The sequence below is a fragment of the Bombus bifarius genome, unplaced genomic scaffold (genome assembly GCF_011952205.1).
Source record: "Bombus bifarius isolate JDL3187 unplaced genomic scaffold, Bbif_JDL3187 scf7180000008178, whole genome shotgun sequence".
In the NCBI taxonomy this organism is placed as follows: domain Eukaryota; kingdom Metazoa; phylum Arthropoda; class Insecta; order Hymenoptera; family Apidae; genus Bombus; species Bombus bifarius.
The window spans coordinates 1,187,426-1,259,514 of NW_022884495.1; the positions used below are offsets into that span (position 1 = coordinate 1,187,426).

General features: G+C 41.4%; 1 protein-coding gene across 1 annotated transcript; it reads right to left on the reverse strand.

Annotated features, from left to right (window-relative positions):
- Positions 1-707: 707 nt before the first annotated feature.
- Positions 708-38,915, reverse strand: LOC117209643 (protein sister of odd and bowel). Its single transcript, XM_033451887.1, has 2 exons — positions 38,863-38,915; positions 708-5,911 (listed from the first exon to the last, which is right to left on the reverse strand). The coding sequence occupies exon 2, from the start codon at positions 5,742-5,744 to the stop codon at positions 3,663-3,665; it is 2,082 nt and encodes a 693-aa protein (XP_033307778.1). The 5' UTR covers positions 5,745-5,911; positions 38,863-38,915; the 3' UTR covers positions 708-3,662.
- Positions 38,916-72,089: the final 33,174 nt, after the last annotated feature.

Here is a 72,089-nt window from a genome sequence, read left to right on the forward strand (position 1 = left end):
AGATATTTTGCATCTAGAAATCGGTAGAAATATTCCAACGATCGGTTTTCTTTAGATTCGAAAAACTACAACGCAGCATCGACAAAATCGTCGCGTCCTATGTTGCTGTATGCATCGTCAGGTGATAAAATGTGCTGTACGAATATAGAAATAGTCAACGAGAAAATCGATAGAGTGAAAGAAATTGGAAAATTGTAATAGTTTCGTATTAAAACTTTATTCAATCTCCAAAACTAGATAACAACCAATGATTGATTACCATTACAATAAATAGCCAAATAAAAATTACTCTACGAATTATTACAAAATAAAGAGGCTTTGAAATATAAATTAGACAAGAGCTTGTATCTCATCGTGGTAGTGAACAGGATTTACGGCTGTGAACACGAAAGGACAATGAGCAACGCGACTTTGAACACCAAGGGAACCGCGCCGATTAAACGGTCGTTAATTGCTTGGCCGCTTAACGATTCGGCAGGGAAATGTAGTCGTGGGAAACGATCGTTGAAAGGTCAAAGGCAGTTTCCAGCTGAAAAGTCTGCTTGATAGCTGAGCCTGTTCTTCCTGTCTTTTCTTTCGGAGTTATCTTCTCTGAGCCAGTGGTAACGAGGATCGAGATAAGAACCGACGGAAGAATTACTGAAGAAAGTACTGTTCGTCCAAAATCAATTGCTTTCGTAATTCGTTTTACTTTGTCAATTATTTTGGTCTCGTTTCCTCTCTTCGATCATTTGCTCTTTCGCCTGCCATATCTTGACGACGGTTTTGATCGTCGATCGCACACTATATTAAGAATTTTTCTGTATTTATGAGAAATTCAAGGGTGCCCGAACGCGTCGACCACGAAGAGATAAAACTTGGGAAAGGATCATTCTCAACGTTATTTACAACTCGATACGAATAAACAGTCTTCGGCCAATTGATTTTGTACGGAGTCCGGTTCTTACGTTTAAACGAGAAACGTATTAACAAAGTGGACAGATTCGATCCGCGAATTAATAAACTTCTCAGTGAGAAAAAGGTGTTCGTCGATCAGCCGCGAGGTCAAAGAAATAACCGCGAAAGAAAAGAAATGGAAAATGAAATTTACTAGAAGAGGGGAAGGATGTTTTTCTGATGACGCGGAATGTCACAGGCAGCTTCAGGTTCGAACGTCTATCGAACGAACGAAAGGAGCGCGGCGCATTTTCTATAGTTGAGAATTCGCGATAGAAACGCTTTGAAGCTTTACAGAGCTGAAAGGGGGATTTCCGTGGGATCCGAACGAGGCTCGTGTGAACCGATCAGGCTTTTTAAGAGTGTTTCGAAGGTTAAATTCTTCGCAAAATCGTGCGTCGAACGTTTCGCTTTCACTCTCTTACGAATAACAGACGGCGGGACACGCGATCGCCAGGTTAAACCAGGGACGAGCGTGGCCTCGCGCGTTGAGTATGTATCTAAATCACAGCTCGTGCTACTAATTACTTCTAAACTCTTATATATCTCTCTCTCGATACTCTGATACTTACCGATTTCTACGTTACATCCGCTATAGTCTACTATATGTCTCTGTGTGTATACATATATATATGTAAAAAAAAAGAAAAACAAAAGATGAGGGAAGAAAAGAGGTGAGAAAGAAAGTAGAAGAAGGAGGAGAATAAAAAGAAGAAGAAAAAGAATCTTCTCTGTAAAATATCTTCAACGTTAATATCTCGTAGCGGTAATTTAAATATCGATCATCGTGTACGATCATCGTCGACGTGGTCGTTTTCTTTTTTTCTTCTCTCTCTCTCTCTCTCTCGTTTGAAACAGCAAACAAGTCGTTTTAGGAACAACAATTTCACCGAATCGTTTCGCGTTGAACCACCGTCGATCGACGATTCGACTATAGCTCGTTTGAAATCAATTGATCGCTCAAGATCGTTTAGTAGACTTCCCTACTCCCCACCACGTTACTTAAATCCTTCGACGTTCTCTCTTTCTCGCGTTTTCACACCTTTATTCGTCTCTCTTTTTCTCTTCGCTTTTATACTTTTACATTTCCCGTCATTTTATTCCATTGTTTCTTTCGAGACACGTTAAACGACCTGGATCAATCGATATCGAACGAGGAATAATTAATTATGAGAATAAAAAAATAAAGGGCGATCTATGCTCGCCTGCTTAACCTAATCATCGTGAACTTATCGACCGGAATAACACGCTTCGTAACGAGCATCGCCAATGCGAGTTTCCAGACGCGTGCGCTATTCACAGATCGTATTCGTTAGAAAAATCGAACGATACATGCAGAAATTTATATCGGCGATAGGAACGGCTATGGAAGTCGCCGGAAGCTTCATTCTGCAGCGGATAAATTCACGACACGCGATTCGATCGCGATTCTAAGGACGGCATTCGATTAAGAAAACGTTGTTACGCGTGAGACAAGGGTACAGTGCCTGCAAGAGATATAGCGAGGTCGTAAAATGAAACGTTAGATTCGGTTAGACGGTGGTACCGACACGTGTTTCTCAAAGGCAATTTCTATCATCGTTGTTAAATTTAACGACGTGTTATAAAACCTGAGCTTGCAGAATATAAATTCATCGATTACAAGAACCTTCTTTGTTTTAAATTATCCTAGTCTTCTTCGATCATCGTTACTAGATCCAACGATGTGATGAAATCCTAGCTCGCAAAGTATAAATTCGGAATAAGTTAATGCTTAAGAAACGTAACGTGAAAATAAACAAATGTTTACGCGTGTTAATTAGAAAAATCCGTATAACACAAGTTGAGCTTAGTTTCGATACACAATCTCGGCTGTGAGTTTTCGTTTCAAGTTGTATACATCACTATAGATGTAATCGTCTCTTTCAGAAAACAAATCTTCGAAAATATGCAGCAAAGGAAAAACTGCTACTGACAACGACTTGACATCAGTCGACTCTAAATGAAGCTCTAGATCCTCTCTCAAAGTGTCCTCGAACAGTCTCTCAAAAACGTTTCAAATTACTCGATTCTCGAAGTCCATAAACTTCTATTTCTTTGCAAATTTACGATATCGCTATATCTCTTCCAACGACCACACGCGATATCGGAAACGCCTAGAAAGGAAAGCGTTCGAGGGAGCGTTCCGCGGCGTGGCTCGCTGAAGCCCATGCGTTTTACGAGGATCAGCTACCAGCGGCTACCAGTTCGCTCTTTCTGGCGTAACTCGTGAGCACCGCCGCGTGCAACTCGAATAAATATCCCGGATCGTTCTCCCAATCAGCAGGAAATTCTCTCTAAGACGAGATCGCGAGACGCCTGTCTAAAAATTAGTCCATGGACGTTGGCCGATCTCGCGATCCTTGGTCATGGTTCGCTCTGTGCCGGGGGTTCCGCGACCTGTCCGGTCGTAAATCATTCCCGCGCGGCCTCTCCAAGTGAACGAAGATCGTAATCGGAGAGTATGAAGAAACAGAGAGACAGAGAAACGAGGGTAAGGAAGAGCAAGAATTAAAGAGACAGAAAGAGAGATACGTAGAAGTGAATAGTAATAGAGGAAGACTCGCACGGTGTATCCTTCGTTGACCATCACCGTCGTGCAAAATCCGCACCGTGCCACCGGGAATAGAGAATGGAGTAGCAACGATCGAACGCGTCCAACTGGACACTGGGAACCGGGTGTGGGCCGTCTGGTCCTCCCAATGCAACTAACTGGGTGGATTACAGGCGGTCCCCGCTGGATCGACAGACACTTGGTGCGGTTGACTCCTATTTGTTACGCTGCTCGTCGTCGAGCTACTCGTTTCGCCGGATGGACTGGGATTCCCACTGTTTCCGCTGTTGCTGGTGCTACTGCCGGTCGCTTGCTGCTGGACACTGGGTTTCTGCGTCACGTGGGTCTGATAGTGCTTTGCCAAGTGCGCCTTCTGTCGGAAACTCTTGCCACATAAGGAACAGGCGAAAGGCTTCTCGCCGGTATGAGTTCTGATGTGAACGTTGACGCTGTATTTGTCCTTGAAGCCTTTGCTACAGATACTGCAATAGTGCAGCGAACGTTCCTTGCGTTGGACGCTGCCTGGAGAACCGCCGGAAGCGCCTTGCTGCGTGCCACTGGTGCTTCCACCGGTCTCTGAACCACTGCTGCCGTTGCTGGCTGCGTTCGAGTTGCTGCTGTTTCTGTTGGTACGTCGACAGTACTTCTTGGGAGCTTTAGTCGTGACCACTCTGGACGGAGTTATCTGAAGTTGGTTGGTGGACTGTTGTTGCTCCACCTCGGTTCGAGGAGTAGCTTGTTGCTGTAGAACATCCTGCTGAGCTGCTGTTACCACTGTAACCGTGCTAACTTGGCCCAGATCCGCGGGAAGAGTTATCGTTCCCAGACTCCCACTGGTTGGATCTAGCGTGTACATAACCGTTGTCGTCGCAGACACGTTGCAAACGGGCTCCAAACTGCAGTACGACTCTACCACTTCGTTGGCTATGCTCTTCAGCTTCTCGTAATCACCGGGACGATAGGTCGTTTGGTCTAACTGGGACAACAACAGATCTTCATCGGTACAAGTGTGCATAGATTCATCCTGCTGTTGTTGCTGCGGCTGCTGTTGTTGAGTCTGTTGTTGCTGTTGCTGCGGTTGTTGGTCGGACACTATCTGCAACCCAGCGTTGCTCGTCACAGGCATGGATATAGTGGATCCTTGAGTAGACGGCGAGGAAGACGAAACTACTTGAGTCGGACCTGTGTACAATTTTCCTTGAAGAGCGCTTCTTAGAAGACTCTCCGCCGAGTCACCTGCTCCGACCGCGACAGCAGCTGCAGCTGCGGCCGCAGCTTCCTGCAGATTCTGATCAGAAAGCTTCCAATCGTTATTATTATCGCCTCCTGTGCAATTGCCACCGCTGGATGATCCTCGGCCGCATAATTCCTTACTTTCGACAAATCCGCTGTCGTCTGTAGCATATTGGGAGGATGCAACAGAGAAACGATCTGGATGAAACCTGTCGTTGACTGTCCGCGACACTTCGGTCACGCTACTGGTCTGATCGTGTTCCTGCTCGGTAGACGCAGGTTCCATGCTCAGTATAGCGTCCAGGTCTAGATTGGGTCGCAGAGACCAAGAATCACTGGACGTGGGCGCTGGACTCTTGCAACAATCTAACGCATCCATAGAGTTGGCTTCGTTGTTCAACACGGTCAACGTGTAAATCGCGCCGTCCGTATTTTGTCTGTCGTTGGCTGAGCATCCTCGACCTACTCCTTGATGATGCTCGTTAGAACCTTGATGAACGCTCACGTTATCATTCCCGTGGCTCTGAGCATTAGCGTGGGCCGACCAGCAGTACTTGTTCAGGTCTTCCAAGAGTATATTACAGGTCTGCTCTTTGCTCTCGTCCGTGCCCCAATAATCGCAATCCGACTGATCCATCGGTGTTTGCTCGTTGCTCTGTTGAACGTTGCAGGCGCTATGGTGCGTCCTCACGTGGTGATGGTGGTGATGGTGGCTGAGGGAGCCAGTAATCGTCGAGACTGGGGGTAGTGCTGTCAGAGTGTTGTTATTGGTTTCTTTGATGAACGGCGAGCTGTGTAATTCGCGATTAGTTTCGTGTTCCTCGTGACCTTGCTGGAGGTAGCCGATGCTTCTGCAGGTGGTACGATGCAGGAAGCTTTCTTCGTCGGACACGCCGTCCGTGGAGGCACAATGCGGTGGCGGAGAGACGACGAAGTCGAAGAAATCGGTCTTTGGCAGATCTTCCCCACCCCCTCCTGGGGCGAATGCCTCCGTTAGATCCATGGAGTAGGTTTGGTACTTCGTCCTCGTGGTGCTTTTTGTTTTTGGATCGGATTCCAGGTGGCCTTATTAGGCTGGCAGTCGCAGGTTTCAAGTGGTAGAAGGTGAATTTCAGTGATGGTAGCTGGCGTGTCTCCTTGCCCACCGCATCCTTGAGTTCGGGGAATCACCTGGAAAATAGAATTGAAATTTTCGTCAGTTGGTGGAATCCGTTTGCCCTCTGTTGGAATACTTTGTCCAATATTTCTAGTATTTTCGGTATCTTTATTTTTTTATACGATAGAGCTTCGTTTATACGAATACCATTTATTCGAACGAAGTTTTAACGTCCAATCGAACGGAATTGCAAATATTATCAATCTATTTTTCATCTAAAGATAGCACCAAAATTTTTGAACGAAAGTATCTATGAAACGTAGGGAGAGATATGTCATTTTTATATAACAAGATATTAAAATATAATTTATCAACTGATCTAATCGAATAAATACAAATTAGACGAATAGCAGCGGAATTTTTCATAAAGAGAATTCATCGGGCTGTCGATTTGGTGCACCCAGAGATCGAATCCCATAAAATCGCGGGACAATGGCGCATACCGCGACGCCGTGTCCCAGATTTTCCGCGTTTTCTTAGGCGACGGGCCAGTGAAATAGGATCGGCACCAACGCGGGCATTAGGCCGAAGAGCTAGTGTTCTTTCGCATGTTCTAGGCGTGGGAACGCACCGTGGCCGTGTATAAATTCACCGTAGCGAAGCTAGCCGGCACAACGATCAACCGTACACTCTTGGAGACAGTGGGATAGAAACAGAGAGCACGATCGACGCAGATCGACTCCCTTGAATCTCTGAACGAAGGAGAAACCGTGCCTTAGACAGAGACGGAATAAGGATGGAGAAACTAGAAGATAGACAGGCATACACTGTGAAACAGAGAAGGGAGAACGTAAAGACCGGGGACGTTGCGCATGAATATCGTGTGTATAGCGAGATTCTAATAACCGGGTCTATCACCGTTTCATTTTCCTCTAATCGCGTGATAGTTTATTCGCCTCTTCTTAAAGGAGCGTAAGGTCGATCGCTATTATCGTATCGCGGATTTTTATACGTCAAACGAGTATCGGTTTGGCAACTAAGCGATTGCGGATTTTGTCATTAGGTGGTATCGACAAAATCCGCAATCACTTAGTTGCCAACCTAATAGTTGGTGCAGCAGCTTCAACGGAGACTCGTTTTATCTATTGGAAATTTTAAATTCGATATTTTCCACGGAAATGATATCGGTGATGTGTATCTTATGTCAGAAACCATCGATTGCACGCGATATTTCTTTCATTGTTCGTAGCCGCAGTCGGAACGAGTATTCATAGAACTAGATATTCATGACCCGATCGCTAGGATCAGCCTGTATAGGCGCTGCGCCGGTGGTACGAGGCATGAGCGGCATAGGCTTGCGCAACTTCTTTTCCGCGAGCTATCCTACAGCAACGCACCGTACCAAATTAATGCGGCAACAGTGCAGACGCGAGTCGCGCGGCTAAATGCCAGCCACGGCGTATAACAATTGATCGAGGGCCGCTCGCCACCCGGATGTCCGAGGACGGAACGGTCGATCCGCGTTGCGAAACCGAGGCCTGCAATCGCGATACATCATCCGCGTTCACGGAGAAGCGATCGCGCGGCAGCTTTGTAGATCCTAGTGGATCTTAGCGATCTTTATCGATCGGCTCTAGAGCCCGTTATTTTTAGGCAAATCGGAAATCAACCGGTATATCGTTACGAAGATTTTCAGTATTCGCGCTTTACCATCCGAAGGTTTTACCAATTCTTAAACGTCTAGGATTTCTATCACTGGCTGCCGTTTACGATAAAAATTCGAATATTTCTTGAAAATAACGAAACATTCTTCGAGTTTCGTTTCCAACGAAACGAAAATATAATTTACACGTGAGATGGAGATAGAAATTTCTACGATCAGAATCGCTTATCTGTACGTCTGCTTATGCAAAACGTAATTAGACATTTGCTAGAAATTTGATCTGCTCTGAAACGTGCTTGAAGATGATAATTTATACATAAAAGACGTATAGTAAAAAAAAGAAGGAAGAAAAAGAATGGAAGAAAGGAGAAGAGATAATGGAACAGATCGAATGAAATTGTTCGTTTCATCGATTCGCTTTTATACTGTCGTCACTGCTGCTATCGCCACGACGAATTTTATCCCGTTACCGCAGATGGCGAAAGTGGATCTTTATCTATGATCACGTACGTGAGTACATGCTTACGCCGCAGCAGAACATCGGGGGTTGGTAACGATCGATCGATTCCGAAGTAGATCGATAGCCGGATATCGCTAAGAGCATTACACTTTCTCCGTCGGTCCAAGGGTCTCCGTTATTTTCGGTACAACGCACGGTCCTACAGAAAATGAACTTGCCGAATCGCTGCTATCATTAATCCTCGCGAGTATCTAACGAACGATCTGCCTTGTCGAAATTGCCAACGCTCTTTTTCGGGATGTGATGTCATTTTCGCTCCACGCGAGTATATCGTGCACGAAACACGATGTATCATTTTGATTAATGCTCTACAACCTTCTGCTTTGCGTAACGATAACTTAGGCGAGAGATAAATAACAGCAGGCAAAGTTTTCGGCAAGGAAAACACGGACTTGTTCCATTTTCGATGTACGTAGAAAGGGACGAATCGAGGAGTTGAAATACTATCGAGTTGGCAACTAAGTGATTGCGGATTTTGTCATTAGATGGTAATGACGAAATCCGCAATCACTTAGTTGCCAAGCCAATAAATTTGATATTACGTTGGCTGATAAAAGCGTTTGGACGCTTAGAAAAGTTCACGATATATACCGGGTGATTTAAGCAACTGTAACAAACATGGTCATGTGCGTTACAAAGTTATTATGTCATATTTCCAACGAAGTATTTTACGATTATTCGTTGACTGATGTACGTACGAGTCTGGTAATCGATAGAAAATTCTAATCAGACGTATGTTACAAGGTTCTTCGAGGCATTTCTCGACTTCCTATATACGGGACTTTATTATTAGCGATTTTGCGAGATTGCATCGAGGATAAAAAGCGCGTCTAGTGAAATACCAGTGAATAAACGCATCCTTGTCCATCACTCAGCTTTATTTTTGTCTATGGAAAATGATTATTCTTGGAAATGTGTTTTCATCCCCTTCGAGGTATTCCAAATATTCGTCGTCGCGATGTTTACAAAATATCGAGCTTCTTATTAGGTTGTCCGAAAAGTGTCTTTCTTTCGCAAACGTGTTTTTTACAGCAGTGCACGTTCGTACAAACGGGAAACCAAGTTTGTGAAATATCGCGGTGTTTATCTCGATAGAACAAAACAGATCGCACGTAATTCGACAAAATAATATAACAGAAAAAACGCTGTCTATTATTTCCTCATAAAACTCAAGAAACTTTTCTGGCAATCTAATACATAAATCTTAATAATTACATCTCTGGTTTCCAATAAAACCTGGTTGATTTATCAGCTATTTTTAAGAAACTCGTGTCACTGGACCTGACATTTTCATCTTTTTCCAATGGAATATTTTCTTCGTATTTTACGTCGTATCAAAATTCTTCTATTTAATCGTAAAATGAAAATAGAATGAAAAGGTCGATGAAAGTGTACTTGTCGCGTGAAACATCGGAGCGGTAAGAAACGTAATTCGACAATTGGTGTTCTGACACAGATTCGTGTTTCCTTTCGTTGCAAATAGCCTCGTAGGCTATCGTAATCGAAATCGTATTTACAATTACACATCGAATGTATCACAAGTTCAGCACAATGCGTACTATGGTCGTATTGCCGGTGATCTATCACAGGCAACAGTATATAATCGTCAAGTGTCTCCGCTTCATTAATTCGAGCCAGAGGAATGTCAGCGTAATGATCGTCATATTGCACGATCAAACTCTCACTGTCTTTCACGCGCTTATTATCACCGTGCATTTATTACTCAACGTGTTTTGTATTTCATCTAGTACGCGGTGGCATCAATCTTGCTTTACTACAACGTAATTAAAATTCCACCGCTACACGGATGAAGCAACCACGGTGATTGAAAACGCAGTAATAACCAAAAACGAAAAAGGAAGAACGAGAAAGAAGAAGAAGAAAAAAAAGAAGAAGAAAAGAAGATACAACGACGTTAACCCTGATTTTACGCTGATTTTATTGTATTCGTGCGTGGAATTGGAGAAAAAAGAATCGCACGCCGTTAGATTATTCGTATACATCAGACGATGGCATTTAGTAAAGATATTTATGGTGCGATACATTCCTCGTTAGATACGGAATAGTTTCGTGGAATGAATCGAGATTACGACAGGAACTATCTGTAATGGTCGTAAATGTGAACAGATCGGAGCGATTAGGTGTACGGTAGCGGACAAAAGAAAGTTTTAAGTTGCCGCGGCTAATTTACCTGTCTATTTGCGCATATTAGTAACTCGCGTATTAGACAGATTTATCATCGTGTTGCGATACGAGAGACAAAAGTCCGACCATCGAATAAGATACAAAAATAAAGGGAATCTTTAAATAAAAATGATATATATACAGGGTGGTTGGTAACTGGTGGTACAGGCGGAAAGGGGGTGATTCTACGCGAAAAAAGAAGTCGAAAATATAGAATAACAATTTTTCGTTCGAGGTTTCGTTTCCGAGAAAATCGACTTTGAATTTTCGCTCGGTACGCGTGCGGTACGTTATGACAGATCACACTGTACATCGTTGTCTCGATGGAAAAATGAAAAAAAAATTTTTATTCTATATTTTCGACTTCTTTTTTCGCTTGTACGACCAGTTACCAACCACCCTGTATATATATTTATAGAGATAAAAATATTTGTAGAGGAAAAAGGAAGGTTCGGTAAACCGATCAAATCGCCAGCTACTTCTACTTTGTTAACTATCGTCTAATTATTTATTCCATTTCAAAAATTTGCTGGCAAAACTCGAAAAGAGAAAAAGCAAAGTACGGCAAACCGAGAAACAGGAAGTGGCGTTTTCGATCGATCGGCAAGAAAAGCGAAAACAGGTGTCGCTGCGTGTACAAAAAGACCGCGAATTCGCGGAACCGGCGATGCTTATGGCTTCTCGTTATTCGATTTCGTCGTCCGTTTCTCCGTCCGAGATTTTTTGCATCGTGAAATCGTTGCGAGACCACGCCGAGAGATTCACGATTCGATGATGCCCGACTCGCCTCGGGCCGATCGTACCGAATGATCGTTGCTGAAACTTTAGGGTCGTTCCACCTCCGCTTTCCTATCGTCGCCCACGGAACTAGATCGCATTGCGCAAAACGACGCCTGGAAAAACCAGTCTTCCACGTTGTGTTGGTTGCGAGCGTCCCGTGACTTTGCGTTTATCCGCATTCCTTCGTACTTTATATCTTTTCGTACGGACGTTTGAATAAATTTCGCGTCTTCGACGAGTACTCGTAGGTAGGCGCGTGCATACTTCTGGAAAGCGCAGAACTGCGTATACAAAGGACGCGGTAAATTACAGAAATACAGCGAACAGAAAGGTTGCTGGATGCTGCAATTAGAAAATGTCTAAACTCAATTTATCAAAGTAGGCTCAGTGATCGACGTTTACACGCTCGTAGTATGACAAGAACAGCTTATAAAACGTTGGCTATTCAACTTGCAACGAGGCAATCGCGCGATTGTTTCACGTGGAAAATATCAATGAATATCATTCGTCGATCGTAGTAGGGTTCATAGCGTAGAAAAGTTTGCACGTTCGCAGCGCTGCGACGCAAAAAGCAAAAGAATAATTCAAACTATCCTTGACATTTAGCTGAGTTACCGAGTTACCGGCAGGCCAATCTTCCGTTTGCCTGTTGCCGCAATAAGCAACGCTCGTTCGTGAAAGATCGCCGGTATTACATTTTTGTTCGCCTCGAGCTCCTGCGATTTAACCACCCTTGTGCGATTTTCGTGATACCAACTACAGAAATTAGTCCTTTGCTTTTTACATCGTGCGAATACGTAGAATCGCCAGATATTCGAATCGAAACTATCGCGTACGCGAACGCGTTTGTTCGAACTTATCGAGAAACTTGTCGAGGTTCTGTTCAGTTCAATTTCAGCGAAGTTATATATACAGACGTAAAAATATCGTGGAATTTTCTAATCGATCGATGGAACGGTTTTCGCGGATCGTAATTGCAATCCGATCATGAGTCAGCTCAACCTTAAATCGCTTCACTCTCGAACAACTTTAGCGGATCTGCTTTTCCTATTCAAGCTGGTTAACGGTATCGTCGGTTGGCCGGCGACCTCTCGAGTTGAGAAATTTTTACGCTCCTATGAGATCATCTGGATGTTCACCAACTTTCCTCACGCGCGTCGTTATACATCTGCTTTCTCGCTACTCGTATCAAAATCGTCGAATCCTAATCGAATCGTTCGCGTACTCTTGCTAATTCGTTTAGCACCGTGTCGCAGACTCGTTCGCGAGTAACTTCATTTCAAAATTGTCAAACTTCCGTGAATCTTCGCGGCACGTTTTCTCGCACGTTACTCTTGTTCATCCCATTTACTAATTAATTTTTGCATGAAAATATACAGGGTGGTTGGTAACTGGTGGTACAAGCGGAAAGGGGGTGATTCTACGCGAAAAAAGAAGTCGAAAATATAGAACAAACATTTTTTTTTTAATTTCTTTTTAAATCTACAGTGAGATCCTTTATAACGAGACGCGATAAAGTGCACGCGTACCGAGCGAAAATTCAAAGTCGATTTTCTCGAAAGCAAAGCCTCGAACGAAATATTGTTATTCTATATTTTCGATTTCTTTTTTCGCGTACAATCACCCCCGTACCACCAATTACCAACCAGCCTGTATAATCGTAACATGCGAACGAAATGTAATGCCAACAGTGGTATAGGCGCTTCGTACTACGTCAAACAATCTCGCAACGTGTTCGAACGTGTATCATCAGCATCGTCTGCGAGAAGAAACGCATGGAAAGATAATCGGTTGGAAACGTACGGGCAAAAATATCTTCGCACGATCTCGCGGCACGTCATCCGTCGAAACGAGATCGAGGTGAAACGGGCCCGAAAGAAACGGCCGGTCGAAAATTGAGTCGACCTGTCGAGGCACGCGTAAAGTGTCGAAAAAAGGAGGAGCGGACGAGGATGACGGGCGAGTAATGGGGTCAGACTGGCCGAGGATTTCGTGTATCCAGCCGGATATCGAGCTCGCGAGCTCGCCAATTATCCGAGTACGTTTTCGACAGGGGCTGGCTGCTACGTGAAGAGATAATTCAACGGGCCAAGTATCCGGCCACCGTCGATTTCATTTCCGTCGAAAACATCACGGAAACCACGCCAGCCACGACCATCACAACCGGATCACACCGTTGAAATTAGCAGGTTTCGGCGTTCCAGAGCGACGTGATCTCAATTTCGCGATCGATCCGGATACGTTTACGACAAATGACGGTTGTAGGACTCGTTTTCCAAATTACTGCGACTTCTGCCAGAGGATTAAGCGCTTGTTTATGGGATTTTTGGTGCGCCACGTCCGCGTTAGGTGTTGCTTGGCCACACGGTTTACGACGCCATCGTAAGACCAAGTTGTACGAGTGAGTTTTAAGACGATGATTTCCGCGTACGTTAATGTGTCCGGTCGAATTTTTCTCCGCCTGTTTAAGGGCTGTGTATTCGTGGAAGTGATTTTGAGAAACGCTGACCGAGAGGCGAATATTTGTAAAAACGTAAGATGGGATAATGAGAGAGTGGGCTGGCCATCTCGCTGAAATAAACAAGGAATCGTACGAAACGCATAACATAATTTATTATACGATGCAAGGTAATTTACTTATATTAACATATTCCGTGAGGTGTCGGTAATTCATCACGGTTGTCAGAGACGATATCTATAACACGCGAGACAGATCAAATTTCGCGATGCCGTATTAAATTAAAATAAAAGCGTGGAAAATATATGGCAAACCGTAAACTTGTTTTCGCAATTTTAACATCGCGGTATAATTTTTCGGCCCGATTTTAATCTTCCATCGAACATTTTTCATTTTCGTGTAGCAATTCTCAGATGTATTAAAAATTTCTGCTATCGGTATATCGGCGTCTTCGTCATCGATATGGTCTTATACAAGCATACGCTGTAACAAGGTAATTGCGTTCAAACTGATATCAAATTATTTAATGCAACGCGATTCGTTTAATATCCAGATATCCAATTAAATTTCTCCGGATATAAATTAATAATATAATAATGCTATTACGTGCATATATCGTACACACTGGAACTGGTTATTAGGTTACCTTACGTTACGTTCGTTATTGTTTTAATGTAATTTGTCGACCTAGTTTGAAAATTTTGTTTCGGTGTGTACGTTCGAAAGAAAAAGCGCGATATCCAGGCACAATTGGAGTGTGTAACCAGTTTATAAAAGAAAGAGTCACTCGTGTCATGTTCACAGACGGTGAAATGGCCTTGAGCTAGCAATCCACTTTAGACAAAGAATAATAACGTACCTGGCTGACCTATAGTATAAGTCAAGGAAATCTCTCGTGATATTCCGCTAGGCCACTTTTTGTACAAACGAACTTGTTCATTGATATTGAAACAAATTTCCGATATATCTTCTCTATCGGCTATGGAAATCGATAGTCTCCTTCCAATAGGTTTATCCTCTCTGGAAACGTTGTTCGCATAATTGCGAATATTCTGCCGTTACAAAAATTGGAAAATCGATCTTTCGATCGACGATAAATTGGAACTGTACTTGGGGATCCACGAAAACAAGTCGTTTCGATAAGCTAGTTTATTCACGCGCGTAATATTATAAAAAGAGATTAACAAGCTTATTTGGGAACAAGTCGAGCCAGTTTAATCAAGAACCACTATATAATTGACACCTGAAGAGAAGTTATTAAAAGCGTACTTATTTACGAAATCATTACCTTATCCGAGATCTTTGGGTTCCTTAATGCTCGATATTTTGTCGTTTAAGTAGATGGTATGAAAGTAACATAAATAAAAGGGAAAAGTATCATGACCGGTCGTGATGGACAGTACGGAAAATAGCGTAACTTTACCAAACGAATGTATACTTGATAAGATCATTAAATAGATATTATATTCCAAAATAGAGACAACCTGTTCGGAATTTTGAGTGGCCGTCCGTTCATGGCATGGACAGACCCATTCCCTTCTTTGGGAAATTCCGAATTAACTGTCCTCCCCGAGCTGTAAATCTAAGGACTTGTAGCGGCACGTGAGTTAGAGGACAATTCAAATCGCGCTGTTGTTTTGCCTCGGGACATTGACACAGCCTTGACGCATGAAACGTAATGATAAATAAACTCCGGGCCAAAACCCAGTATAAATAAACGGCCAAAAGACCAGTATAAATAAACGGACGCGAGTATCTACAGTATATACAGAGTATCTACGAATTAGCGATCAATATCTACGAGATTGTCCGAGTTATTATCCGGGTTATACAGGGTGGTTGGTAACTGGTGGTACAAACGGAAAGGGGGCGATTCTACGCGAAAAAAGAAGTCGAAAATATAGAATAACAATTTTTCGTTCGAGGCTTTGTTTTCGAGAAAATCGACTTTGAATTTTCGCTCGGTACGCGTGCACTTTATCGCGTCTCGTTTTAACGGATCTCACTGTAGATCGTTGTCTCGATTGACGTTATTTTTTTAATTTTTAAAATTTTTAAATTTTTAAAATTTTTAAATTTTTAAATTTTTAAATTTTTAAATTTCACCGTAGATTTTTAAAAAAAATAAAAAATTTTTATTCTACATTTTCGACTTCTCTTTTCGCGTAGAATCACCCCCTTTCCGCTTGCACCACCAGTTACAAACCACCCTGTAGTTATCGAGTTATCTACGAGCGATCATACGCTATCGTTGCGAACACATTGAACGAGCGTCTTTCGACAGTATTTGTACTTATATTTATTTAATTTATTCCAAATATATTTGACGCGTTGCAACAGCAATCTCTCGCTCTTGGTATTCTATATCATCGATCCTTAACCAATCGTCTACAGACTCAAAGGTCAGGGAAAACCCCGGTTGGGAAGGCAGAACGGACGGACGAGACCCAACGGCTGAGGAAGAGAATCAGCAACATACTAAGACGGTTCATCATCGGACATCGTACCGTGCGGGTGAAATACTTCACTCTCAACAACATCTTACTACCACCGTGTTCGTAACGTCACACTTTACTTTTATACAACATGTGCAAATACAGTGCTGGATTATTCCAACACTCGATCTATTAAACCTCCTCCACCTTGAGCGCTAATTCATTCGAGGTACGCGATATCGACCGATCGGTTTGACCCGACCGGTTGTTCTTTAGTCGGGAATTCGCAACACAACCGTTAGGAACATGGGAAACGACGTTTATAGTGTTTAAAACCGTTCACCATCCTAATTTTCTTATGAGAAAGCAACGATCTCTCGTATCCTATTTATTATTCTGCCGGTTACAGTCTTTCAAAAATAGCCGATGAATGGTTGGAAATTTAAAAGAAAGGAAGATTATTTTGATATTCATAAAATACTCAAGAGGACAGCAAGGGTATATATTCAACCCCGAAACTAAATAAAAAAGAAAAAACAATTTGAGTAATATTAATCTACATATTAAATCTACGACTCTTTCCTCTATAAAGAAGCAAAAATATGACCGATATTTTTTCTCTATAATCTTCGACTAGAATAATATGAAAGAAAAACCTACTTCGTCCCACGATATCGAGCTAGCAACATTCCTCGGCTCTAAAGGAATCGCCGAATATGACTCATATCTCTTCAATTGGAATAATCCGCGATCCTTTTTATCCTCTAATACCTTCGATAATCCCGATACCTTGGATTATTCCTGTAAACCACGCGACATTAATCTTATTACAACGAGACGCAATTCCGACGCGAGAACGAGCATAGCCGAGCGAACCTTTTACAAAATACCCGAACATTCATCTCGATCTTGCATCTCGATCGTCGAAGCCCGATCCGATCATTGTTTCCCTCGAAGTCGATCGTGTCTCGATTTTTTCTTTTTTTCTATTTTTTTTTTTTTTTTTTTCAAACGATTCTCGCATAAGGCCTAAGATTAGACACACTAATTGTGTTCCACGACCGTCCTATTATCTCTCGCCTTGAAGTATTATTACACAAGATCTATTTCTCACCTTCTGGCAACGATACGATCAGCGAAACAGCCAGTTGATTTTATCCAGTGCCGCGAAAGAAGCACAGAAGGTACGTTCGCTGAATATGGTTTATTGCTGATAGTTCATGCGGAACCCACTTTCTTAACCTTCGTACCTTTCCAATCCATTATAACCGCGCGATGAATAGCATTATTGATTGAATTGAATCTTTCAATTATTACGCTGCTCGCAGATACGCGCGATTCGATCGAGGATTCGCCGCTGGAGAACGCGATACTCGGGTTCGATGACCATCGTTTACGTCTCTTACGGTTTATCGAGTACTTCCTGCAGTATTTCGAAGATGGTGTTCATCGGATGCTAGAAAAAACCATGTACGTTTGACTTTTCAACACTTTGACTGCCACGTTGGTCATAATGATCGGCCACGGTTTCTCCTGTGATGCAATGGTGGTCATTGGTGACCGGAGCGCTTGAACTTCTTACAATTGTAAAAATTCAATGAAAATTGACAGTTGGGGAATTTTGAATATAACCGAAAAATAGAAGATACTTTGAAGTAAAAAGTGCCCCATTGCACGATTAAACATTCTTATTAGAACAACTCTTGCATCTAACGGTGCACTGTGTTTGCGTCCATATCTTTGAAGGGTAATCTACGAATATTATTATAAACACAGCTTAGAAAATAATCGTAAACGCTGCTTTATAATCGTATAATTGAAGTTACAAGTGTGAACATACCTTGCTATTATACATAGAACGAGCAAATACCGTTTACTAATATCTTCTACACGTTTCAACGATATATTCCGCACGTTTTGCTTACAAAGAAATAAGGAAGGCGAATGGTTTGTTGAAATAAACGAAGCCTCGTTACAATATATCGCTATCGACTGTTACCAAGGCGCCACGGTGGTCCACCCGTGGCCACGAATAAGATAAACGGTGCATTGGGGGAAGAATGTCGTCTTACGTCGTCAATTTATTATTGTTTTGCTATTGTATGCTTTGAATAATAAAAATACTCCCGTGGCGTCCTCAGCGAGACGCGTGATTTCGGCGTGGCAGTCAAAGTGTTTTTAACGAACCATGGAAACCGTCGATTTGTTTCTAAGTCGTATATGGATCATCATGATGAGAGTTTATTTGCTGGCTTGTAGTTCACGTACTGGTTATCAGACCGAGCGTGTTTATGCAGATTCGTATGTTCGCGATTAGACCGCAAATTTGCATTTTTATGGACGCGGCAAAAGAAATAGGAATGGAACAGGCAGAGATTCGTTTCGCCTGTTAAAGACTATAACGAGTGGTTCGCTTTGAATATTTTTTAGGATCTCGTATATAGCGCGCATCCTGTCCATTTTTGCATCTCTAAATCTCATGAAAAGTTTCCTTCGTTTTATAAGGAAATAATGGATGCACAATATTTTTCGTTTGACATTATTTTGTCGAATTACGTATAATCCATCAAAATAAAGATGTTCTATCAAAATAAAGATCACAAGGTTCGACAGATTAGGTTTCATGTTTGTATAAACATGCGTCGCTGTGAAAGACGCGTCTGTAAAAGAAAGACACTTTTCGCACAACTTGATATAAAAATCTCTAGTTCAGATATATGGAACTGTTATCTGTGAAGACGTTTGGAAAGTTTGGTATACGGTAAACCACCGATTGTCAGTTAAAAATTGAGTCAATTAATCGGAAACGTCGAGTCACAGAAGCGAATGAAAGCGTTTATGAAAATTGTCTTTGAAGTAAATCCAGTGAATTTCTCCGATAGCAAACGTAGGAGAGTCACCGCAGATATAAAAAATGAAACAAAGTGTCGAGTTCGATACGACACTTGGCAGTTCTTCCCAACGACGTGGAGTATCATAGTATCTAGCCATCAGAAGTACACGAGGCTCTTTCCTCGGTGTTTCCACATGCAGCTGATGCAGTCGTTAAAACTTTCCTTTCAACGCGTTCCGCCGTGAGTTATAACGCCGACGAATAATGCGTTCTTGAAGAAGACTTTCAAGGTGCCTCGTGTTTCTTCGCAAATTAAGAGATACGCTTAATATCCTTGCAACGAGCCAGGTGATGAACAGCTGGCTTCATGGTATTCTGAATATCGCGCTACGAAACCTCGCTATTGCGCTTTAAACGCTTCTCTTTCGCTCACGATCACCGTGTATCGTACAAAAATGTTCGTGTTAATTTCTCTTGCCGCTAATTATACAAAATAATTATACGAAATAAATTCATCTCGCAGTTCCACCTGTTCCTAGCAAATTGCTAGATCGCGGAACGCAAACAAGCATCCGAATATCAGTGCAACGCGAAGATAAGAAATATTTTTCTTCGCGATCTACACCGCGATGAAACGTTTATCGTTAGAAAGAAATTACGTTTAATTATTCTCAGCGATGAACAATTGCTTTCTTCGTAGCATAAGCAAACGCGATAATTAAACCATCCGTTTTTTTTTTACACAAACGAGCGAATATAACGTAACTGTAGACGGATAAAAAAAGACTAGTTCAACACCCTGTTTAAACGGAGGCATCGATTTGAAAAACAGCGTGGCCGGCATGACCTGATAATTGTTGCATCGCTAGAGAGCAGATAATTTCTCTCGCTCGGCAAAGCATAGCCGTGACAAACGCGCCGATCGCGACAAAACGCTTTAAAGGATATAGAGCGTTCCGCGAGCCGCGCATTCTTTCCATGATCTTTCTAACGGTCGTTTAGAAACGCGGCTCGCTCGCAAAAATCCTTTTACACGCGTCGGTTGTCTGTCGCCGCCGGCTCTCTCGTTGGGTCTTCTAATTGCAAGCAGCCCCAAGGAACCGATTTTTTGTCCTTTCTCCGTTGCTACGCTTCTCTTTCCCCTGTTTCCACGAGAGACCACGACTACCTCGAACTTTGTTGCACGGTTCTTGTTGCTTTCTTGCCGATGGCTAAGGCTACTTACCGTTACATTTTCGTCCGCTTCGGATTCTTTTATTAGACTCGTTTGCTTCGGACGGCTCTCGGTTCTAAGCCTGAGTCACCCTGTATTGTGTTTTATCGCAATTCGTGAGAAACAGGTTAGACTTTCTTATTAAACTCTAACGAGTAATAAAAGTGAAAGACGATTACTTGTTCCTGTTGGTCGTTCTCGCAGCGCGCGATATCATCTGATCTGGATGTAACGTCGAAGCTCGGTGAATCTGGCCGATGATTCTAACTCGTTTGGCGATGTCGTTCCGATCGCGTGTCACGTGTCGCGGTTAAGAGTAATCGCAGTAGGTTCACGACGGAGGGGATTGCGTCTTCTCTCGTCGAGTTTGCACAGAAATTAATACACGAGTCGAGCGTGATCGTGGAAAGTTGCTTTACGAGAGTGAATGTTTGAGTTTGAAGGACGACGATACTCGGCGAATACTAAAGGTGAGAGGAAGAAAAGTACAAGTTGGCGAACAGATGACCGTATAATATGCATATTATGTAAAGTTGAAAGAAACGGCACATTTGTTTGGAACATCTTGAACAGAACATTCTGCTACTGCATCGATATCGTCTCACGTTTTCTACTGTCTGTTTGTATCTTCCTTCCTTTTCTTTTCTATCTTTTCTTTTCTATAAAAAAAGCAATAATACCCGATTAGAGAATTATATAATGCAAATAATCGCTTTATTAGTTCCTTATGACGTACCGATCATCTGCAACTTGGACAGACGGCAGGTGTAATGCCAGTGACGCGCATAACGCGTTAAATGTCTCACGATGTAAATGTTTGCACTTGAGAGCACGCTGCAGCGTAAAATGCCAAAACGTTTACTTTTCTCTCGACACGGAACAGGTTGAATACCATACGAGGAAGCGTGTCCGCAAAAACGTCAAACAGTCCGTAAACGCGGCACGAGCTCACCAGCTCTAATTTATCGCTACAAGGTAGCGTTATGTCGCACGTTCCAAACGCGTTGCCTGCAGCGCAGGTCAAAGGACTTCGGAACAAGGTGAAATCGAAGTCGCTGGTGAAACATACACGGAACGCCTTTCTCATCCTCTCAGCGTGCTGTACACGCTTGTACCGTCGCGCTTATTCTCCTCGCAACTCGTCTGCTTTCAGAAGCTTGCGTATACGGCCGAGCATTCAGTCTCGCTGCAGGCGGATCGCATCGTTTTCCATTCTGTTTCCGGTTTCTTTCAACAATCCGCTGACTTTTTCCGAGAAATATTAACAAGTTCGTGTTAATGGCTTTCGTTTCTCGGTTTTGCGCTTTTATGCATGAAACGGATGCTTCCTGTGCATTTTTGCGAGTTTCGAGCGTGGAAAACGCGAAGGGTTAACCTTAACATTGTCGGAGAATCTTTCATTTCTCATAGACATTTTACAGACCTGGAATAATCCGTTGAAAAATTGTTCTGTCGTTTGGATAAGTTTGTCGATGTCGATAAATCGATACCGCAAATGTGTCGAAACTTTGTTTCCTCTTTATGTTAGAGAAACGTAAAAATCGATCATAACGATATCTCGATTGCGAAGATCGTGACGAGAGAACGGGCCGAATCGATTCGAGTTTACTTCGTTCGTGCCTCTGTTCGCGTTGCGCTGGCCAAGTTTCGCGGATTTTTATTCGCCGTAATAACGCGTTTGCACGTCTGCGACTTTAACTCGATTCGTCGTGATTTCTCAAATATCGTCGTTGGCTGCTCTGCTGCTTGTATTTTTCCGCTAGATTTTTAGTTCCTTTTGTTCTCGAGAAATGTTTGTTCCGCGGTTTTTCTATATCGTCGATGATCGATTCGGTAGTCCATGGTAAGAAGTTTGAACGGTCATGGTCGAATTGTTCATCAAGGTCATCGTCATCGTCATCGCCCAGCATTCGAAGCGGTGGTTTTGTGGAAATTTCGTGTCACGTGTTTTTAACCTGTTTCCGATCGTATTATACTTTTTGCCGTTCTAATCGCGAATTACCACTTTGCGATTACAAAAACATCGTTTCAGCGTGGCTGTCCTTTTACGTTGATCGTTTCCTACGAACTTCTTCTTACTTTGAAATACTAAAAGCTTGGAATTATTTTATCAAGCGTGCGATCGCAGGAGTACGTGTCTCGAGAAAGAAACTCGAGTATCGCGTAACCCCTCTCATGAAAAATCATCGTCGAGTCGTGTAAGTACTTTCTACCGATCGTAAATAATACACACGCCGCCATTTAAGGATTAATCGAACGTAGTCGCGTGTTTTTACCAACCGAATCGATTTCCGCTAACACACGGTCTGCCGTACTATCCACGCGGAATTCCACGGATTCCCAAGAATCTCTTGATCCTTCCTGAAGGTCCTTTTGTAGAGCGATACCCGGATGATGTTCCTCGAAGTCGATTAAACAGCAACTTCAACTTTCTACTCGCTCGAGGGACAAAAGCTACGCGGCACCGTATCATTTCGGTTTCCTTTATCTCAAGCGATCATCGAGATCGCGTGAATTACGTTACCTTATAGATCGTTCGTCTATATCGTCGGTCTTGTCTCGCCACTTTTTCACCTCATCTCTGTTTGTCGCCTCTCTGTTTCTTTCTCATCTTGGCCGACGTTTAAGGATTTTATCGCTTCATTCGCACCGCGCCATTTTCCGCGACAAGAAAAAACGACAACACGGTGTTTGACACAGTGGAAATAAATCGTCTGCCACCGTACGAAAGCGTCACACGCTCAGAACCAGTAACAGGGTAGACAAAACATCCTGCATGCCGCAGCCATCGAAACACAATTATCGCTTCATTCGCATCACGCGATTTTCCGCGACAAAAAGAAAAGAAAAAAAAAGAACAACACAGTGTTCGACACAGTGGAAATAAATCGTCTTCGACCGTACGAAAGCGTCACACGCTCAGAAGCAGTAACAGGGTAGACAAAACATCCTGCATGCCACAGCCATCGAAACACTAAGCAGATAGTAACGGAATAGGCGAGTATGATATAAACCCGACGATAACCACTCCGCACAGGGACCATAACCTCGGTATAAGAATCTTTGGAAATCAGCACTCAACACCTTTCTTGTTATAACACTCTGAACCGTCACTCTGTCGGATTCGTACAATAAATTTGACTACCATATGTAAAGTTCGATTCTTTAGCTTATTTGCTAGAGGTTTAAACTGCGACGCGAGGAGATCACCGGTGATCTGTCAATTTCGTGATTTCTTGTCTCCTACGTGACAAAAGCGAAGTTATTCGATCATATACAGGTAGAGTCTTGTCAAAAATGACAACGTGAGTTCACGCTCGCCATCTGTATGCAGATGCGCTAGTTACGATAAATAGTAACTAGAAGATAGTTCTAGATATAATCGATAGATCTAATCGATAGGTTTAAGATATTCTTTTGTTTTTATCCCTAGTCCATGTAAGAAAGTGCAACAAAGGTTCTTCGGCTCAGAACGGCGTGATAGATTTATCCAAAGAATAAAATAATAGCTAGATAGTGATCCTACCTCTAAATACAGAAATAACAACGAGTCTCGTGCCAACGTTAACAAAAATTTCGAAGCTTGTGCGACACGTACGATAAATATTCCTATAAATTGTCTACATTCTCGCAATTTAATTATATGTATAAAGTTTCCCATGAATCACTGCTGATATTAAAAATAACCTGTTTTTACCAGATTCGGGATAGATGTCGATCGTAGGAAAAAAATTACGTAATCAATCAAGTTTTCTTTCTTTATGGACGAACAAAATTTCAATTGCAGGTACTTAAGAACCAGAGATTTGAATAACAATGCCAAGCTATTCCCTTCTTCTTTCTTCCTTCTCGAACCTCGAAACCTCAAACCTCAAAAAAAAAGCCATCGTATATCTACGCATATATCGTCATCTTTGCATTTATTCCGACGTTCAAAACAACCTTTGTCCGAGCGTCCTCCGTTTTGACACACTTCCTTCCACGATAATTCTCGCGGTAAACAAAAACGTTGCAATTTTTTTCTCTCTCTCCCTTGGTTTTCTCTCATCGCGAGACGCCTTTCTGAATCGTTCGCCGTCACTCCCTCTCTGTGGCCATTATTCTCTCGTAGCTGGCGTTCAAGGTATTGCGATTGCACGAAAAAAAAAGAAAAAAAGAAAAGAAAAAGGAACTCTCACGGCATATTCCGAACGATCCTGACGGATCTGACTTTGAAATCGCGACGGTGTGTCAATGTCAACGGTGTCTAGCTGCTGGCAGTCAGTGTCAGTGACGCAACGATGCCTGCAAAGGCCAGCCTGTTAATTACGTGTAAACCTTCCCCGGGAATAGCAGTCGATTGTTGATAAACAACGGATGCACGATACATTGTATGAGATTTCTCTTTTCCGCGATTCCTTCCAATCCGTACAGATGATTGCGAGGATGCGTTTCTTGCTGATGCAACCGCGGCCGCGTGTAGTCTAATAATTCGTATTGTTGAAGAGTTAGCGGCGTTAGTTGATTTTCAAGCAAGGTTTATCACATTCGACTGATTTCCTTGCTATTTTTATTTTTTCATTTCGTTTCACATTTTTACACGCACATTTTTGTCGCGCGTTTGGTATCGCTTTCGCTCGAGGAGAACTCGTAATTCGTAAGCTCGACGAAGAATTCGAGTTGCAGTTGTGTATCTTATAGCGATCTTTTAGACACAGCATCGTTCTTTAAACGTAACATCCTCCCCGTTAAAAGAATCGTCCACTATTTTTTCTTTTTTGCGATTTTTCGTTACTTATGGTAACGACTGTCGGAAATAATCGACAAGAAATAAGTATACTTCAGCAAGAAGATTGTAATCGCGAACAAAGCGAAACTTGCGCGTCGAGGAAATCGTATTTGAATAATTTAATTCGAAATCATTACAATCCGCATTCTTGCTTTTATGGTTTTGTCGCTTTGCCGTGTTCTCGTATGTAAACGAGATGAAAATGAATAAAGAAACAGCGATAGAACACGTTGCATAGAACAAAGTGGTAACAAAAAAAAAGAGAGAATGACAAATAGAAAGAACAGTGAAAGGAAGAAAGACGAAGGTCATGTTGCAATGACAAATAAAAAGCGAGAGTCACGGCTGGCATGATTTGCACTTAAACACAACGTGACCCTGAATGGCCAAAATCTTTCATCCGTGGTGCAACTAACTTAATTATTATTCTCTGACTGAAGAAATATCTACAAGTAATGGATAGTTGTAGGATATATAAATAGCCTACTATATAGCGTAATAGCACGGCCACTGCTTCCCATTATTCAAACGCAAAAACAATTCATAAAACAATTGTGTTACGTTTTCCTCGTACACCTTTCGAAATCCTGTATTCTATATACTTGCGTGCGAAACGTTTTATTTTATTGCTGCGAATAAAACGCACATCCGAGCTCGTAATAGCGGCTGACCACTGTTACGATCGCGTAAAACGTTTTATCGATAGCTATTCTGACTGTGACACACGAGAGGAAAAAATTAAACGACAGGCTGAATAGTTTAATTGACCAAAGCGATCGTTTTACGAGTGAAAGATCCGTACTCGAGATTTCTTCGACTGTCTTGCAACAACGAATCATAATACGTATTTATATATCAAATATGTATGTCATATGTGTACTGTGTGTATAAATGTGTGTGTACAATTAAGATACAGATGTACATGTCGTATATGATTAAAAAAATACACACACACACACACACACACACACACACACACATATATTAAGCGTAGTAACGCTAACAACTTCATCCTACTGACCTCTGCGGAAACATAAAACCCGACATTTCGTTAACATCAAAAACCTTCTTAATTATAATTAAGTACGACCAACTAAAAATCCATCGTCCCATATAGCGTATGAATTTACTCCATAATAAATATTTAACACAGACCGTCGAATAAAAAGCATCGGTAAATATCAATTTGACTTAAACTCTTCGAACCCGATTTCCTTTCAAATCGTTCGCAAAAAAAAAAAGACCAGTTATTTCAACGATTAAACAACCGAGCCAATTAATCCCCCATTACTAACATGTGTGACGGCATTTCAATCTGAAACTCCGATCAGAATCTACCTACTTACTTCTTGCGAGATCTGGCAAAAACCGATCGAACGCGTATATTTTCGTACGGTGGAACCGGATGTGCCTGTTCGGCACGTCGTGAAAAGGAGCAAAAGAAGGCTATTGGCCCGGTAAACGGGGCAAACAAAATTTGGATCGATCACGGTCGCCTTGGCCGACATGGATCAAAACCGTGACACGTAGAAAGAAGTTGATGTTTCCCTGCAAAAGACGTTTAACACGGGGTGGTCTGTAACTTATGACGCGAACAGGATCAAGGAAATCGATGGAATAACGAGAAAATCGAGAATCGCAAAATTGAAACGTAAAATTTCTTTCTTTTTTCTTTCTTTTTGCAGATTGTTCTACGCGTGAAAATAAATCCAGAATGTAGGATAGTTTCGTTTCGTGCGAAGTCTCGTGTTTCAGGGAATCGAGTTTGACAATTTCTTCTTCTCGGCTATTTGAAGATTTTAGCGTTTCCCTGGAGCAGTTCGAGTTACCGTAGTACGACCGTATCTCGATTCCTTCACCTCACGGACATAATTTCAGTCGCCGAGCCCGGAGTAATTACTAATTGCAGACGACTCTTTCGACCTCGACTCGCCTTTTTCTTCTCTTCTTCCTTCTTCTTCGTAACGTCAGCGAGCTCTCCCCGCCGAGAGTTCTATTTTCCTGTAGCGGTCGATTGTTCGTCGACTGTCATTGTGTTTAAGAAGCGGCTTTTTCTCTTCCGCGACGATAGGTATCGTCTTTTTAAAGGACGTTTCCGCCATCGCGTTCTCGTCGTGCAACCATCTTCCGCCGCCAAGCTCTGTCTCGCTTAACTCCCTCGAGTACGCAGCATTTTAAGACGAAACTCCCGTTGTATCTTTACGAACGTAGCTACAGAGACGCGGTCGAAATAGAAATTCGTTTCGTTCGCTTGATATCGCGATAGGTACGCTACTTTGCCTTTTTTCTTGTCATATATTCTCGCAATTTTCTATATATCGTTGTGTACGTTTTATGGATTCCCGGAACTTGAAACGATCGAAAGAAAAAGAAAAAAGAAACGTTGTGCGCGTTTCTAGGATCCATCCGATGTCTCTAAGTTCGCTGCTCTGGCAGTGCACGAGACCCAAGAGAAAATAGGAAAAAAAGCGGCGGACGAGCGCGTCGGGAGAAAGACGTAACGCTGTCAGGAGCACGGCGCGCTCGTGGAATAGCTTTCTCTGTCGCTGCACGTGTGTAATTAAAGGAACTCCGGCCCCCTCAATTAAAAAAATGATAAAACTGGCGGCAATTAAGTCGCAGACCCCTTAACCTACTTGCCACTTAACAATTGGACACGCGGCCCGGAGGGTGAAGCGGCTTTAAACTCGTGTCCAGACAAAATATCAATCCAGCTCTCGCGAGCGGAATTACTCGCCTCGTCTCGTTTTTCAGTTAAGAGAGAAGCGGCCGAGTCTCGCTCTTACTTACACGAGAAGTCGGATCGCTTGGATCTTCTGACCTGGCCTTCGGAAAAAACAATTTAATTGCGGCCCCGTTGGAACGCTCTTTTTTTTCCTTATTCGGCTGCTTAAGTGTTTCTTGCTTTTTGCGTTAAAACTTCTTAAGTAAGTGGGGTAGATGAGTTACCACGTCGTTTGATTTAATAAATGGCTATACAGGGTGTCTGATTTTAATTCAACGTCGAAAATATTTCGTTGGACAGAGGTAATCGCTCGTAGATGGTTGCAAAAGGTCGAAGGTGTAAAATTAAGCCGCATGCGTATTCAGAATTACGTTGGGTCCGAGCGTTACGTTCTTTCTCTCTCTGTCTGATAGTTCGTTATTTGACGAGCAATCGTAATTGACGACGAAGAAAATGCCAGACAAAGGCAAGGAACCCATTTTGCTTTAACGTACGAAAAATAGAAATCTTTTCTTTTTTCCCTATACGAAAGCTAGAAATTTCCTCCGATATTTCCCAAGGATATTTCTGCGAATAATCATTTTGTGTTACGGACGTTCCGGATTTGTATACTCACCGAGTAGGTACGATAAACGTTTCAATAAAACGTAGCGCCATGGTGAATTTAAAAGGGAGAAGGTTATTCATATTACATCTTTATCGATCGGAGAATCGCACCCAGCGTTTTTTCTTCTTCGTCCTATAAATAACAGACGGAACGTCGATGCCGACAGAAGACGAACGAAAACGGATAATTGGTGGAGCGACGGTAGTCTTCGCAGCAGGATCGAGGTAATTGAATTTAAATGGGACAATTCGGCTGATTCAAGGTGCTCGTAAAACGGCCCATCGATCGGGGACGACAGTCGCAAGAAAAATCTGCTGTACGACCCGCGGATGAAGAAAAAGGCGACGAACTGGCTCGTTATTAACAGCTAATAATATGGTTTATCGTTTAACCAGGCTGAAACGTAGCATCCTCGTTTCGCGTAGTTTTAAGGAAACGGCTGAACAAATGTCGAATTATTGGCACGTATACGTAACCGTAATCGTAAAATCGACGCCGCTTCCGCGTAATCTGAAAATCACTGAACTGGTTGCTAGCTTAATATAGCTGTTTGCCAGTTTTCTGGTCATCAATCTCAATATGCGTTTGCACGACGAGAGAAATTTCTAAAAACAGAAAAATATTCTCCTAATCCACGGCAATTTGCGCTTACGTAATCGAAAATTGGCAAGCGGCCTACGCGCGAAAAAACCAAGTCCTGGCCTCTGATTTCTTAACCTCTGCAGCTACGTAAAGCCTAACATTCACGACGCTGTATTAGCCGTCCGATCGTTCCGATCCTTTGCAACTCCATTACTGTGAAACAACGATTTTCGCTGTTATTACTTGCTCGGCTATTACTCGAAACACGAAAACCGAACGGTTGATATCTCGGACGGACGATGTCAGCAAATTTTTCGTCCGATATTCGCGCATCGGCCGATCGCAAAGATCGTAATGGGAAGATATGTTTATACCATCGTAATAGAGTAGCGAGATAAAAGCGTTTCGCGAGACAGAATCGTTGGAAGGAAACGGATGCTCGGCCCAATTTCTACAGCGCACGCACGTACGCGCGCTGGAACACTTCGCGATCGCCACGCTACACTTACGAATTCGGCGTCATTGTATGCGCTAAAAACAAGAAAAAAAACGATGCTCCGACTTGTTACGATAAGCACGAGGGATGCTACCGTAACGGACACGTTGCCTACTCGTATGCAGATTATATTTAAATAAATCGGTCATTCGCTGTTATCTGCTCATCTCCTGCGGGCCGTGAAAGGCCTCGTTTCTTTCTTTCGAACGAGGTTTCCTCGAATGTGCTTGGTCGCTGAATTCGAATCTCAAGGAAGATTGTTGTTTATCGTTTATATTTTATAAATTTATTCGTTACAATTGCGTATTATTTTGTATGTTCGGACCGTTTATTTCCAAGTTGCTGCAAGTTCATTCTTCTCTGCCTTGAGATATCGGCTTATCGATTACTCGGTTTGTCTGTGTATTTAAACAAACGGTAGATTCATCGTACGAACAGCTTTTTTTTTAGAATTAATTAGACCAATATCTTTCTTCGTGAGTCACAAATAGACTCGCGCCACTTTCAAAATTAATGAATCGTACGATTATTTCGAATCCATGTTTTATGCTTTAATCCACTTTTGTTCAGAAATAAGAACAGGGCGGTCAAAATACTGTTATCTCATTTCGACATTTAATTTACTTGTTTGGTGGAACGATAGGCTCGTAAGATTAATGTTAGGTACATTCTACATATTTTTCATTTCGGATCGTTATGCGGAGGTGTTTTGAAAGGCTCGTGATATAGACGAGGTATGTAGGGCAATAACTGCATCATATCCTTATATTTTATTACCTTGTGCACGTGTATTTTCATTATAGTAATTCGTTAGCAACGTCGTTCTGTTTGCAAATAATCACTTTCGGCACAATAATCCGACGTATCCGGACTTGGAAAACGTATGGGCAGATTTTGTCGAAGCTTATTGTAAAGTTTAAGTGCCGCGTTTAAGCGTTAACTATCGATAAGTTGAGTTTCTCAGCGATAAAGCGAAATAAAGCAAATTGTTTATCGCTTTGGAAGCGTTACACAGTTATTTTGCAATTAGCGTCGAGATGCTCGTATTTTCCTCCATCTTAGATTTCCACTTTGGCAACGATCATATATAAACGTAAAGTTATTATTAATTTGATAAGACTGGTAAATGTGATAATAATTTACGAGCATATCACTGAATCGCATTTAAGCAACTTGTTCACGCCCGCACGTGCAATATCGCGTGAGATAGAGAGGATAGGATTACGTTCGCTGTCATTTGTGTTTCATTATCGGTGTGTCGACTGTTCGGACAGGCTACGGATTACAGGAAGTGAACTTACGTCGTTTTCGAAATAAAACGATATTATTACGTAATTTCGTTTATTAACGAAGCTTCCCACCGATTCAAATGGATAAATATTTTCACGCGTAAATTGTAAATCGTTTATAAACAAAAAATATCCGCGTCCGACACAGATACCATTATTCTTCTCCGATGTCGGTGATAATAAAAAAGGTGGCGCTGAATCTATAACGTAAATTTGTCGTTTTCTCAATTTTTTCCAAAAATACCGCCTTCTTAAGCTTTCTTCGATTAATTTCCCAAATTCTCTGTTCGAATAAAGGCTCTGTTTGCACCTTCAAATACGTCCAAAGCTCGAGAAAGCTACAGCAAAAAGTATTCGTTGACGTTTTTTAGTACGCTGCGAGACACATAAATTTCTATACTTAAAAGTTCAGGATAAGATACTTTCAACATTCTACTACCATTACCGTAGAACGGCACATTGTAGAATTCTAACGATTGCCGTGCTCTTGGAAGTAGCAAGAACCGCCGATCACGATCGTTGCCAACGAGTATATGCTAAATTTTCTATTTGTCTTGACAGACTATATCTACACGAACGTTACAATCTCAGTTTTTCCAAGCTATCAGCACGCGAAAAAAAAAACCAGCTTCGACGTCAATTTCTACTTCTCTGATAGCATATACCCCCCTCTCTTTGTCTCTGTGTCTCTCTTTCTGCGTATACAATTCCACGATTTCGACCTACTCACGTGCAAAGAAATTTTCCTGTTCTCTGGTTCGTGATTTTCATCGACAATCACGGTTAGAACATCGAAGGTACATTGTACATGCACCGAGCTGAATTATCTACAAGTGATCTATCAGAGTCATCTGACATGGTGCATTATGCATTGCGGCGTATACGTACAGCATCAGGGGGATCGGTAACGTGGATTTCATGGAAAATAGGTGAACGTAAGTGTGCCATTTCAAAGGATACAGAGACGCCGCGTGTTTACAGGTGTGCGAATCAATGCCGCCGATCCTAAACTTATTTATTCGTCTGTACGTATTAAGTGGTATGCAACAATAGTGCGTGTGTACGATACACCGTACCAGTCATACGTATCAGATTCAAAAGGGGAAAAAGAATGACAACAAGAACCTACTCTCGATTCCCACACTTTCCTGCCCAAGCTGCATGCACCGAAAACCTGTATCACGATTTATGCATCGACGCGTTTACCTCTGCTAATCCTAATTTACCCGCGAACGCAATCGATCCGAGTGATCTAACTGCGCGTGCATTATGCATTGCGCACGCAGCGTTCCTGGGGATCGGTATCGCGAGATTCATGGAAAATAGGCGAACGCAGCCGTAGCGAGAGATCCCGTTACGAGAGAGAACAGACGACCAGATATGGAACGATTTGGCTGGAAACCGCCGAACAGCCAACATTTCTCCGAGCCTCGTGTTACACATTTTCAGAGAGGCGATGTCTCGATCTCTTACCAGGTTTATGTCCCGCCGTCGTATTATCGTCGGCTCTACGCTTTTACGTTAACACTCGCGAAGAAAAAGCCGAAAGAAGGAACAAAAAACCGGAAGAGAAGGAGAGAAACATGGAGAAACGCGCGGGTGCGCGGAGAAACAGAGGAAAACGGAGGGGAAGAGATGGTGAAACTCGAGAGGAGAAACGGAAAATTTATCAGAAGCCAGAAGGTGTGCAACGCGTTTGAGCCTGGAACGTGGCTGTTTTGCATTCGATCCCGTTAAAACACAACGCCGAGATTTCCTTTCGCTTCTGGACAAATTTAAATTGGACTGGCCTTGTGTACAGCTGAATCTATGGGGCAGTCTGCGGTTGAAAGAGCAATCTATGGGCTGCAGGGTTTCTACCAGGAACAGTCTCTAGAAAGTGTGGATGCTGATGTGATTTGAGAAGCCGGCCGAAGGATACGTTCCTTCAGCGGTTTCCTCGGTACATGTTTGTTCGTGGGTGTGGTTTACTGATGTTTGAAGATGTTTGCGAAATACCAGGTATTCGAAGATTTCGTCGTTTCGAATTTCCAAGCAACAGGTTTCTGAATTCATCAGGATTTTAAACGTTCTGTGGTTTACACGGTATATATAGTAATTAGGTGAGATAATATTTCTTTACGTGCACCCTTGGTATTACGATAGCGTTCTACCATTACTAAACTACATCCAGGCAAAGCAGTAAGTCACGTTTATCTCTTCGGATAATTCAAAAGAACCAACAGCCACTTGGCAGTTACTTTACGTCAAAGTATTCGTCGATGGATATTTATTAACGAACACGCACGTTGTAACGAATTACGTATTCTCGTGTTTGCAGGTGTTTCGATAATTTCAACGATACCCGGAACGTTCTACGATAAACGTTCGTGAATACTTTCGCGAGCCACTTGGCCAATCTAATTTTAATTCACCAAACACGACACGCTCGACATATCCAGAGAATTGTACAGCATTTTGTCTTCTTTTTCTTTCTTCTTCTTTCGAGAAGATCAACCGATTCTGTTATCGTCCTCGTTCCGCCGTCTGTAAAAACCCAAAACCCACTCATCCTTCTCAACCTCCGCAAATCTTACGTCCGTATCAACTTGGCAAACTCCACACTTGCACCGTCAACATTACAAATTTCCCCGCTGGATTAGCAAGAGTCGGCAACGTACTCGTACTCGAATCGATTTCCACGGAACACCCCCGAGCTGGAGGTCGTTACAAGTTCCGCAGGCACGTGCAACAGGAATCTATACCCTTGGCTTTGGCTGAAATTTGCATCGCGTCCCGTTAGAGGACACCGATCCCAGATGTGCTACGTCTACGTACTGAGACGTCTACGTACCGAAACGCCTACAACGAGACACGGTAATCTTTCCACGATGTATACGCACCAGCTTAGGAGAAAGAGAGAAAGAGAGAGAGAGAGGGAAGAGAAAAATAGTTTCCCCGTACGAATATGGAAATAGTGGCGGATGAAACGCATCGAACGCTCGTGCGCCTTGCCACGGATAGTATGGCTTGGCGTGTAGGACGATGTTTGATCGGATGTTGAAGAGGAAAGAAATTTAGCTTGTCGTCAGTGCGTCGTGTGTTGGAGAGCTTTGACATGATCGATGACTCGACGGTATAAATACGACGTAATTTTGCAGGAATGTACTGGAAAGTTCGTTGCCAAATTCGACAAAGATGTACAAGCAAATATATTCTTATAGAATCGACATTTCGTTAACGCTCTTTAAACGACATATCGGCCGAAGAAGTCTCCGTTTTCTTCAGTGACGAATTTTTTCAAATAGTTCCCATGGTCTTTTAGTATATTCGAGTTCTTGCTAAGTTAAAAAAAGAAAAGAAGGAAAGAGAATTGGAGAACGAAATAAATGACGAAGAACGATGTCTGGCGAATAGGACAGATAATAATCGACCAACAGCTACATCGAAATGCACTAGACGATTCATCGATATATTCGCTGGTTCTCGTGACATTTTTTTTCATATTATTACTTTAGCGAACGACGACAGTATTTTTACGAGTTTAGAGGAAACTTTTTTATCCGTTCTGCATCTTGCAAGAGATCAGATACTCTTTTGTAGAATGTTTCCTTGAAAATTTGTCTCCTTACTTTTCTACTTTTCTTAACAAGTCACAAATCAACAAATACTCGATACACTGTAGATAAAATATTTAATACGATCGATGAATGTCTGTACAGACGTTTCTCATTCTCCTCGTAGAGAATCCTCCTCTCCCATTGTGTTCGAAATTCGCTCATCGTCGGCAGTTTATCGGAATCCGAGAAGAATTCTAATCCGTGGAATCAGTTCACGGAAGAAAGCGCTGGCGTAACGGAGCGTTCCGACAAGCTTCCCGAAACTGATTGCCGAGGAAAGAAGGAGGCCTTACTCGGTCCCGTGCATCGTTCCCCATAAATCATCGTGGCCGCGGCGAAACAGTTTTTCCCGGAGCGGAGACTCGGTCGCGCAAAAAAATAATCAAACGAGTTGCGCTTTAGGAGCGCAATAAATAACGCAGTTTATCGAGCATCCCCTCGCCGCGCTCGGCAAACCGTGTCCTCCAAATAAATGATCCTACGTCAGCGCGCGGCTCATGATTCCTCGAGCAGTTCTCGAGGAACGAGCGAGCTTTCGTTGGCCGTTGCATTCGACGTCCACGCGATTTATCCCCACCGATTCTACCGCCAACCTGTAAACCTTTGTGTGTACAACTAAATATCCTCTGGACACGGTATATACGTAGTATGTACCTCGTTTTACCGCGTGTATACGACCGGATCCACGCGGATCGAAGCGTGTCCGAGATGTTTCGTGCTGAACGACGCGCGGTAAATAGACTACAATTTGTCATTTGCCCGTGGTTCGTCTTCTAGCGTCTTTACGCCTCTTCGGTTCCTCCACACTGCGCTTTGCAATCTCTTTCACCGTTTCTTTAGGGATCTTTGTCCAGTCTCTTTGCAGGAGGATCGAGAGTTCGAAGAAAACCACACGTTTGGTAATTTAGAATTTTTAAGGTAAAGTTACGATATCGTTTGACAGAGTTAGGCAACTTTGGGAGAATTTTCTATAGTTTGCGAAGGAACGTTCGAGATAGGAAGATTGCGATTTGTATTGAGAAATTCAGCGATCAAATTACGATAACAAGTACAGCAAAAGTCCGTTTATCCGGCGCATTCGGACAATTTGTTCAACAGAATAATAGCATCTTCGTTGTTTATTCGTCCGTACGATTCAAGTTAATTTTTACGTGGATTAATTTTATACTGCATTTGAAATTGCATCGCTATCGATATGAAAATACGTTATTACGTAGGAAGACTTCTTTCTTCTTTTATTTTAATTCGCGTATACGCGGTCTATCGTGTCTACAGCGAGGAATCAGCACAGTCTGTGGTAACTTACACTCAGTGACGTATACAAAGTAGATGTAAAGTGCGATGTCTCTTTAATCTTTCGTATTCTTCTGCGGTGTCCAGCAGTTTTGTGGTCAGTTTGTTGGGGTGATCCTTCAGCGGTTTGTCGGTATAACCCGCTGCGTCTGGCCATTTCTTCTTTTACACTGGGTATGCCGGTTTCTCTTATTTATTTGTTCGTTCGGTACGTACAAATCCGCGTCGAAACTTTCAGTCGTGCAAAGACTAAGGTGAAATCTGTATGTAGCAAGGTAAAAATATTTATTCCTGTTGTCCGCAGTCGAGTAATAGAAGTTTGGGAATGTTATTCGATAAATCGGATATCAGTTCGGATAAATCGAGTTCTACCGCGGATACAGCGTAATTTTTGCGACTCACCCTCTGCGTGGAATTTTTGTTGGAAAATTTGTCAAATCGTAAGAAGGGATTCTTAAGATAGACAACGAAACTTGACTGAGAATCGAAATTTTCTCGTAACTGGTAGATAGACGAGCGAATATTCCCAATATTTCAGAAAGACTTGTCAGCTACGTTGCGGCGACTGTGCGATCGTAAACAGGTTGCTCGAAATCGCGACCCACGGAGCGGTCGGTTGCATAATGATACGACCTACGCTCGCGAGGTGCGAGATGGAGAGATTAACGCGTTCTCTGTATTTCGCCGTGAAACGAGGACCAGCGTCAAAGAGATCAACTCGTAGAGAAACGAAGCAAATATTCCTGGTTTGTAAATGCACAGATCTTGTACGAAAGCGATAATATTCATCGTGTGTTTCGACAGAATAATCTTATTATCGCTCGTGCTAATGAAAACATAGTTAAAACGATTGAAAGAACCGTCCGATCCAGAAACATTTGGTCGATCGTAAGCACGCGACAAGGAAGAAATAAAATAAATAGAGGAAGATAGTTTACTTAGAAAAAGTAAAGTGAAACAGGGTGGAAAAGAGGAAAGTCAAATATAATGAAACATGATTTCTGACTAGCAAAAAGTCGTGAAATAATTCGAATGACAAGCTACTTAGTATTTACACGTAATCGATCGCCACTCCGCTAGTCGTTCTATACGGCTCTTGAGCTGCCCTGACGGGTCATTGCTGTTCCACTCGAATCAACATGTCTCGAATAACAGAAACTTGTCTAAAAGGATCCCTGGTCTTTATATCATTTTATTTTTATCGTGTCGAATTCGCGAATGACAGCGCTGCAAATTCACGATACCTCGATAAATCTCGATAAGTCCTGCTTCGCCTCTTGCATTGCGCTTAATAGGTAGACAAATACCCTTTACACGTTAGAAACGATAGATAGCCAGATAAAGCGTCAATCAATGACTGAAAGCGTACCCAGATCCTTAAGATAACCAGATCTGCGTGAAGAATATCTGTGAAATGTTTCGGAATTCTCGGGTCTGAGATACTGAAAGATCTAAAAAGACGGATCGTTGATCAAACTTTCATCGATTAAATGACACCAAGTTTATTCGTTCGTACACCTATTGGACGATAAATAGAACAGGATATTCACATTTGGTGTAATAATACGTTCGGAATTCGAGATACATCTGGAAAATCTACCGATGTTTGCTCAACGCTGGATACGTTTGCCAACAACTCAGACACATAGAAACAAGTTTGAGGAACGAATCAACTTCAAAGTTCATTCCAACTGTATTACTCCTATCAATCTCTATTAATCCACGTGCCAACCACCTCGATCAATCTTTAGCCGATATCGTCAACGTCGTACCAATCTGCACATACGCAGGTGTATCTGTCGACGCGAAACAACTGAGCAAACTCAATGAGTTACAGGTTTATCCGTTAGCACAGACGTCATTTTATTCTCTTTTTACTCTTCCGTGACACCATAGACGAGACGTCGCGACATTGGTAATCGACTCGTGTCTCGAAAAAGATACGATGTAAAACAAGTTCGTCTCCTCGCTGTCAAATCTCTCAAAATCCGTCCTTATAGATAAGTGAAATTTGAACGATCAGACACGAAAAATGACCAATTGGACATCTTGACCGCTCTTTCCTCCAGTGTTCCGGCATTGAACACCTCCCTTAAAAAAAAGACACCAACACGCTGCCGGACTTCTTCCTCACCGATGACGACTCTCCGTCATCGTGTCGCTGGACCTGGTTACCGATCGTTTTTCATTCCAACGAGCCTGGGCGAAACGGGAGCGGGAAAATGTGGTCGATCAAAAGCTCGCCACGAATTGTCTCGTAACAACGACGCGAAGAAGTATCCTACGACGCGAAATAATTCTCCACGACCGAAAATATCGAGCGATCGATCCGTGTTCGCGCGCTCTTCCTCCACTGACTCGTGGGTGTGTATACACGGCTGTGCCGACAAGCAACAGGTATTAACATTATATAGGCCTGCATGTACGTTATATAGAAGCACGAGCGCGCTCGTGAAACGAGTATTTACTAGCGAAGCTGGCTGGCGAACAGAGCCGCCCGTATGCAGGCCGAACGCTGGTAAATCTAGCACGGTATCGCGTGAAGCAACTGGCAAGTACACGAGCACCTAGATACACGTATAAATATCGGTACCATCGGATAGGAGGCAACCATGGCGCGCAGCTGCACCGGTAGTTTGCAACAGATACTCGGAGGAGCTACCGAACGTGCTTCGTGGCAGGCCACCTCGAAGAGGAACAAGCGCACGCCTACCGCTTGGCAAGGTATTTTGATGCGTGTTTTGATCGGCTACGCGAACGGTACGCGCCTTGCTGTTACGCAATTGCGACCGATTGCAGCGATCGAACGGTTCGAGTTCGCTGTTAGAGGCGCGCAACGAAATGCAAAGAGATTTTTAGCGTTTAGGAGCAGCCTGATGTAAGACGAAACGGTGTATTAGGCCAGTCGTGTTACGTGGATGGAATTTTTTAATCTGGAAGATGCGCAGGAAGAACGTAACGAATGAGAAAATCGTGCCTCTAACAATGGTTAAATATCGTAAGCGAAGGAGAGGTTCTCGCGTAACGGTAATAGAACCGAGTGATTTCTATCGATCCTTTTTAGACTAACCGCCGATTATGTGCATCTTTTCGAGACGTAAACAGGATAGTCTGGAAGTGGAAACGTAATCTTTTTATTTCGCTCTTTTTCATCGTTTATCGCATATTGTCTGCTAGTCTTTCGATCGTTTTTCACGGTGTAACCATCGTTGGCGTGCAACATAGGCGTTGGTAAAAGTCATGCGAATGGTTAAGAAATATTCTCGAAGCTAGAGAATTTGTACTGGGATCGGGCTTATTTTTGAAAGAAATACGCGAAATTTGGCGTTCGCAGGGAAGATTTGCTTCTTCCGGCGGGGTTTTTCCGCAATTTTTCAGCTAGAAAATTAAAAAACCACAAGAGGAATCGAATTAAAAAAAAATTACGTCTGTACTTCAAGGCTATGTTTATGTCGGAAAAGCGTCTAGTTCCGTGTAATTACTGGTCAGTTTAAAAGTCGACGTTATAAAAGTACAAAGATCGCAGAGCATAAAGTCGGGCAGAAAGAAGTTTTGGGTATTCGTCGTCGAAGTTACGTACCCCAGTGGCAGGAACAGAAGAGTGTGTCAGCTCCAAAACACCTCGTCTGGAAGGGAAAAAGAAAATTTATGAAATTTACGAGATAGTAAAGGCATAGAGAGGAGAAGAAATACAATGGGTATATTTTAAAGTCAAGTTCGACTCGCAAGCTTTGAGCGTAAATCTCAAGCACGAAATACGTGGAATTTGGCGATTAGAAAAGTAGGCGACGAGTGTAAACGGAAGAGAAATGCAACTGAAAGTTCGTTCTAACTCGCAGGGAGAGAGAGAGAGAGAGAGAGACTAATTGAAAAGTAAATAGGAATAAAATTTCTGAAATTGTTTTCTCCTACGTAAAACGCACGATCTTCGCAATTCTACGCTTTAGCGCGAGAAGTCTCATTGAAAGAAAAAATTCATTGAAAGAGAAACTTCAATTACGTAGAATTTGTATTAAAATTTGAATACGTAGAGCTTGCTAAACAATTTGTAACGATCGATGGAGGCAATTTATTTAATCGAAATTTCATTGTGCGTGGATCTAGTGGAAAAGGAATTCTCGATCGGAACTTTCGCGATAATGTCAGAAAATGGTACAAATTTCTCTCGCGGCTCTTCCATTCGAACCCGTTGAAAAATCGTTACGTGCGGAACCGGGTAACCGAAAGTGAGTTTAACGTAAGCGATACATAATTCGTTTGCCGAGCAAAATCTCTTCCTCGTTTCACAATCGAAACGCCGCATCAAACACGAACACGTTGAATCACAGGCAACGATTCCATTTGCTTTTTACGCGATCATTCAATTAGCAAAAGCTATCGATACTTCCGCGATCGCGTTCCAGTTACTGCAAATTCGCGTATTCTCGTCTCGCGGTGAAAAACGATCCAACACCGCAGCAAAAACGATAATGCAAGAAACGAAACTGCTATTTCACAGTGATTTGCGTCGAATAGATCGATATTTAACTCTTGACGAGATACGTATATTAGGTTGTCCGAAAAATTAGCTTCTTTCGTTTTATTAAGAAAATAATGGACGCACGATGCTTTTTCTTTTATATTAATTTATTGAATTATTCACGAACGTAATAATAGAAATAGAATAGAAAATGGATCAGACCTAATTCAATAAAATAATATAAAACAGAAATTGTTGTTCAAACGAAATTAACTTTCCGGACAACCTAATATCCTCTTGTATTTATCGGCGAAATCATAGGTAGCATTTCCCCTGCGTAAATCTCGATTCCCAATTATCTTCCATCGATACGACGATTAGATAATTTACTCTGAACGTTCAACTTTCTCGATCAACGACGATAAAAATGCGACAAAAAGGAACACCACTGTATGAGAATACTTTATCGCTTCACTTTGCTACTGCTGGATATTTCCAGGTTATCGGCAGAATTACGACGAACCAACGTGCTACTGCGCGTCCAGCAATTAATTAACCGAGGTGGATAAATTTTGAGAATGCCGTCGAACGAGAAAGCTAATTGGATCGGTACGCTTACGAGCTCGTGCATGGTGATACGCGCTAATGCACCGATTCGCGCAACAGCCGTAGTTTTTGCCTGCGTGCTTGCCAGCTACACGACACGTAAATACGTGTTCCAATCGATTCCAACCGTTCTCGCGGCACGGACCTACAAACGTATAAAGATTGTCGCCCACTTAACAGCCACCATAGATATTCGTATGAAATGTATACGGTGTTCGCATCGTTAGTTTCCATTGGCCTTTTTCGGCGAATTTGCGGCAAGGCTAGAAGAGGAATAAGGTTTTGGCCATTTTCATTCGTAGTCTGTCTGTAAATGCTACGAGTAGATATTTAAGACTGATACTGTAAGATACTGTAAGTCTGATACTTTAAGACTTTCAAATTAACAGTTACCTTATCTTCTTCTTTTGTACGAAATCGGTTCATCCCTTTGGACGATCCTTTCCACAAGCTACGATGCGATGGATAAAAAAACTACCGCGATGCTTTTCATTTAAGGAGGTTGAACGTGTCGCAAAAATGTGAAAAGATCGCCGAAGATCTTTGAAAACGCTGGCCAAATTTCTATCGAAGTACTTGGTAAAATTAACATTTAAGAAAATACTTGATACGCGACTTGGTGTTGAAGAATATATTACAACAATTTTTGATCAATTTTTCCTACCTTCCTAACCGAGTGAATAATCTCGCGACTATACGTAATTCTACGAGATACAACTTAAAAAAAGAAAAATTGATAAATTCCAAAGATCCAGTAGGTACGTAAATGCAACCAGTTTCTCTAATCGATAATGTAACATTTCTTTTAACTTTGCAATTTCTTATACAGATACTTGTAAAATATGCCACGCTTTCACATTCTCTTCCCGTTCCGATCGGCGATCTCCGATTCTTTTTTCAGAAATTTTCCTCGATTCGAGTCAGTGACAAATTCGTTGGAACCTTTATCGATTCCAGCCTGTCCGAAGCTGACGAGACGTCGAACTCTTAAACAGCGGTGAAGCTTTATCGATCGTCGAGGAGAATTTATCCGCCTATTAAAACCCTGACGCACAAAACGTTTCCGCTATCTATCCACCCGATGTTTCGTACGTCCCGCGTTATTTATGCGCGTCTCCGACATTCAGGAGGTTCCTCGTTATCTGTCTCGACTCGGGACGTTTAAGCGTTTCGCGTTATCTGCTACAAGTCGGACAAGCTTAAGAAATTTCACCGAGGAAACACGCGCGCTTGGCTCGTGGAAATATCTAGAACCACTGTGCGTTTACAGTCCACAGAACGCGGGAAATTGACGAGTTTCTATCGTGTTTCCTTTTGGAAAGCTTGACAGTTTTTACTTTGAGATATCCGACTTATCGCTTTCTTACGAACTTTGACTTTGAATGTAACGTTCAGCGAGAGTGAAAGGGTAAAGTTGAAACCCAATCTGATAACATGCATACAGGTTGCAAGATATTCACTGTGAATATTTAATAAAGTGATTACAGAAGGAAGAGTACGAATAGTCACACTTAGGCGATTTCGTCGAATGCTGAGACTTATTCACCGGTTTGCTGTTGCGACTTCTTTGAAAAGCGCGTACCTAAAATTTGTCGCAAAAGAGTAAACGACGACGAGTATACTCGTCGAACGCAGAGTATACGTGGCTGTTGTAACATAGAATTAAATTGTAACGAAAGGACTGTTTTATTTTTTAATTTTATTACCGACAGCGCTCGTCGTGACACAAACTATGGCCATTTCTTCGTGACGAGTATACTCGTGGAAAACGACCAACTGGTTAATATCGAGAATGATTACCTGTTTAAATACTTTCGTGAACTTCGTCAAAAATATATATATTTGCACTAAATGTGTCGTAACTTCTGTGTACACGGTCAGAATCGTTTGCAATTTGCCCCAGCAGCATCGCGATAGTTGGTTGTCGTTACGATACTAACGAAATTTCGAAATATTTCGCGCAAATATGCGAGTGTTCACAGGTGTTGGAATACTCTGGCGAGTCGTTGTACGTATGATTTTACGTAATTTGAATTTACGCGTATCAAAGCGACGTCCGTGGAGTTCTGAAGTCGCCGTTTCGCATAATCATCGACGGTAGTGCATACATCTTGTTTCACGTGGTTGGTGCTACGAGTTGTGGCGAGTTTCGTCGTGTTGCAACGACTCTTTCGACGAATGAAGTTCTAGACTAGAGTGATACCGCACGGTTGAACATGGCTTCCAGCGAATTAGAATAACAGATTGAGAGAGCCACGAGTAATTGCCAGAGTAAGAGAATAAGATGTTGACGGGACGTTTATTGGCTCGCATCGAGCTCAACGTGGTCATTTCGAATGCTAGAATCCATCGGTAAGCAGATATGGCTTGTTGGAACATAAAATTCCCTCTAACTATAACTCGAAAACAAGGTGAAATATAGGATCTTGTGCGCGAGCGCTGAATTTGAAATTCCACTGCGTGTCGTATATTATGAGACACCTTGTATTTAGTATGGATATGTAACTAGGTTTACGGTGATGGGTTTGCGAAACGAAATGCTGGTATTATTTAAGTTGACGTTTCAATTCATTACTGCTTCTTTTACGTCGCTGCTATTTCTTTACGTTAAAGAACTAACGCTAAGAACACGCGTATCGATATAAATAGCAATGGTATATTACGTCGTTGTAAAGATATTTCATGATCGATATTCGATGCGATAAAGATATCCGAATGGAGAAGCGTGCAAGATACTTTTTCTCGACTCGCTCTAAATTAAGCGGAACGACACGAATAACCATAAATTTAGCGAGCTAGTTTCGCCAATTCCATCTCCAATTACGATCAAACGAATTTGATCTAATTGACGAACTATCGCACATCGAATGCACGAAGCTCGTTTATTTTACGATTAAACAAATTTCTGGCTACCTACGATCGAGCAGATGTAATCTCGCAACGTCGAGTGTCTCGTTCGATAGGACGAACAGCTGGAAAAATTTACCGAATGTCCGGCTGGACAAATTGTAAAGTACGAATTAAATAATTTAAAAAAAGAAATAGGACGAGACGATCGCCTATTAACAATTAAGTTCGATTATTTAGCAAACCACTTAGCCGAAAAACTAAACCAAAAAGAAAGCACCCCTCTGTCTAGTCAGATAGTCAGATAATTAGGAGCTCGCGCTATTACAACACGTTCGTAGGATCGCTTCTATCACTTTCTGCTGTTTAAATCTGCCCTAAAGCAGCTTCCACCTATTAGCCGGCCACTGGCCATGCAACGTGGCTTGTTAACGAGCGCCAATTTCCTTTGAAAGCTCGCGACCGCCTTCGAGATTGACTCAGGGACGAGGAAAATCGGACAGAAATCTGGGAAAAGCCGTAATTATTATTAATAAAGCGGACAACGCGCTCGCGTCGCGGCACACGGGGAGGAGGGGATCGTCAAGCTTCTAGCACGAACGACGATTAAGCTGGAACGCGATGATTTCAGCGAGCTGCTGTCCTAGAAAAGCAGCTCACGCACGCTCGGATCTAATTGCTAATTAGTAATTAGTAGGTAGACGCCGACGATCCATAGTGCCTTGCCATAAACGACTACAAATGGGCGGTCGTGAGTCTGGACCCGGTTGAAAATTGAGAAATCAGGCGTTTCTTTTTCTTTTTTTTTTTTGGGACGGCACTTCGCTTCATACAGCGTGCGCCAGTAATCGTCGTGGTGCGAAGATAATATCAAACGGAGACAGAAAGAGTCTTCTCGAGAAGAGTGGAACGACTTCTGTCAGTTTCTGTATTCTTCTTTTCCAGTCTATGTCGAATATCGAAACTCTGGTGTTTAATATCGAAATTCTTGGAATTGAAAGACGCGCGACTGCACGCAACGCAAACACGTAAGGCACAAAAGTTACGGAGAAAACATCCGAAACGGAGTGCTCTCTGCGACATCCAATCGATGACAGAACTTCTCAGCCAAACTCTGTGTTTCTAATTCCATCGACAAAGATACGAACTTCCGTAAATACACACGATCTGTACGTGTATTATACGGAACAACGAAATACTTCTACGATACAAACCAGTTATCCGATTAAGAGAAATCCCCTGTTTACACGAATAGGATCGGACAGAAAGGAGGTGTCATTCCCTTTTCTGCGGCCTGAGATCGCGCAAAGCGACGAAATGCAATGCATCCTGAGGCGTTGTGGAACCCAGGGATGCGGTAATTTTGCATCAACCATCGTTCGTGGTCACGTTTTCATTTACGTTTGCCCGCTGTCCGCCATGCGCGTCGGCTTCGTTCCAAAACTCGATCCGCCGCTTTATTACCGCATTTTTTGCGCGTTTTGGGAGAAAGGGCCGTTTCGCCGAGAGAAACGAAAGAGAGAAAAAGAGGGGCGAATAAAGAGAGGACGATGAGGACAGTGGACGTAAGAGGCGCGGCGAAAACGGCCAACAACGGTAGAGGACAATGAGAGGAGGAACAAAAAGACACAGAGAGAAACAGAGGCGGCACGCAGGATGCATTTAAAGTCGTCTCAACATCCGTTCAGCCTCTCTGTCTCGCTCTTTATCTCTCTCGGCTCTGACAGAGCGGAAAAAGAAGGATTCGTGTTCTTTCTTCGGCATACGAAATCCCGCGTCGTTCATCGCGAGTGTACGTGAAAGAACGCGCGGTCTCGCCCTCCGGCTGGCTTCTTTCGATTATCTCTCCTTTTTTTCGGCTGCGTGACACGCGTGACCGTGGCCAACGCCCGCTATTTTATCCACCCGTTCGCCCATTTCGCGGGACATCCTCGTTAACTCGCCCGACTCCGAGCTCAGGTCGCACACGGCCGTTTGCCTCTCGTAAGTTGCTCGCATCTGCCGTGTTACGCCGAAAACGCGTATCTGCGACTTTCGCTTAAATCCAGCCATCGGTGCCAGGTAGCACGAAAATCGTTTATCTGTATGCATGTTAAACCGGAAAGCCGTATCTGCGTTGAAACTAAATTAACGAAATGTCGAGTGAGACAGCAGATCGAGGATAAAGAATACGAGGAGGAGGAGAAGAAAGAGAAAAAGAAAGAAACGGTTGTATCGAAACCGAAGATACGACAGTTCGTATCTCTGACAACGCGTACGAAATCGATGCCGTGTTGTTAAATATTAAAAGTTATTTTTCTCGCAACCACTGTTCCCACCAGATACGCCTGTTTCAATTTCGCATCGTCGTAAGTATTTCGACATCTGCCGCAACTCGAGCAGAAGGTTCACGTTCCTACTACGTTTCTACCGTTGTGTCTGAACTACGGATTTCTATTCAAATTTTTGTGAAAATATTTCTAAGGAATAGAACCTGGACAGACGTTTGCTTCGTCCCTTAAAAGTTACGACGATCGCGCTACTTCGAATGTTTCGGGTATTCCCACGTTCTATGCAATTTCGCGTCTTTAAATTTCGCATAAGCGTACAAAAATCCGCGGCCCACCGATCATCCAATGAAGAACGTCGACATCTTTTCTCTCAGATCGTCAAATGAAAACGATAGAAGTCGTGCAACGAACGAACCCTGCCTCCAACCAAATATAATATATTTTTGGCATGCCAGGCTATTTCAGTAATTAGCTGGTGCAGGCCGTGAAACGCAGAAGGTTGAAAATCACTGGGCTATCCGCGTGTCCCGTTAACCTTGCGCGATTCAACGTCCTCGTTGCGAGATAACAAATTTACGACGTTAACCCCGTCGCCTTTTTCAGCCGCCACGCTCCACGGGCCACGATCTGCCGATGTGCGCGCGACGTCTGCATTTTTCGTCGGGTCTGTCTTTATAGCTACCGGAAGCGACACGAGAATCGCCGGGAATGCCAGCCACGAGATCCGACCACCGAACGGCTACTTTGTTGCAGAGTTGTGGCTTGTCTTGATGAGATCGAGGAGACGTTAAGTGGTTTAAGCAGGATGTTTAGCAGGGGATGCGCTCCGCGATATTCCGCTGCAATTTATTCGTTACGAGTTGAAGAAATACTGGAATTAATTTGACATACGATCAGTTAATTCAACTTGTCGAGTATTCGACATTCGTCGTTTCTTTCGACCGATTTACATCCTGCGATTCTGTTTTTTAATATCGTGGCTGTTGGCTGCGAAAGAGAATTCCAGTATAATACTTTTCTTCTTATCTTTGTCCATCTGGATTTCACGATTTCGGGAAATTCAAAGAAATCGACGTATCCATAACATCGTGACGTTGTGATTTTATTTTGCCAATTGAAGAAGAGAATTGTCCGAACCAATGACATATTCGAGTTATCGTTGTTCGACAGATTTATTCGTATCTTAATTGTTAAGAGGTGATATCGTGTAATTTTCGACAGTCTCTTTTACGAAACTAATTCAAAGTCAGAGTATCTCGCAAGGTTACCTCTCTTTGCGCCATTACATTCCTGAAAATTATATTCCGTAGTTTGTATATAATTAATTACAAAAATTTGCATCGATGTGCATAAGTTGTGCGAGCTAATAGGACGCGCGTTCGTGACGTTCTTATATCCGACACGATAATAATATGTTTTTATTGGAGAATATTCTTAAAGATCATGGTGATCATCTAATGATATATAGTTGAAATTTACGGCAAAAGGGTTGTACAGGTTCAAGCTGTTATTAAGCTTGACTTTACGCGTGTAATTTATCAGCTATCTCTAACTTTCAAGTATTTCTCCTTTACACGTTCACGTGAGATTTCGAACAGTCAATTATTCCTGATCGATCGTACGCATATTTGACCGTACGTAACTAACAATAATTAATAAAAACGATACTGACAAGAAAATAAACTCCGTGTCTCCTACTATGCGAATATTTAACTTATACCAATGGCACATAGAATGTGCTTAATGGCACCATCATCTGCCCTGAGATATCGTCTCATTTTAAGTTAAATACGCCGACGTTGTGCAGAAGAAATCGTAGTTTACCGCATCAAGAAGCTCACCGTACGAGCTTTCGCCGACTGAACTGGGTTAACCGCATTAGCAGTAAGCATCGGTGAATTTTGCAGTTCCATAAATCTCCGCAATTCTCCTTCGGCTATAACATTGATAAAACATTGGCCACGTACAAACCGCTTTTAATCCAATCGTACACCGAAAGGTTACACGACAAGTAACAGAACACGTGAGGCTCGTTTGGGGAGCTGATCGTACACCTAAAAGCGATGAAAGATGCTCATACGAACTTCCATACGCCTTCGTTCAGACATAAGGAATTTTATATGAACAGAGCAAAGCTATAGGAAACGTCGAAACACGAAGGTTCGGGATAGAACAGGCTCTTCAAGAAATTCGGGAAACACCAGAAACCATAGAGAACCGGATCTACGACAAGACGTGTGCGGACTTGCCTCGACACGCGAGCTGATTATTCCGAGCATTCTTCGTAAAGGCAATTAGATGACAGAAAATTCGTTGCGTCTCGTAGACGAAGACAGATAAAAGAAACGATTAAACGCGAAAATTTTTTCCGCTGTTTCCAGCTCGCAAAGTGGCGCGTGTTCTGTTACACCCTGTGTAGTAGCGAACATAGGACATACCATGTATACTCAATGGAACAGCGATAATAGCAATAATGTTTCAAAATTTGCTATGCTCGTATCTGAAAAATAACGCATTCCGAACACCTCAAGCAATCGCTTTCCACTTTTCTTTCGGTTCTCGTTAACGTCCATCAAATTTTACAGAATCTTGCTCCGAATCACCTGTCCGAACGGTGAAATTCCAGTTTCACCGCGCGTCTACCGCGTTCCATGGGTTTCGCAAGCGACAGGGGAAACCGAGGGTGGTCGAAAAATCCGGCACCATTTGCTAATAATCCAAGTAACAGGTAGGATGACGCGGTGAACCGAGCAGGAAACAGCGGGGAAAGACGGCGAGTCGCTTGATAGCTGCATTAAATTCATATTAAGGCCGCCGTCTCGATCTAAACTCGACGACTTATTTCTCGATGAGAAGCAGCGGTTTCGCGAACAGGCAACGTTGAACGCGTGTTCAACAGGCAGTGCGCGAGTTCCTACGATCGTATCGATCATGCAAATTTTTGAATCAGAGCAAATCGACGTAACAAGTGTCACAAGCCTGTTTATACTTATTTCACTCGAACGTTCGTGCAGGCCTTGAACGCGACTTTTTCATTTTTTTACCCCATTGGTTTCCCGAGGGAAGGATAAAAATGAATAAAAACACGTAAAAACACGTCGGCCAAGCACGATGTTAATGTATTCGCGTCAGCTGAAGTGACGTGAATTACTTATTTGCTCGAATTACTGTCACGCGGTTATTATATCTCATAATATTGTAGCAAGGATAACGAATATCGCAAATAATTTGCACGCCTGATTAATAATTCGCTATGTTCGGTCGGTCGGGTGATCGGAAAGAATGTCGAAGTTTCAGATAGCACGGACACATGGATATTCCGAGTAAACTTGGAAAAACTTGTCGTACGGTTTTCCTAAACGTGCATACAGGAAATAGATATTTCGTTTTGTTGAAAAGTAGGAGGAAAGTTACGCGATTAATGGGAACGTGAATCAGGAACGTAAGGCGTAATGGGTGTTCTCTTTTACAGCTCGATTTATACATTTTTCATGAAACGAGTAAACTTCGTGCATAAATTAGTTATAGGTAAAGAAAAAAAAAACATAGAACGAGACACACCCTAATAGAATCGTTTTAATGGGTTGAAAATATTTTACGCGTGTCTCTATGGTTTTGTACGGTGGCGAATGAAGAAAATAGACCAGGATTCAGGAAAACATGTTGCTGTTCTCGGGCAAGGATATTTCTAATAGGAGCAAGTTGTGTAATTTTTTTACTCGCATTTATTGTATTATCTTCTCACGTGCGTGAATTTCATTAATTTATAATGTAGCCTACGATCCCAACATCGTTGCATTATGCATTCAGATTGACAATCCGATATGCACGATGCTTCCGGTTTTCACGGACAAACTTTAAAAATACGAAGGAATATTCAAAACGAGAAAATTGATACGCGCAGCAATAATTTTGCTTTTAAAACGCAGTTAACCGCCAATTAAGGGTGTAAGAATAATCGACGTTATATTAATTATCGACCAGTAATTACAAATTTGCAAGTGGGCGACGATAATATTTACGGCATCGTCGAGATATGCGTTCGTATTTACACGAAAAATCTCTTATTTCAATTTTTACCTTTCCTTCTCAGGACACGTCGCAGTTATCGGTCGAAATAGCTTCGTTTAAATATATCGCGATACAGATTATTTCGTGAAAGACGCTGATCGACCGATTGAATTCACGACGTTGGTCGTCGTAAGCCGTCGTCGTCAGGCTCGTTACTTACGTAAGACCAGAGAGTATTCCCGGTGTAACGGAATGCAGAGACACCGGCGTGCATCTCTTTCTCTTTCTCTCTCTTGAGTGGGAGAGAAAGCAGGATAGTGGATGGACGCGGTTGAATTCTAAGTTCAATCACGGTGCATTGAATAACGAGTTACGTCATGGGACCGGCTCTCCCACATGCTGGACCGACTCGCCAATATTTATCTTAATTAAACGTTGCGTTGAACGATGTTGTTTTTTTTTTTTTATCACAAAACAAGAGGAGATTGCCACTTTCCGCAATGGAATCGCGTGACACCGGTCGTGCACGCGTTCGTTAATGAAAAAGTCATTAAGGTACGGACATGGTTAATTAAAATCGTCGTTTATCCGTCGTCTCCTTTTCTGTGATTCGGCGTAGCGAGAATTCCGTGGCTTTAAATTTATATTCCGTTTCGTCGTTGCAAATTAATAACCAAAACGTTGACAATTTTTCAGTCCACGAGACTTACGCTTATCTTATTAATCGTTTTAAAGAAAGATCGTGCATCGTCGACGATGAAACGCAGCAGTGAACGTGTTAGAATTTTCTTTTACGCGCAATGTTTACGCGTTCCTCCCGCCCTCTCCAAGCTGGTCGATCGATATTGGCTGTAAAATTATCGAAAACAAATAACGGTCTGCGGCGAACTTTGGTGGAAGTTCGCGTCTGCGAAACCGGTACTTATCTCCCGATATTATACAGCGGCGTGTACCGTTGCGTAACGATCGTTTCAGATGTGTAGACCGCCTGCCATTTATAAATTTTCCGCACGCTTATGCAATAACCATAGCCGGACGGTGCACGCGCGCTAAACCCCGTGAAACCTCGCGAAACCCCGTGACCAGTTTAGTTTCCCTCGACGACGAATTTTCGTGCCACGGCGTGTCAAATGTCGAGAGATCATGGTACACGAAGCTCGCAGCTCGGCCGACGAGCATAGCGATTAATAGTTGCCGACGATGGTATAGAATACGTGCACCTGGTGAGCTCGATTATAAATTGGTATCGTGAGACGAGGTTAGTCGTGAGTCGTGATCGATAAACTGGAGGACTCTTCGTTTTCGTCTCTTTTTCTTTTCGCAACGAGAAAGTCTATTAGTCGAAGATTGATTTAACGAAACGAGGATGTGGGTCGATCAGTTTTATTTGAAGTGTACTTTATCATTTTGCAGCGATGATGATATTTTCCGTTTTATCCAGTGGATATTTTTCGTTCTTTCATTTCCACGGAGAAATCTAATAGTAGTTTGCGATCTTAATAGCGTCTGCTCTTATATATCGTGTAAATCGCTTGCATCTTTTTATAAAATATACATTATATAAAACATAATTTATATAAAACAATTAATTATATAATTTATATAATACAAACACAATTTATATAATACAATTTATATAAAACATAATTTTTATAAAATTCAATTGTTTTTTTAACAGAATTCGCACCTCGTAGGTTTTATTCCTTATAAAGTTTGTTGCAAAAAACGTTTGGACGATGTTTACGTGGCATCGATCGATTAGATTTTAAAGGCAGCATGGAACCAGTCGCGCGTTTTTAATCGATAACAACGATTATTCCGACTCATGAATAATCCAGAGATATACTGACAGGTTAACATAACTTATTCACGAATCGTTAAAAATACACAAACGATTATCCTTGCCACGACTTTATCGTTTCGTTAGCTATAGCTGTTCTACGTCATCAGACTGATTAAAAATATCATCAGTACGATCATCCTAATCGCGTGTCTTGCTACCGTGTAATAATAACAACGATGCCAATAAAATTTCAAAATGTCTCGTACGATATATTCACGATAGATGCGTACAAGCGTTTCGATACTTTCGTAAACGACCGTTTTATTCATCTCGACGACGTTCCTTTGGCTCGAACACGTTACGAGATACAAACTCACCAGATTACGAGCTTACATTGTATACCTGTTCATTATTTCGTGCGAGCAGTCCTTTAGTCCACGCGCTCCTTATTCATTTCCGCTGCGCGGCCACGAGTATACACGAGCTCGCATGTACGGCCGTCTCGCATTTTCCTCGGCTATCTATTTAGTGTTCACCACGGCATGGAAAGTATTTCATGCCGAAACAGGTCGCGAGTAACATTATCAGACTGGAAACCCGTTCGACGAAATTTTCGCCCGACCGCTGATCGAACCATGTTGGAGCTGGCCCGAATCGCGTTCAAACATTCCTCAAATTAATTCGTACTGATACCGCGAGTCTTTCGAGACGAATGCTTCGATTGCGTAAAGATACTCAGCCAGTGGAAAGGGAACATTGAACTCGCAGGATATGAAAAAGATATTAGAGGAAATATCGATAAACGCGAATGTTTGATACAAACGAACGTTCTTGATTATTTATTCATGAGGATTATTTATTAATCGTTTTAAATAGAAGGAATAAAATATGGAAATACGAATGGAGGAGTGAAATTAATATTTGGTGTTATATCGTGGTAGAATATTATTTGATATTTTATTCAAAAACGATATGATTTCAAATAAATACGAAATGGACAATTCTATAGGATCGTAGATATACGTAACACGCTCTGTTTCTATATTTATGTGGTTTAGAAAATTTATATACAATATGTTTCGCAGGAATTTTCTGCAGCATCGATCGATTAGATTTTAAAGGCAGCATGGAACCGAGTCCGAGTTCCGAGTCATGAATAATCCAGACGATAAACTGACAGGGAAATATATTAGAAAATTTGTTAATCTACGAATCTACGAAAGATACGAGTCGATGAAGTTTCTGGAATTGCGAAATAGACGATGAACGCGAAACGTTTCGAAGTTAGAGGAAGAAGTTAAGAACAAATTCCAATAAAACTTTGCAAAGAAAGTTTCTTCAAACTTATCTCGAGTAACCTAACGTACCTAGATAATAGCTCGAACCATTAAAAGCTCCATATAAGTAAAAATAACTTCGACTTCTTGCGCAAATTCTTCCATTTCCTGCACTTCAACTCCACCGTTTGAAACTTCAGCTACGGTTCAACGCAATTTTTCTCAACCATACCGCAACCCAATTTACGCCAATTTAACAGCGACGTGCAGACGTCCAGTGACCCAGAGGCAACGATATATTACAATTAAATACTCTGTTCGTCACCGCGTGCGCTGCTCTTAAATATCATCGTTTCATTAATCTTAGCCTACCGGCTATTTCGTCTCTAAAATTCGAGAACCGAAAGAACTCCAATAAAAATTTCAAACGACGTCCGATTACGTAACTTGCCCAAGCTATTGCATAATCCTAAAGACATTAGTCGCTGTTCGATGGATTCGATCACGGCATGTTTCATTTCAAATATCGAATCCGCGTATCGTCCGATCCAACAATATGTCCATTCGCCGTAACTAAAATTGCGACTTGTCAAATTTATTCCACGTATTCCGTTTACAATCTCCAAACGGAGACGATCGACGAACGAAATAAAATTCTATGAAAAAATAAGCAAACGTCCGACCGTTTCCAAGCCGCATCGTGTGTGCCCAGGAATCAACCGGATTCCTCTTGATCGTCGTTGAAATTACGACGTTCTCCGGCCGTGGCAAAACAGAAATTCATATTTTACACGGTGGCACGTTAATCCTGCGGCGTCGATTCCCGGCAAATCGAAACGAGGATATTCCCGACGGCTGGTAGCGCGCGGACTTAGTCGATCGCCCATCGAGGAACATTCCAGTTGCCGAGGTTTCCGACAATTACGTACAGCGCCAACGATACAACTGGCTTACGCTTGCGTATCACGGCGCTCTTCCATGTCCTCGCATTAGCCGTGACTACAATTATGCCGCTTCGTAACGGTATCTTCATTTTCTCAGATGTCTTTCGCGGTGCATCCATCGCGCGCTACACCTACTTTACATTCCCCGACGTCCGCGAGCTGCGTTTCTACCGATTTCTACCCGTCATTTCCTTAAGCGTCCTTTCGTCCACCTTTCAGACCGCCATCCATCCATGTTTCAGCCATTCTGCCACGAGATAGTCTCTATAGCGATTGCGGGTTTTGTCATTAGGTGGTAATCACTAAGTTGCCAACCCAATAATTTCCAGGAAGTTTCGAGCCTCAAATGGAATCCTCGGATCGTGGAATTTAGTCGTCGAATAGATTTTCAATGTTAACCCCGTGTAAAGGACGATTATCGATATTAGATCGTTTTATGCACGGCGGCTAAGGTTTCGCGGTTAAACTTGGAACGTGCGTAATCGTAGCATGTCCATCCATAACGAATTCAATTTTCGTATTTAAACTCTGGCGATATTTACACTCTGGCGGAAAATTGTAATATTCAGAGATACGTGGAGTCTACACTTGTATACGCGAGAACATAAAGTATCCAAAGTAAGATACTCGTGATATTCAAAGCGTGAAATAATTCGCATAAAAATCCGTGGTCATTCGAGGTATCTAACATATCTTGTTGCATCTATAATTTCAAAAGTTCGAACTGAAAATTTCTCCTCGAGATATCCATCGCGTTAGTCAAAATCTACATAATTGTCTGCTTAATGGCTCGGTCCGAGATTAATTGTGCGTCAATGCGGAGCCGCAAGGAAATCGTCGAGCGCCGTAGAATCATGAAAATGTATTATACGAAGAAAGCGCGATAACGACCTGCAACATTTTTATAACCGCACGTTAGAATTGCCTTTAGTAACACACTCGAGAAGACCAAATTAACAGATAACGATCTGACTTTCGTGACAGATTCGATATTCGCGTATCGACGACTTCTTTTTCTTCGTTTCTCATCTTTTAACCAGCCTTTCTTATTCCGCCCGAGTGTTCCCAAGCTAAAAGCAGGTGGGCAATTAAGGAGCGTAAAACTGTGTGGCTGGAAAGCGTTTCTTTCACCGAGAAACCACGAAGCTTCAAACATTGTAGAAGTCTTCGTAATTGATGGTATCGTGTTCGCGTTCGTTAACGATTTCTTCTTTGGATAATTGCGCGGCTACCTGGAGCTTCGGAAACTCTTTAAATTATAGTGATTACGTAAACGTGTGTATCACGTGGAAAGATGGATGGAAAGAATATACATCTCGATGATTTTTCAGAAAAATTGAAATTTTATATTTCTGTAGAGAAATTAAGTGTTTTAACCGGCGACTAACGAGCAACGTTCGACGATGCGTTAGACGTTCTTCCTCGTTTTCCTTTTTCGTTTCGTCTTGTGTGTTTGCCATCCCCGCGTGTCAAGCTCGAAGCTAACGCACGATTACATCGTTCAACATGGAAGACCGCGCCTTCGCAGTTTTTTCTTCGGATAAGAAATGTAGGAAGTTTCCAACTGGAAGTTTGGTACGGTCGATTTGGCGTTGCAACTGCACGGAAAATTTTGACAGCAAAATTGATTACGTTGTTCCGTACAAGTATCAGTTTTCTTGTTTGTGGAATAAAATCCAGCACACTTGACGTCGTTTCGATTTTATCGTAATTTTCTAAGATGAGATCTCCTATCGTTAGGTTACTCAGTTTTTACGGCACTCGCTTTCATTTCATATTCCATTTTATATACTGCGAGATATTTAATGTTATTTACCCCGTAAAATTGAATAATTTCATCGCAAACTAGCCCGAATAGTCGTCGATCGTCTATCGAGTGATTCGATAAGAGCAACTGATGGTTAAAATCAACTTTAAAAGAAAGCAAGTTACTCGGATCGATAAATTCGCAAAGAAACGAAAAGTTGGCGCTAAATCTCGAGAGTAGAGCGTACAATTGACATACGCGTAATTAGCAAAGTAACTTTCTACAACGTGGCTGATTCTTCTCGTCCGGTTTCGTTGCAGGCAGCCGCCTAATTAAAGAGTTTGACGAATAAAAGCGTGACAAGAAAGTATCTCGTGCAATGAATAAATTCGCGTGTCGAAAATAAGATATTTTTCACCGAAAAGCCCGTGGCGTCTTTCAAGTTTGTTGCACCCGACAGCCAATTAACCAAATCAAATACAATATAACCGGTGATAACTTCGCGACGAGCTAATTACGCGTCAACGTCAAACCGTGAAAGGTCTGCAACTCTACACAGGTAAGCTGTTAGCGGCCGACACGTTATCGAAACAGGTGCAACTTCTGAAATGGAATTCGATTATCCGTTCGTTTTACGTTCAACCGATTAAGCCGTTTCATCGAGTGGCGCAAAGGGTGGGGATTAAAAGACTCTTCGTGGAACTGATTTCGTACAACCTGACGATCGACTATACGTTTGATCGATTCATTAAAAACCGAGCCGTGAAACAGACGTATAATATCGTTGAGAAAAACACCAGCCAAGCAACTGGACTGGTTATCGTTTTGCCAGATCACAGATAAACTGTAGAACCAAAAGTCACAGGTACAAAGTGGATTTTTGTGATTCGAAGAGAAATATATCGCAGTTTATCGGACAGTTCAATACGTCGAGTGTCGTATAATTTATGATTTAAACCGAGGAAGGAATAGCAGCGAAAGAAATATCTGGAAGATTCGTGAAATACATTTTCTTTCATAAGTGCAACGCGAGTCTAATAAAATTCTAACGATGTAAATTGACCAAAGAAAGATCGCGGATGAAACGTTGCGTTAACGTGACTTTGGCTGACATTCATCCTAACGAGTTCGGAACATCCTTCTAATTGGGTGATCTTTGCACAACGTTGAAGACAAATAAGGATAAAGTGAAACTCTATCCAAGGAGAAAAAGATTCAACTTTCCATCTCCCATTGCTTTTTCTTTTCTCTCTCTCTCTCTCTCTCTCTCTCTCTCTCCGAAATCTGAAGATCAAGTTGAGAACCAACAGCGTTTACAAAGTTCCTGAGGCTGCAACACAGGGTATATCGATACGTCGATAATTGCGAGTAGTGGTATCGACGATGATGTAAGAGTTCCGTGTTCCCGTGGCGTGTACGGAGGTAGCTATGCACAGCACATTCTACGCGTATTACACTTTTGCACGTTCAACACGTGTGCGCGCACGTGTACGTGTATCCGTTTGCTCATAATCCAATGTGAACGATATACGTCGAATCTGGATGTCGATCTACAGCATTGATACAAGCAGATCCGATAAATCCCATAAATCTACGATACCTGCCGTTCAGCTCGACGTCCTTGCGGCTCTGGCCGCTCGTAATATCGTTGACTTCCATGGGGCTCGACGTACACCCACCGAGGTAGATTCGATTTACATCGAGCTTACACGATGAAAATGTGTTCGCGATAAGCTGGCCACACCAGGTACGCTGCAGCTATGATGGAAAGCTTTCGCTTCGTGGTAACGCGAAGAATTTCGTTTTCATATAAATTACTCGATCTCCTATGCATTTCTGAGAAATTTCGAGACGCGAAGATGCGCGAAATACTCGTAACAGGCGAAAGTGTAAATAATATTCGAGTTAGAGCGATTATTGTAATATTTAACGAACGAAATGAATCTTCGTGTAGGTGACGTTCCGCAAAATAGAAGTTGGGTAGAATATCGTTTTATTTGTTGGACGTATAAACTGCTATACTTTGGATATTTTACATACTTTTTTATACTATTTTATACTTTTGCATCCTGAAATTTCCCATAGACGCACAAAATTTCCACAGTCTAATCGCATAGTAAGGCAGATAACTATGACAATTGCGAGTTTAAGTCTGAATCGGAACGGGTTAAAGAGACCAGAGGCACCGGTTAAGAGACTTTCGTGCACGCTCTGTATATGCTCGTTAAAGAGTCAAAGAACAAAGAAAGCGAAGGTGATGGTCGTTTTTAATTTCGTTTTAGTCTCGTTGGTCGGTCGCCATTATTCGCACGACCCTGCCCTTGAAACGGGTTTGCAACCACGGGTTTCAGCAACAGCCACCGCTCGCGATTGAGTAACCGCTTAGCGGTACAATCTATCCTTCGTGCGTTTCGATTTTTCGCTCGGTCTAAAAATAATTTCCGCGTTGGTGCCTACCCTCGGCAGTCGCAACTCGAAATGTCCAGCTCGATCAGCCGAACGATCGACGGTTTTGTTTTCTTACTTTCTATCGCGATTTATCTTGGGCCGCTTGACAGTCAGGGTCCGAGTCTGATACTTCCTCGACGACTAGCGACCTAATGGAAACGGAGAAACGAGACTGTCCTTGTTCCAAGAGAATCTTAAAGCCGAGATTGGTAATTTCACAGCTGTTAAGAGTGTCAGAGGCGACCCGCTTTGTTTTTTCTTCGCAGCAATTATTCAACGAAGCAACGGTTGCATTTAAGTTGGAATTGCCATTTAAATTATTCGAACAGCTTTTAAAATGTAAAGTAATTTTGCAATTCTGAAAGATTGGGAACGCAGATTAGAGGATGCAGACGAGAAATATGATCGGAGCATAGGTACGTATGTAATAATGCGCAATAAATTATCGCTTTTAATATATGGTGGGATTTTTCTGTAATTAATTAGTTCGGATAATCGAGGTGCTGTTGTATATGCAAATTAATAATTTATAGATTCAAATGCATTTTACTGACCGGTGTTTATTTTATTCCTTTCGTCATCTAGCAGCAATGTTTCCTTCCGGGGTATCCTGTACTTTGAAACTCTCTCGTGCGTTTCCCAAATGACGAATTAATTTTCCTGCGATTAACGCGACTCGCGATTCAATCGGAGATGTAATCAACGCGTAACGTTATACATCGGGAAATATTCTATTGTCTGGAGATACAGATTCATCGATCTCTGATCTTCCAGAATGAACTAGATCGAGTATAGTTAAGTCCGGTATTTAACGTGGTAAAATTTATTCATAAATTCACAGCTACCAATACCAGTACGCTCGTTCATTTGCATTCGAATTATATTTTTTTTCACTTTTTCTTTTTACTCGATTACCTCCTTAATTAGTCATGTAGGACGAAAAAAGTAGAACAAGATTGACTGACAGAAAATGGCGGGAATGTGCATTGAAATTATAAATGCGAGGGAAATTGGTGTTTCGCAACGTTGCTGTTTGGTAAACATGATATGCTGCTCTACCCATTAGATTTCTCCGTTGTTGAAAATGAAATACTGGAAATGTGTTTCACATGTAAAAGAGATTTATATAATAATATCGAAAAATCTGTAAAACAAGAATTCTCGATATTTAACTTGCCAAACAAATATTTATTAGCAAATTCCACGGGTATTAAAATACGTATTGTGAACTTGAAAAATTATTACGAAATTGCGAAAAAACGTATAAAAATGTTACGTTTAGTTTGTTAAACGACATTTAATTAAACCCCGCGGCTAATATCTTAATACGAGAGTTCAGATTAACTTCAGCATACATTTTAGCTTCTTTTAACGTTTGCTTCCATTCGTCTTACAAGAATCCAAATTTACAAACCATATATTTTATTTCTCAATATAGAAACATAGATCCAAGCAACGTTAGAGCATACTTGCCCAATTTGTAATTGTATTTACCCACAAATAATTTGTATATAAATCAACCATAACATGTTTCAAGCTACTTTGCGCTATTTTACACAAGTACAAAGTTCTAATCAATATCGTTCTTTTTTCTCGATGGAACGTCCAATTTTTCATGCTGAAATTCGATAGAGTAACTCGACTATCGCGTCGAAAGCTTTTCACAGACATGCGACATCTCCATCAAGAATTAATTAAAGTTCACAAGTGGGCCGATTTTAAAGATCCACTGCACATGGTACATTAAAACGCCATTTGTGAACTATAACCGTACAACGATACGCGTTTCGCTCACGAAAATAAAGGTATGGACTAACGACGTGAAAGTTTCGTACGTGCCACACGGTCCAATCAGAAGGCGTACATAATTCTGCGAATATTCATTGACCTTTCAGTCGAACAATGTATAATCATGAAAAATGGTGTGAATCGATAGGGGGGAAAAAAGGGGAGGGAAAAAGAGAGATAATTTACAGTTACGTTCTTGAGTCGCACGCGGATTCGTTTCCTCGACCAACATCCGCGTCTCGGATGATTGCGGACATTCGAAATTATACTTAATCTTTCGTTATAAAAGTGTACGTGAGTATCTGACGATGATTATTCGCGTTGTTCGACGATGAATCAGATGGACATGTTGTGGGATCGGGATCTGAGCGGCATCCCGCGATATGAAAACTAACTGGGAATGGAAAATATACGCTGCTCACATGAGTAAGTCGTAAAGTGAGTTTCCGCTTCGCAAGGTTTCAATCAACGCAGCCATACTAATGTTTGATGGGATATTACGTGAATTGAAAGTATTCTCGAAGGACTTGGAAAAATCTTTGAAAAGTTTGCTGCGTCAGAGACTTTAAAGTATCGTATTAGATTATCGATTAACGATGGTCACTCTTCGACGAAGTATTGTTTCGATTATCAAAAAATTACAAAATATTCAATATTTGCTTCTATTCAGTTTTTGTCTAAAAGAGTTTGATTTAAAAGAATTTATTGTTCTTATAATTCCTCAGTTCGACCATTTTCTTATAATAACAATGTTATAAAGAAGCACTTAGTCTTAAGAAGTCTTAAAGAAGTACTGTTCCTACTGCAATGTAGGAAAATGTCATATTTGCATAATTTTTCTAAGCTAACTTATCCAAACAAGAAAAAGACGACCAAATCTTTATATTATGATTAGTAAAAAAATATCGATTAAAGTGATTCTTAGATTAATTAAAAGTTCTCATCTTGGAAATGGTTAATACTCGTTGAAATGCTTTAATTCAAATCCGATATTTATTATGCGATAACTTAACAGTTTAATAATATCTTAAATTGTAGTCTGTATAGCTTAGCTTTATATTCTTCGAAATTATATCCTAATTCCGTACAAAATTTACCTACCTACATTATCCTTCATTTATCTGTATGGTATCATTATTTTTTGCTATGGAAGAAATGGGAAGATAGATTAAAATAATGTAAAATATTCTGGTTTCTAGTGAAATGTTAAGAAATTCCATATTCATTGAATGAACATGCTATTAAGATCTTTGAACGTGTAAATCATTACTAACGATTTGAAATATACTAGTAATTATCTCTAACCAAGCTTCCACAAATAAAGGTACAAAAACTGTTTAACAATAAATAAGAAAGCGTAACGAGCGCCGCTAATAGCAGGATACCTCATACTTCGAATTATTACTTTAGATAGATTCATGTATAGTAAAGCACGCAAAGTAAAAGAATTATTGAATAGGGATAGCAAAAATTAAATAACGATTAAGTTGTTCTAAAAATACATGCGTCCTTTTACATTATGATACACGCTATCAAATGATGCAATTTGTACAAAATATCTTATTAAATAAACTAAAAAATACGCGTAGACAACAAATTTTACAGTAAATTTCTCTGTGATTATTATAATGACTAATTTAAATACAAGTTTTCAAACAATCCCGATAAGCTAAATTTTTAGTCTTATGTGTATTTTATAACTCGTGCGATTAGCGAATAATCTTTTAATCCACTTGAAACAAAAATGTGACAAACAAAACAAACAAACAAAATCGTAACTGGTACATTGAAAAAATCATTACTATCATCGATTGTACTCGCTTTTAATTCATCTTTTCGATATTACAAAGACAACGCCGGTTACATCGGGGCGTGCGCTATCGTGAAATTAGTTTAATTGAATCCCTTTTCTCACGCCGGTTTCTCAATTCAAACAATCACTTCCGGGGAAGGAGGCAATATTCTTTCAGCGCGGGACCGCCTGAAAAGGCGTACGTTAAATTGGCCATTAACGCGAATGTCACGTGGTATCCGTTGTCTCGCGAGGCGCAGCGAATTTGTGGGCCGCTTAACACGGTATTTAATTAAGCGGGTGGAGTGGTTAGTCCTGTTGAAAGGAAAGGAAGAGCAGAGAGAGCAAAAAGAAAAAAACGAAGAGGAGAGTAATATCGCTTTCGGCCGTCGTGAACGGTACATATTATTTATTGTCGGGCGATACGGCGACGACGTTCAAGAACAGGCCAATGTGTTCCGCTTGTATCGAAAAAGGAAGTGGCCGATGACTCGTTGACTCATCCCGTAAACTCGATTTATCGTGGTGTTCGGGATATTCGTCGTTTTACCTTCGGCCATGAATATTTATTGTGCCGCCGTGAAACAATTTGCTAATTCTTTTCCTGCCGCGCTCTCGAATCGTCACCCCCGTGATGGATTATCAAGCAAACATCGAAGAACTCCGAATACGATTCGGCATCCTAAAATTCCTACAAGTTTCGAAGATCTCGATTATCTTGACGAGTCTTGAAAGTTTGGCGCGTCAGTATCTTACAAGTATTTTGAATAAACTTTAATCCGAGTAGTATCATCGACACAAAGTATTAAAGTAACATGCAAGACTTACAAGACTTCGAAGATTTTAAAGTAGTTAAGAAGTTTTAGGGTATCGAGTACTATCCGAAGTGATTCGAATTTCGAGCCTTGAAACACATCGAATCGTTTCGAAACTAATTGTAAGATTCGAATGCTCGTCTTTGTGCCGCGCCGCGCTATCGAGTTCCGCGCCGCGCATGCGCGTGAGTATTAGTGCGCGCGCACCTAACGAGAGTACAGATGCGCGCTCTTTTTCACGCGGTTCGCGCATCCACGTTACAATATAAATTTCAGCAGTACGGATAGTTTATCCCGCTGAAGAGTAATTTGCCCATTAACTTTGTGTCGCGTTTGTCTCGTCGTGCGGGCGTATTGGCAAGGAAACGCGGAACATTAGCGTGAATAAACTCCTTAACGTCGGAGTTCATTCGCCGTGAAATACGAAGCACGATATGCAGTCGAAGTCTAACAAGTGGCATACTGCATGCTGGAAAGTTTGCTCGAATAAGGAGAGTGGGGTATTGATGCAGTTCACTGCGTGAGAAAGTGAACATCGATCGAGGTACAGTATGGAGAAACTTTCGTAAAATTTTGCGGTATCCGCTGTAGATCCGTTGCCAAGTATCTATAGGTTATGTTTTATAAGTTGGAGTATCTAGATGGCAGGGGCGCGAGGTTAGGAAAAAAGGAAGCTGCGGCACGTTGACCATTTGTACTTGGAATTTTCTAGACTACGATCGGGCGGCGATTCTGATTTATTTCCACATCGTGTTGGTACATGTCGTATATAATGCTACGGGGTGAAAGTTGGCATGGAATCAATTGCGATAGGTACAGTTCTGAAACTATATTGCATATTATTCCTTAAATTAATATAGTATCGACGCGATAAATATCGCAAATTGCCTAAAGCGCGATAGAAACATAAAGGGTTAAAATATCGTTACTGTGTGAATCATGGGAAAAATATTAAGAAATATCATACGTTGAAAGCAAATGAAATGTTACATGCTGAAAGACATTATTATTAGACTGTGGACGTTTACGCATTTATGGAAGATTGAAAGAAGTAAAAATACATAGAATCTATATGATATGCAAATAATATGAAATATTCAACGTACAGTAGCCATTGTAATGTACGTAAAGGATGAGACAGATCTTTACTTTGGTGTTATTCCTTTGATAGCGCCAATAAAAATTTGATTTCGCGCGAACATCCACAGTTTGTATATCGCAAATATTAAATATTGTAACGATGATTAAAAAAGTATTACAATTAAGTAACGAAACTTTAGAGAACACGTCTCACGTTAAGATCTTTCGTATTTGAATCATATTCTATATTAATTCCAATATAATGTAATATACATGTTAATATTTTTAATATTGTACACGAATATGCAACGTCTACTTTTATTATCGTTAGTATTTTTACTGCAATAGCTAAAGCTTCGAGAAAATGTTACCCACTTCTAACTCCGCAAATTTTAAGAGCGATACATATAATAATTTATATGAAAGATATAAATGCTACATAGTTTGCTACATAAATGTTATCTATCGTTAATTTATCGAACGTAAAAATTCAACCACCTGTAATAAATTTACGTTTACTTGCCCGCGAAATATAAGGAAAGCAAACTGGCAGATATATTACCTAATTCAATTTAGAATTCGCTGCTTAGAGCCTTAAACCACCTTTGTTTTACACTCACTATCAGGCAGCGCTTCCGTGGCAAATATTACGAATAATAAAGTAAGTAACAAACGTTAAGCGTGGTAAAGTCACAACTGCGTTTACGACGTACTTAGTTAAGCTTGAACATGATCTCGCTTTGAAACATTAATAAACACTGTCGCTACGCCATATACGCGTGAAAAGCATTTTAACGAAAAGTGCTAGAGCAAGACTTGCAAGGAAAATTAATGAGAATTAATTTATTTTGTAAAATCTGCATCGTAAGGTGCATAAGTTTATAATTTAATTAGATATAACGTTTCCCTCGTAAGATCACGAATTTATGAAAATTACGTAATGTATACCGAATGTTCTCTTTAAAAAAATTGAAATTGAAAAATGTTGGAGTATTTTACTGCTCTCCAGGAGCAACATGGACAAGAGTGATCTTCGTTACGAGCCTTTCCATTGTAATAGTCTTATCTTGCATAAATTTCGAATGTCCGTCAGTCGAATAGTTCAACAGTTAATTAAGGCTCGTTTATTAAAACGAGGATCTTCTGTATCGGCAAGAATAATTGCGAAATGGCAATTCGACACGTTGGTTAGGAAATGCGCATCCGGCATTTATCGATACTCAAGCCGCTGGTTACACGATCGTTCTTCAAGATGCTTGATGACGATTGCGTAATTTCACGGGCTCTTGTCCGATCTTTACGTCGCGTCGGCGCGTTTAATTACTCGAATTTCTCACTATAACGCGAGCAATAACGAGGTAGCTCAAAGGGAACTGAATTAACGACAATTACGGAAGAATCGTGAAGGATCATTAAGCGCATAATCTCTGGCCATGGCCACGAGCTACGGTTTGTTATTGGACAACACGATGAGATAATAATTGCTGGCTGTTAAGCGTGAATAACATTTAAGCGGCTATGATTTTGCTCGAACGAAAATATAACCTTTATTAATTTACGGTGAAAGCACTCGATGATGCGTATTAATGAATTATTGGACGTTACGATATCGCCAAGTCAAGGGGATTCTATTCTTCTTATTTCATTTTATCACGAACGAATGTTAAATGTGAACTATCCGCGCGTTATCGTTTCGGAAGTCTTCGAACGCTTAATATTAGGTTGGCTACTAAGCGAATGCGAATTTTGTCAGTACCATCTAATGAAAAAATCCGCGATCACTTAGTTGCCAACTCGATATTATGGACCGAACAAACATCTGGTTACGTATCATATTTTTAAATTGTATTCACCAAACTATAAATTTTCGCAAAACGTTCGCAGTCTACTTATCGTTATTCTCATATATTTTCATTGCTAAATGGTTGTGTAACGAATAATCGTCTATCTGAAACCAGTTTCCTGAAAAATTTACCTTCCTCAGTTATATCATTAGCGAGCCAATGATACGATACAAGTCCACTACGAACGTGAAACGAAGCAACACGTAAGAAACGGCTATCCTCGAGCAGCCGGTTAATGGCCAAATAAAAATCGCGAGAATGCTGAAAAAGTAAAAAAAAGACAAAAAAAACAAAAAAGAAGAAAAAAAATGCAAGGAGCTTAGAATCAGCACGGTGCCCAGCGAGATCACGGCGATTACCCAGAAGGCAGGCCCTCGAATATTTCACCCTGCATGCGATCCGCAGAATGAACACGTCATGCGAGAATACCGGAATCGATTTATCTTCGACGAACGATTGATTTATTAGCGATCGAACGATCGTATTTAGAAGCGGTATCGCGCAACCTCGCGGGCTATCCGCGATTTGTAAATCTTCGTAGATACCCGGCCTCCAGGTTGCCGATAAATCACGCGAAGACCAAGAATCCTCGAATTGTTTATAATACAGGCTATTAGGTTGCGTGTAATTGCAGTCGGGATGGATCGATGTAACGACGTAAATCAATCGAGAACTGGTTTTCGTTTGATAAGAGGCGGATTTTTCCCCTTTGTTTCGCTTTTATACGAGTTTAATGGGGACGAAAGGGCTGTGTTTAACGAGTCACGGTTGACTGCGCGACCGAAAATGAGATTTAAGGATCGAACGGCGGCACGTTCGATCGTTTCTCACGAATAAAACTCGAGAGGAAGCGCATAAACGCGCGGCGGATGAATAATCCGCACTGGAACCGATGACCTTTCACTGGCGAAAGAAACGAGCGCCGATATTTTGCGAGATTTTACGCCAGGATATCGATATTTTTCTAAAACACGAAGGTAAAAGTAACGTGATGTTAAACGCGCGAGGCACTGGTTCATTTGGAAAGGATGATTGATATTATGTGAGTTTTGGTGGAACGGTAGGTGGTGTTTAAGATGCGCGGTGTTGAATGAATGATTTGGACGAGGATGAGAAATGAAGCGGGAAGAAGCCAGAGAATCTGTTTGAGTGGCTTAAACACGTATATGTTGGTGGAAAGAAGATTTATTGTTGTAAGGCAGAGATGCGGTGTACAGTATTATACACACGTACAGTTGCGCCGTATACAGTAGCTCGTATTCGTAGGAATTATTTATAAATATATTATACAGAACACTTTAAAACTGCACGAGCACCGTAACGAGACGCTGTTATCATGGCTATGGCGGTCAAATTAAAAACGAATTTGAAAATATAGATATATGGACGACGAGATATTTATTGCAAGTATACGTTTCACAATTGTTCTGTATATCGATAAACCGTAATATTTAATAGAACTATCTTTAACATTATTAACATTACATTTAAGTCCATTACTCGTTCTATTTCGTGCTATTCTTTTATTGAATACATTTTCTCATTCTTTCGTTATTGTATCGAAGACTATCAATACCCCGTGGTATGCAACAAATTTGATTATCCCGTGCAAAGTTTAGAATCGAATTGTAAGATATCGATTCAATAAACCTATCATACTATACTGAACAATTCTTTGTTGAAATACTCGCACGATTTCCACGAAACGTATAACTCGATCGTAGTTTTCATGTTCATTTTCAGATTCGTTTCTTCGACATTTACCGATACAATCATGACGCTCTAGCCTCGTTACAGACACCAATGATATTTCGAAATGTTTCGTATAACACGCATAATACGTTCGAAGTACGCCGACGCGTAATAACTATTGCTGCGCATAAACTATCCCGAAATAACGACCAAATATTTCTAACCGAGCCGAGAGGAACAAAGGCGCACAAACTGGCACAAAGGAAATAGAACTTCAATTTTCTGTTTGAAAATGGTGTGTAAATAAAATATACAGATAAAAACGTCGATACGACTTTTTCTCGTCCTCTACATCTTAATTATAAGTTTGCCCTGTATATCTTGCCGAAGGTTCATTCCTCCCTACCTAAAAGTCACATTTTATACAATACAAAAGGACGAAAGGAACGCGGAGAAGAAGCCACCGGCCAAGAGGACCCAAGGTGCGCCATATTTTCGCGCGCACTTATCGAGCCGGTCCGCGGCGACGTTAACGAATAAAAATTTATTCGGACGTCGAAGCGGCGCGGCGGTTCCTCGAGCCGGATAAAATACCGTGTCCATGGCCGCGTATCTCGTCGCGGGCATAAATCCTTCGAGGGGCACGGTTGCTCCTCCGCTTGGTATACCGGGTGAGCATCAAAGCACGCGAAATATATTCGGTGCGATCGAATCTCGGCGCAGATTTATTAAGGCTTTCTTTTCCGCTCGTTCTGACGGGCCGTAACTCATTAGCCACGGTGTCGTTGCCGTGTGTCAATCTTCCACGTTTGCGGTCCGTACGAAACTGTATTTCTTTCGCTACGACGTTTCTGCGCTTCCACTCGCTTCACTCGAACGCGCTTATCGCTCTTCCACGGGGCTAAGTAATTTTGTTTCGCGATTTTTGTAGTACCCTTCGCGTCCTGTCCGTTCTGTCCAGTATCTCTTAAGAAGCGACAGCTAGTTTTTAACACACTGCGGCTATTACAGTGGAATTTTTAGGATCCGAATTAATGGAGGAAGATAGTTATTCTTTTGAATAATAGAAATAATATGATACGAGAACGATGGCAATTGCTACATCAAATTTTATTAATAATTATATTCTGCTTGTGCCTCAAAGTATCTCAATGTAAGTTCTTTTTCGAGTGCCATAAACATTTCAAAATAACAAGGCTTTTCATCGTCGATTTCACCGTAATCTTCCCTCTTCGAACATCAGGAACTAAAACGTCGATGACGGTACTCGTCCAAATTTCCGAACCTTTCTTTATAATATGTACACTGTATATCTGGATACTGTCATTCCTTTATTACTGATTTATTGTCGTTACTATGCATAGGTAGCTTTCGATTCAGTTAACATTTTTCTAGCTCTTGAAACACCTGAATAATTTTAACATTGTAGCTTCTTGCATTTTTTTCCTAATCTTTGCAAGTATCTTTTACATTTATGCATGTAAGATTTACAGTACTGTACTATAGCGTCTTTCGTGTCACACTTTCGAAAAGTGTGAACGAAAGTCATTGGGAATTCGGAATACTTTAGGATTTTATAGTTTCTGAAATTTAGCTTCAACCTTGCATTTAATTCTATCGTTGAATCTGCGAACGTAGAGTCTCGAAACTTTCACAGCGTGGATTGTCGCTGTCCACACTGTTACACTTAGCAGCGATACACATCTAACGCTGTTTGCCGCTTCCGGGAAAGAGACGCGTCCAGAAGGAAAAGCCAACTGCAATCTGAAATCTACAATGTTGGCGAGACGTCGGAATTCTTTTCCTTCTGGACGCGTCTCTTTCCGGAAACCGCAAACAGCGTTAGACGAAGCAGCGTCGAATGCGTATCAACGCTGAGTGCAACACTGGGAATCTGCGAATGTAGCGTAAGATTATAAATTGCCTTAAAACGATAAAATTGCCTTAAATAAAGAAGACCAACCGAGTTGACTGATACGTATTTATCTCGTATGATACGATATCAATCATGTCGGGATAGAATGATTGGTAACCCTTTAAGCTGCGAAGCTCTGCTTGGACAGAAATGGTCTGAGCGAAGTCGAAGGAAGTATAAATCCCGCATTTAAAGCAGCGTTACTTTCTAGCTGGCAATAAGAGCGCGCCATAGTACGAGTTTTATTGCCATTACACGCAATAATTCCACTATCGTTTAACGCGCGTCCGCGTCGATCCACGTGACGAGGCAATAAATCTTACGCTAGCGCGTGTCTAAAATGTTCTCCTCTTCGGTGCTAACTTTTTACGCGCGTATTAAGAAACCCTTGGAATTCTTGATTCTAATTAAGTTAAAAGGAACATATCGTTCGATTCGAATCACTGAATATCGATAAGGGACAAATCAATTCCTTGCGACGAGCGTGGTCAACGTTTTTGATCACGAGCGTGTAGCAATTTTTTCCGTCTATTTAAGAAACAGAAAAAGAAAAAAGAAAACACGTAGATCGTCAGTTTTGGTACCGCGAGATATCGATTAAATCAGAGTGATTTTCTCGTCGTGAGAAATTCGTAACGATTCTTAGTATTTCAGTTCTGTTCTTCTCGGTAGAATAAAGAGGATCTTTCATTTGCTTAGAACATAACGTAAAATTGGCATAAAAAATCGCGCATACCGATGGAAGCTTTTTTATATTCTACTGCTTTCAGTATCGATCAAACTGAGTAAAGTCAAACGAGTAACGTTTCATTCGCGTTTATTATCGCAGGCAAAGCCGTAGTCGTAATTCTGTAATTCGTTCGCAAGATTTACAGTCGTGGCGCCTTCGTTGGTAGACGCAACGCGGACCAGCGTAACACTGTAATGCTGTTAATATGGAAGTTACGGCGTCCAGCGAGGTTGTTAGGTAGCAACGAGATAGAATCGAAACTTATGTCGCTATATACTTAGCAGACCGTGTGTCTGTTGGAACATAGAGGTCTGAGCAACGGCCAAAGAATTTTATCGGAGATGGGAGAGCTATTGTTTCTGACAATGATTATCTGTTCGATGGTGGCCGTAACTTCGATGTTGAAACTTTTATATATCGATTTCTGTTCCATATTCATTACGAATGTTGGCAGACGGTGATCCTTTAAATATCCTGACGCGGCAAAAAGTAAACGGTTTAAGAATGGAACACGTGGCAGGAGAAAATGATTTTAACCATTAAAGGTTTATCGGACCAGACTATATCTCTTCCACCGTAACTTTTAAGGGGAAAGTTATCGTTGGAAATTATCTTCCCACCAAAAAAAAAAAAAAAAAAAAAAAAAAAAGATGAAAGGATCGCCCTCCTTTCCTATTATTCTATCGCAAATCCATGCTTATTTTTCCTAGTATTTCAGAATTATATTCATCGTAGGATTCTGTATAAATTTATTATTCAACTTATTCGATCGTAAGATTTCTAGAGAATACACTATGCAAGAAGTATCAGCCAACGTAGCAATTCGTCATCTTAATATCGCAGGAATCGCACAGTGCGCTTATTCAATATAATTTATTATACGAACATCCGAGCGAAGGAGATCATTCTAATGGCTAGGCTCCTCTGGAGGTTAACGTTTCAAGATTTTATAGTTGTCTTTCTACTCTAGTTCTCCTACCGCATCAGTCTTCCTCCGCTGAATATTGTTTCTACATATTAAACATCTCATGGACATTAGTATTCGATGGGATGAATGCGTTAACTGGCAATTTCCTCGCGGCGTGTTCTGGGAAATCGCGGTTAAATCACGTCTTTAACCTCAATGGACCTGATTCTTGAGTCGAGGTTCGGCCGAACACCCGTGATTTTCATTCTCTGTCACGAAGTACGATGCTCTCTCTCTTTCTCTTTCTCTCTCTCTCTCTCTCTCGCATAGTCAAATTTAATCTCTTATGCCACCGACGTTGAGAATCGCTGACTGCCGAGACCTCGAGATAGAAATTGAGGATTTTCCTGCAGGTTAAAATGCGATTTAATTTCAGCGGATGATCTTTCTTGGAAAATAATATGATTTATAGTTGGTGAATACGTTATTTTGCAGACTTAATTTGCAATTTCGTAAGACACGTTCCTATTATCAGATTAAGGAAAGTGTAAATGAAATTGACTAATGCCTATTTCAAGCAGTTCTATGGAAATTTCATAATTTCTGTTCTATTAATTTCTGTTAATCTAACACACTTACGATCGCGTCGTGAAAATATAACTTGTCACGTTACGACCTCGAGGCTTTCAATCACATGTACAACATGCTTTAAGCCACATTAGCGAACATAGTACGTTGCGTGAGAGTAGTTGCAACTCACGGGATTTAATGTGTTACTTTTGTAACGTTCGTACTGCTTTAATCGAATGAAATTAAAATTCCTTTAATCCGTTTAACGATGCTTATGCAATATACTTTTTCATATCTGTGTTAACAAATTAGCGTTTTGTTCCCATGAACATTGCCTGGTAGATGTAACGTTATTCATTTACGTTAGTTCTCTGACGTAAATGAACAGATCTTGTTTCTTATTTTACACTAACTCCTTTAACACGTTGTTCCTATAAATTACCAAATTATTTTCATTTTCTAGCTTTTTCATTTTTGATTATATCTCATCTAGATTTTCCTTTCTTTTAATCGAACAATTAAATCTCTCACATGTTAGAAATCACAATAATCATCTGAAACTGTGATATTAGATTAATCGATAATAGAAAAAAATATTAAAGGATAACAGCTAAATTCGATTTTAATTGGCAATTTAAAAAATCTACAATTTCTCTTATTATATGATTAATAGATTTTTAGTTTATCGAACTTTCTAGTCGTTTTAGATTCGATATAAATTTCTCGCAAATTATCGCGCGTAATTGATAGTCACTGTCATGTGCATCTTTGGAGATATTCAAACACGAGCAAACATCGCAACTTCGCTGATTCTCTCGTCGTTTCCATTATTCTATGAACACTTCTTACTTCGCGAGACTTTGAAATGATACTTGGCCTTGATTACATCCTCCACTTCCTCGATCGCTGGCATAATAAGTCACAAAGGTACTAACACGTATTTTATGGCACCAACTATATTCCCAGAATTATATGAATCTTCCAACCTGTGTTCGTTTCGGAATAAACTCACAATAGACCGGCAAACGAAACGTCGAATTACGCGAGAACGAAAGATCGGATTTTTTAAACGATCTACGAAATTTTCTAAACGTGCCCTAGTACATTCCCTACAAAGACTCACGAAAAATAAAGATATCAACGACAAAGATATCAGCGCTGAACCAGAGAACGTTTCCTCGCATCCGGCGTGTCGTTTTATCGACGCTCGATTTTCCTCGACGTCTCGTCAATCTCGGGAAAACTACCTTCTGCTTCGCTTATTTATACGTAGAAAACACCT

Coding starts and splice junctions, on each gene's coding strand:
- LOC117209643 (XM_033451887.1), bottom strand. CDS start 5,744: ATGGATCTAACGGAGGCATTCGCCCCAGGAGGGGGTGGGGAAGATCTG.